This window comes from Neofelis nebulosa, chromosome 7, assembly GCF_028018385.1.
Source record: "Neofelis nebulosa isolate mNeoNeb1 chromosome 7, mNeoNeb1.pri, whole genome shotgun sequence".
NCBI lineage: Eukaryota > Metazoa > Chordata > Mammalia > Carnivora > Felidae > Neofelis > Neofelis nebulosa.
Genome location: NC_080788.1, coordinates 2,438,488 through 2,508,490, shown reverse-complemented (window position 1 = coordinate 2,508,490; position 70,003 = coordinate 2,438,488). Strand labels below are relative to the sequence as shown.

General features: G+C 54.3%; 1 protein-coding gene and 1 long non-coding RNA gene across 4 annotated transcripts; both read right to left on the bottom strand.

Moving 5' to 3' along the window:
• Positions 1-10,523: 10,523 nt before the first annotated feature.
• CFAP161 (cilia and flagella associated protein 161) lies at positions 10,524-24,209 on the bottom strand. Of its 2 annotated transcripts, XM_058736380.1 has the most exons (8): positions 24,074-24,209; positions 23,231-23,320; positions 21,741-21,973; positions 20,475-20,559; positions 15,896-16,054; positions 14,828-14,901; positions 14,013-14,214; positions 10,524-11,686 (listed from the first exon to the last, which is right to left on the bottom strand). In XM_058736380.1, the coding sequence occupies exons 1-7, from the start codon at positions 24,140-24,142 to the stop codon at positions 14,019-14,021; spliced, it is 906 nt and encodes a 301-aa protein (XP_058592363.1). In that variant the 5' UTR covers positions 24,143-24,209; the 3' UTR covers positions 10,524-11,686; positions 14,013-14,018. The 2 variants fall into 2 exon arrangements, with proteins under 2 accessions (XP_058592363.1, XP_058592362.1); XM_058736379.1 differs by lacking the exon at positions 10,524-11,686 and having other exon boundaries at positions 13,367-14,214; positions 24,074-24,208.
• Positions 24,210-56,141: 31,932 nt separating this feature from the next.
• On the bottom strand, positions 56,142-69,079 carry LOC131515923 (uncharacterized). Of its 2 annotated transcripts, none has more exons than XR_009263745.1 (4): positions 68,741-69,079; positions 67,990-68,389; positions 66,288-66,412; positions 56,142-56,270 (listed from the first exon to the last, which is right to left on the bottom strand). It is a non-coding gene; the product is annotated as an uncharacterized LOC131515923 (long non-coding RNA). The 2 variants fall into 2 exon arrangements; XR_009263746.1 differs by lacking the exon at positions 56,142-56,270 and adding an exon at positions 64,244-65,172.
• Between the last annotated feature and the right edge of the window lie 924 nt (positions 69,080-70,003).

The window sequence follows — 70,003 nt, the reverse complement described above, 5'->3', positions numbered from 1 at the left end:
AACCCAGGGAAATACAAGGAAGCTATTAAAAGTCGCCTTTTCAAAGACCATTTTACGCAGGACAGGAGCTATTAATGACAGATATAAAACTGTGTCATTGAATACCAATTGTCTACAAGTATAAACTCAATTTTATTTGAATTATGACGTGGGAATACTCTGGTTTCTCTTCAGATCGTATAAATCTTTCGCCTTTTACTGAATTATGACGTGGGTGAGATGTAGTCTCTACCAGTCAGAATGGCAATTTTGGAGAGAAATTAATCCTCAAATCTCAGCACGTAACCCCAAAGAAGTTTCTTCCTCATCCCCACAGAGTCTGATGTATGTCAGGCTCCTCTTCAAGGCAGCACGTAGGGCACCAGACCGTCCCTTTCTTGTGCCCCCACCATCACGACGTGTCCCCTCCAGAGCTCCATGACGGGGACGAGACAGCATGGGGGACCAGACAGGGGCCTTTCAGTGTCTCAGGTTGAAGTGATGTGTGTCATTTCTACTCGTGACTTACCGTCTACACCGCCCCCCCCCCCAACCAGGCCCAACCTCAAGGCAGCTAGAAAGAGCACATGATATTCAGTGAGCACCCAATGTCCCCATGTGGGGTCACCGACACCCCTTTCTGCCCTCTTTTCCCCACAAACAAAACACTCCCACTCCGTGGACCACAACCCACGGTCCCATCCAACCTCAGCGCCCTGCTCGGGAGATCAGAATCTCCAGCCGATGCATCAGGTCGACTGTGGCTCCTCCTGGTCCAGAGGCCTATCTTTCTAGAACGAGCATCAGCAGGCTTCTCCTTACAGGGCCAGAGAGTCAGTATGTCAGGCCTGTGGGCCGAAAGGTCTCTGCTGCAGACACTCAGGCCTGTCCCACACGCCCGGTACTCAGTGATGCTGCAGGGACACAGCAATATCCAGAAAGAGTCCCTTTCAGAGCAGAGAAAACTAGGAGACCCCCAGCAATCACTGGTCCACAGAAATTCTGAAATCCTACCGGGCGGCCACTGGGAAGCCTTCCAACCTGAGGACGGAGAATGTTCCGGGATTAGCCCTTCATTCTGCTTTGGGGAGGGCACTGCCTTATTCACTGCTCTCCAAGGACACATTCTGGAAGGTTCTTCCTCTTCCTCTGCTCCCTCGGCCTCATCCGAGGCGGGCTTTGGCAAGCACGTCCCCCACAGGGGCCGCAAAGACGCCCCAGCCTGCGCGCTGCCCGTGGACGGCGGGGGTCTCGGGGCAGCTAGAGAGTTAACGGTCTCCAAGAATCGCAGGCTTTTGTAAGGAAGGATCTTTCTTTCTGGCAGTACAGCTCTGAAACTCAGTAGTAGTTTCAAGTCCAGGAACCACACCCAATGTTCTTTCAAGACTTGGTTCCCAGATCGGCTTTATTCCTTCATTCCCGGCCCCTAAGCCTCTTCCCTCCGTGCGAGAGTGGCTGCTTTAAGGCAATGTGGGGGGGGGGGGGGGGGGAGAGTTTCAACAGGTGTTAGAGCCTCACCCTTAATCTGAGCTCCTCCCTGGTTCCGACTGGGCACCACCCGGGGCACCGCACCCTCAATCTGACATTTCCCTTTGGACCCTCAAGATCTCGCCTCATCCAGTTTCTTACTTTATGGCCGAGAGGCAGTTAGTTTTTTCCAATTTCCTTCATTCCCTTGCATTGCTATGGGAAATCAGTCCCTTCGGGAGGCCACGTCTCCCCAGTCGCACCTTGTTAAGCGGCCCGGGACAACCGGCTGGGACTAGCGGACTCCGGACTCTGTCCCAACCCAACCTCCTCCCCTGAATCTGCGAGCCCATCGGGAGCCGAGGCACCTTCCAGGTCACCGCAGGTGACCGGTCTCACCGGCATCTGACCACCGCGGGCCGGGGCCGCCGGTCTCCTCGCGTGTGGAGGGCCACGTGTCTCTGGATCTTGTTACAACAGCATCTCAGTTCTGCTCCTCATTGCTTTCTTTCTTTCTTTCTTTCTTTCTTTCTTTCTTTCTTTCTTCCTTTCTTTCTTTCTTTTTTTAATGTTTATTTATTTTTGAGACAGAGAGACAGAGGGAGTGTGAGCGGGGGAGGGGCAGAGAGAGAGGGAGACACGGAATCCGAAGCACAGAGCCCGACGTGGGCAAGGAGGGAAACTGAAGCCCACACTTCTGGTCCCAGAGGACAATGGACGTGAGGGGAGACAGGCCAAGAAAGGGGAGAGGGGGCTGATAGGTTGGTCTTGAGGTCTGAGGGAAGATGAGGAAAGTAATTTTGCCCAGTTCACGCGGGACTCCTCCCGCGTCTGGCCATCGGGAAGTCACGGTCCGCATGGCCCAGAGGGAACCGCATCAGCGTGAATGGGAGCTGCCTCCGGATTAGGGACATGGTCCTCGAGCTTAGTGGTAATGAGCTGTTTCCCATTCCCTTGTGCTACGCCACCCAGAAGTTCCAATGTCCTGGGGCGCCCGGGGGGCTCAGTCGGTCGAGCGGCCGACTTCAGCTCAGGTCACGATCTCACGGTTCGTGGGTTCGAGCCCCGCGTCAGACTCTGTGCTGATGGCTCAGAGCCTGGAACCTGCCTCGGATTCTGTGTCTCCCTCTCTCTGCCTCTCCTCCACTCACACTCTGTCTCTCTCGCTCTCTCTCTCTCGATCTGTCTCTCAAAAATAGATAAACATTAAAAAAATTTTTTTTAATTAAAAAAAAAAAGAAAGTCCCAATGTCTGGAAAAGGACAAGCAGAAGTTGGCTGGTAGCCTGTACCTGAAGATGCCAGGACAGCCACAGCTCTGTCGAGATCTGAGCAGACGCTGGGCCAGCCAGCAAGGACCGTGATGTCCTGACCAGGCCAGCAGAGACACCAGATCACTAATCACTGTGGCCTCACACTCCCATCGCCCATATCCGCAGGATGTCGGCGGGGAGGGGGGCGTCACCCCTCATCGGTCGCCAGCCCAGGAGGACCCGGTCCCCGGGGTAGGGCTCAGCGACGATCTAACAGGGCGGCTCGCCGAGGCAAGGACATCCAGTCACACCCTCTTGGTCCCTGCTGTCAGGCACACCTGGGGAGCCCCCGTGCACCCCAGATGCCCTCGCGGGGGTAGGGAAAGACGGCGGGGGCAAGCCAGAGATCAACAATTTTACCAAAGGGGACTATTTGAATCGTTGCATTAGAGTAAGAATCCAGGGTTGGAGGCCATCTGACGAGCCCCTTCCTTGCCAGCCCTTTACGGGAAGGTAGGACTTGGTGATGAAAATCACAGCAGCTGTGAAGTTCTCCAAACTGTACCACCGAGGCACCGCTCTCGGAATCCCCGTGGCCAGGAGCCCACGTTAAAGGTAGGCATCGCAGCCAGTGGTCCGAAGGGAGCACGGAGCGAGGGGGCTGCGGGAGGAGTCACTCGTGGGGAGCAAGCGTTCCCTGTTCTGTCTGGTGCACGTGCGTGGGGCCAGCACCAAGTGCAAATCCGAAAGGAACACGCCGGCCAGGGTCCATCTGCCTGACTCTTGTGTCCCCAACGCCTGGGCCACAGCCAGGGCCTCGATGAACGAGTGAGTGAGTCAATGAACAAGCCTCAAAATGAAACCATTTCGTTGAAACAGCCGTTTCGTCCCCAACTTTTCTTTTCTTTTCTTTTCTTTTCTTTTCTTTTCTTTTCTTTTCTTTTCTTTTTAATATTTGTTTTGATAGAGCATGCAAGCAGGAGAGAGGAGAGAGACGGAGAGAGAGAGAGAGACAGAGAATCGCAAGCAGAAGGAGGCTCCAAGCTCCGAGCTGTCAGCACAGAGCCCGACGCGGGGCTCGAACCCATGAAACGTGGGATCATGACCTGAGCTCAAGTCGGACGCTTAACCGACAGAGCCACCCAGGCGCCCACACTTCATTTTAAAGTGCCCTCCCCCGGTCCACGCTGACTTCTGCGGACAAGGGACACACAGCCCCGCCGTCCCGGACTCAAGGCTACTGGCCCAGCCCCGAGCCCCCCTTTCCCCTGAGTATGATAATCCACAAACACCGCAGAGGAGGCGGGGGGCTGGCCCTGGCCCTCAACACCAGCCTCAGTTACAGATTCCTCCGAGGTCCTGGTGCAAGCGTCCCACTCAGTGGGCACACCCCAGGGAGCCCTCCTGGCCCCAGATGGCACCTGGCCAAACCCGAAGGGCTCGTTCAGCCACTCAGCAAACACGTGCTGAGCCTCAGCTAAATACCGGGCATGGGGATGCTCTCCAGGGACACCGCCGTGACGGCTCATGGTGTCCCCTCGCTAGACCGGAGAGTTACCCTGGAGTCCTGGATTGGGTGCCAGGCAGGGGAGGGGCCCCTGGGGAGAGGGCACTGAGGAGAAAGCACCCGCCTGCTTTGAGGGTAACGAGAGACAGCCACCCTGGGATAGGCCTACACTCCCAGAGTCCGAGGGACTCGAAGCATCCACGGCGGCCTGCGGGCCAGATGGAAACCACGCATGAAAACGGGGTGCGGGGTCACTTCGGCGGGGGTCCCAGAAGAGCACGCAGACCTCGGCAGGCAGAGCCCAGATGAAAGGGGGGCTGATCGGGGGCTGAGAGTGAGCCTCGGTGGGAGGAGGGACACGTTTCCTTCAGCAGCAGCGTCCCGGTGAATCCCCGGGAGTGGGGGGGTCCCCCAAAGGTCTCAGCAGAAACCCCAAGGCAGACGGATCCAAGGCGGAGAACCCGGGAGCTGTCTCCCTGCAGTGGCTGTCGAGTGGTCATCGGTCAAAGGCCATTTCCCCGCCCAAGGGAGCCTCGAAGTCTTCCCCCAGGGGACAGGAGGGAGGTAGCCCGCAGGACAGGATGAAGGGAAGGAGGAAGCCCCATGCCGGGGCTTGGGCTATGTGTGAAAGCAGAGGAGAGGCAGGTACGAGGGGCAAAGGAGAGGAAGACAGAGGCAAAGCCAGGCAGACAGGAGCTTATGTCCTGTAAGGGGGGTGGGGGGGGGGGGGCAGGAGACCGTGAATGGGGGGATCTGACCACAGGTCAACACCCCAACTACCCGATGGGCCTTTCCCCTCACGGCACGGGCTGTCCCGTCCTGCCACAGTCCCTGTGTGTCCCCACCGCGAGCACCCTGGGCTCCTTCCCCGCCTGTTGTACGCGGAGCCAGGAAAGCCGGGAAGCCGATGCCTGGAGCTGCCCTCAGTCGGTGGCAGGTGGGCTTGTGGGACCGTGCTCGCCCCCGAGGCGGGTCCCTGAGGCTCCCCCCGTCTCCCAGGTCCCTCCGTGGGAGCGAGTCCCGGTCGCCCTCCGTGTCCATCACCTGCTGACTCAGAGGCACTCGACCGACTTTCTGCTCCCCCTGCTTCCCAGCCCCGCGGATGCACGCACGTCAGATAAATGCTCGTGCTCACATCTTTGTCGCAGGCTCTGCTTCCTGAGGAACCCACACTGGGGCACGCCCCGCGCCCACGCCTGTCCTAGGAGTAGGGGTGGGGCTCCGCGGCCCCTCCCGCCCACCCCGGCCACCCCTGTCCTCTGTCGAACGTCCCTGACACGTAGCCTCGCCCCTTCTGGGGAAGAGGGGAAGGATGCGGAGCCAAGAGGGCTGTCCTGCCTCCCTCCCAGCGTCCCCTCCCCCAGCTCAGGGGATTCCCCCCAGCCCCCCAGCAAGCCAGGCAGCATCCTGGTGTGGCTGCTCCCCGGCCCTGGGGCTTCAGCTCAAGGGTGGTGACGCTTCCTGCCCGTCTGCTCGGGAGCACATTCGGGAGACATGAGCAGATGCTCGGCCCGTGTTCAACCCTGCTCACGTCGGCCAACAATAACACAGTGCAGAGACGTCGCAGGGAGGGGGGAAGGGAGGAGGCTCCTGCCCAGCAGCTGGGGACAGCTTCAGGACACTCCGTGCCCACTCCCTCTGGGGGAGGGAGTGCCCGCCGTAAGGTGGGGCCGGGAGCACCCGGGGCCAGCGTTCTGGGCTGGAGCCCTGGCTCGGTCAGCCTGCTGCTCTCGGCTGCAACCCCAGTGCCGGGCCCCCCGACGGCCCTACGGGGCCCGGAGGGGCTGCAGGAACTGGGGGTCTTTTCAGAAAGTCACTGGGACCCAAGTGACTGGCCCTCTCACAGATACAGGGGGCCACCTCTGACGCCCGCTCCACTGGACCGGACACACTCCCAGTCTTGCTGGGCACGGAGCTCTAGAAAGTCCCTGCCCGCCCCCCCCCCCCCACCCCCGCAGGGCTGGTGCCCAAGACGAAGCCCACCCAGCATCCGGTGTGCAGGTGCAACAGGTGACCGAGCTCCCGGGGCTGGGCCTTCTCAGAGGGCGGCTGCCCGTGGTCCCACCATGGGCTCCCGGCGCCTTCCAGTCCTCCTCCGTGGCCCCTGCCACCGCACCCCGCTGCCCGGGACTGGACAGCTACAGAGCCGAGAGGTTCCCCTCACGGCCTCCCCCCTACTCATGCCGCCGCACCCCGCAGGCTCGGTTCTCCTGCCCCCTCGCCCACGGCACGTCTAAAGCAGGTCTGAACGTAGAACTTAGACGCACAGCCGTGGTCGCTCCCCACGTACACCGCGGTCTGTACAGATCGATTTCCAATTTTCCGGGTTTACGTCGAGCCAACAAAGCCACACGGAGGGCTTCCTGCCTGGGAGTCCGTCCAGCTTCCTGGTTACGTGCTCTGGTCCTGGGTCTGGGGCCCCCTGCTCAGCTGCTGGACGTTGAGTCAACCGTTGCATGTCTCCGTTCCCCCCTCTGTCAAGTGCTCATGACAGGGCCCGTCTCAGGGGCTGCGTGTGGGAAACCAAGCGGCTGATACGCGAGAACGTGCTTGGAGGGGCGTCTGGGGGTTCAGCTTGGGTTCAGTTCGCGTCACGATCTCACCGCTCGTGGGTTCCAGTCCCGCGTCGGGCTCTGTGCTGACAGCACGGAGCCTGCTTGGGATTCTCTCTCTCCCTCTCTCTCTCTGCCCCTGCTGTGCTCTCTGTCTCTCAAGATAAATAAACAAACTCTTTAGAAAATGAGGCATGTGCCCACGCAGCTTCTGTCTGAAGAGCTCACAGCCGCGTGGGAGACGCGAACCAGTCAGCGGCAATGCCAGACGGCGCACGAGACAGCGGAGATGCCCACGGGGATGCCCAGGGCGCGGTGGTCAGTGTCGTCGTTACGGGCGGAATGCGGCCCCGAGCCTGGGCGCCTGGCACGCACCGGGTCACCTGAGGTGCACGGCAGGCCCCGGGGACAGCTGATGAGGGGCCCTTCTTTACCCCAGGAGCAGGCAGAGCCTCATGCTGACTTCCAAGGCCACCCGGGCAAGCGGTGACCAGCGTCCACGTGGAGCCGATGGCCCCAGAGCCGGGCCCAGAACCACTCCCACTCCTGCCTTTCCCACGTGCATGTAACCTGGGGGGGCGGCTCGGAGAGGAAGTCCAGAGGCCCCAGACTGGGCGAGGCTGAGAAGTAGCAGCCAGGCCTTGGGTCGGCTCCCGCGTCAGGCTGCCGTCACTCGGGGCCGTTTCCGGAGTCCGCGGGCCTGGAGAGAACTCCAGACTTCAGAGGGAATGTCTGCCCGGGGTCCCGGAGGGGCTGGGCTTGGCCCCGGGTTGGGGGAGGGGGGGGGCGGTGCAGGTGCCCGGGACGCCGCGGGGGAGGAAATGAACGGATACCCCGGCCACGGCCACGGGGCTCTTACGCTTTTTCCTCTCTTAAAATGTACACGTTTAAAACTGCAATCTCCCTGGTGTTTCGAGATGAGGCTCGGGGTTGAGCAACGGCCCGGCCTTGACTTGTTTGCGGTTTCCACATTGACACCTGGTGGCCGTTCCGGGGAACTGCAGGCGGGGACGGGGGCTTTTCCAGGAAACCGACCCCCGCCTCCTCCGGTGGGGGGCGGGGGGGTAATCCCGGTTACCCCCACTCCAGGAGCGGGGGCGGGGTGAGACTGACCAGCCCAGACCTGTCCTCGGTCACAGCACCCAGCCCTCGTCCTCCCCGCGGCCCGGGGCGCGTCCCTTCTCTGCTCTGGGCCCCCTCCCTCCCCCGTCAGAGGTCCAGGCGAGGCCGAACCAGCTGGGACCGCTGAGGCCACTGTCGCTCACTGCCTTCCAGTCGGAGGCAGACGAGTCAGCACCCCAGCCTTCAAAGGAACACACTCTGCGGTGCTTGGCAGACCCTCGCGGGGTTTCTTCCATGAGCGCCAGGTCAAGCCCCCCGCCTGCTGTTTCTGCCGGGGTGTCTGTGCGTCCCCGTGAAGGACACTTTGAGTAGCGGGCAGCCGCCTCGCCTTTCCTACCACATGGTGTCCCCTCAGGAACAAGCCCCACTAATGCAGCCAGGCTCTCCTCACGCAAACTGAGTTAATGCTGAATTATTACCGCGTCTACGATGACGCTAAATGGTTCTTCTTACCAATCAAGCGGCCACGTCCCTTTTTAAAACGCTCCGAGTGGTACCAAAGGACACTGTGTGAAGTTACTGATGGAGAAAGCAATGGTTTCTGCTTTGGGGGGGTTTTTTGCCTTTGGTGAAGGGATAGCAGAAAAAAATTACTTCGTCTGCTAAACCCGTTAGAGGGCCGGCTCTGCGCTCCCCACATTCGGGCCTTTGGAGACTCTCGGGACTGTGACTACAGACTCAGAAATCCCCTGGTCTTTGGTCTCCCCGCACCGCTCCCTCTGGGTCAGCCTTCCTTTCTCGTCCGTCCCTCTCCTGCCCAGAGTCTCGCAGCGACCCCTCACCGCCCGCCGAGGGAAACGCAAACTTGCACACCCTGCCTGTCCCTGTCCCTGTCTTCTGTCCCTCTGCCCCTCTCTGGCTCCGCGTCCCAGCCACAGGCGGCCGCCGTCAGCTCGCCAAAACACAGCCCGCGCTTCCCCAGGGCAGGCGCTCCGGCCAACACGGGGCCAGCTCGGAACCGGGTGTGGGGTGCGAGCGAGAAGGAAGTGGGGTCCGGTCCCAGGTTGGAACCGAGCGGGGTGATGGAGACAAAATCACTTGCGGGCTTAGACGCCCCCCCTGACTCCCACACGAAGGACGAGGGGAGACGGGGGAGGCTCGTGCACACACGCACACACACACACGCACACACACACGCTCACGCGTGCGAAGCACCTGCTCTCTCGTAACCAGGCTGCTCCAGAGCTGCCATTACTCTCCTCGCGTCACAGGTGATACACCGATTCCCCAAAAGGTGGCAAGTGGCCGGTCCCAGCCCCAGGGCTTGCTGGACTTCTCCGTGCTCCCCCTGCCAGGAAGTCAAAGGTACTACTCAGTCCTGAAGTTGTATTTGCTACCAATTACTAAGCTCGGTTCCCACAGGGCCGACCCCCCAGCAGAGGACCGCACTGCGGCTGGGATGTGTCTACATCCACGGAAAACCCGCCTCCACTCGGGGTCACACACCCCAGGCACCTCTCCTGCCCGCCCTCCTGTGCTCTGAATCCCGGGGATGGGCCCCTGTCCAAACCTGGGCTCTGCCTTCTCGTCCTCTCTTGGCCTTAATCCACCCAAGTATGGAGTCCTCTCTCTCTCACTCTCTCTCTCTCTCTCTCTCTCTCTCCTTCTCTCTCTCCCTCCCCCCCTCTACCCTGGACATCTCTCTCACCCGTCCTCCCTCCCCAGGCCTCCTGACACCTGCCTTAGTTCAGAGCCTCATCTCTCCCCCCCAGGACCCCTCTCCCTCCCTGCTGCTTCCATAATAATCTTTCTAAAGCAAAATCATGCCACTTTCCTCCTCAAAACTCTTTCAAAAGCGGACCGTCGCCTTTGAGCTGCAATTCGACTTCAACAATTTGACACGCACAGCCACCAGTGATACTCAAATTAGTTAACGACCTGCCCCGTTTTCCCTGAAAATCACGGGGCACCAAGCTAACAAAACAGACTCCCGCCACAGTGTCCTGAAGGCCCCTTGCTGGGCCAGACGAGAACCCTTCTTTCAGTTGGGGGAGGGGGGGGTGTAGTGAAGTGCAGGGGTCCCCTCCCCCCCCAGGGAGACGCCAGGGTTGCCAGGGGCACCTGTTACGCATCAGCTCCATACGCGGCCGGCAGGAGCCACCTCTGGCCAAGTCCCTGCCTCTCAGCAAAGCGACAAAAGCTGCAGCCCAGGGACACGGAACGCCACCCTCCCCCACCCCCCGCCCTGGAATGCTCCGTGTCCTTTCCAGCTCAGATGTCATCTGGTCCCCGGGCACCAGTGACCTCCCCGCTCTTCCACGGTCGGCCGGGCCCGAGCGCTCTGCGCAGAGGCTGGTCTCCTGCCTCCCTCGCTGCAGGATCTTGTCCCGTTCTCACTGTGTCCACCGCCCCCAGCAACAGAGGCGGCACACCGGGTGTGACCCACAACCACTGAGCCAGCGAGCGGTGGGGCTGGGGGAGCCTGGGGGCCTAGACTCAGGGCAACGACGCTAAGCAGCAACCGTGAGCCCGCGGCTCGTCCCGTGTAAAACCCCCACGTAGGCACCGAGCACACAGCCACCTTCTCCACCTGCTACTGTAAACCTGCACAGGAAGTTCTGAGTTACAGACACACACACACACACACATTTGTGCTTCTAAATTTTACACATGCCTATTAAACTCCTATGTACACTTTTTAATTTTTTTAACATTTATTCATTTTTGAAAGAAAGAGACAGAGCATGAGCAGGGGAGGGGCCGAGAGATGGAGAGACACGGGATCCGAAGCAGGCTCCAGGCTCCGAGCTGTCAGCACAGGGCCCGACGCGGGGCTCGAACCCACGGACCGAGAGATCCTGCCCTCAGCCGAAGTCGGAAGCTCAACCGACTGAGCCACTCAGGCGCCCCTGAACTCTTACGTACGTTTAAAAACTAACATTTTGAACATTAGAAAACACACGTTAATGCACTTTATAGAGTAAGAAAATGATAGGCATAGAAGTTCTAAGCTTTTCTTTCCACATCTCAATGGGCCGTGTTGTGTGTCCCACACTGGAAGCCACCGCTGAGGTGCTGTGTGCCTTTCGGACACTATAACTCCATCCAGAACAAGAGGTCACTCTGCACAGAAAAGTCTAAGTGTCCACCAAAGCCCAGATCAGATGCTGCAAGTAGATTACTCATACAGCTGGAAGCTACCTTTAAAGGCACACAGGGTGTCTTCTATAGAAAAAAAATAGCTTTGGGGCACCTGGGGGGGCTCAGTCGGTTCAGCATCCGACTTCGGCTCAGGTCATGTCTCAGGGTTTGTCAGTTCGAGCCCCACATTAGGATATGTGCTGGCAGCTCGGAGCCCGGAACCTTCTTCGGATTCTGTGTCTCCCTCTCTCTCTCTGCCCCTCTCCTGCTCACGCTCTGTCTCTCTGTCTTTCAAAAGTAAATAAACACACACAAAAATTTTTAATACATAAAAAAATACAGTATGCTTTGAGCTAAAAGGCAGCCTATGGAATGGGAGAAGATACTTGCAAACGACATATCGGATAAATGGTTAGTATCCAAAATCTATAAAAAACTTATCAAACTCCACACCATAAAAACAAATAATCCAGTGAAGAAATGGGCAGAAGACTTGAACACACGCTTCTCCAAAGAAGACGTCCACATGGCCAACTGACACGTGAAAAGATGCTCCACATCACTCATCATCGGGGAAATACAAATCAAAACCACAATGAGATACCACCTCACACCTGTCAGAATGGCTCACATGAACAACTCGGGCAACAACAGATGTTGGCGAGGATGCGGAGAGAGAGGATCCGTTTTGCACTGCTGGTGGGAATGCAAGCTGGTGCAGCCATTCTGGAAAACAGTATGGAGGTTCCTCAAAAAATTAAAAAGAGAACTACCCTCTGACCCAGCAATGGCACGACTAGGTATTTATCCAAAGGCTACAAAAATGCTGATTCGGAGGGGCACACGCTCCCCAATGTTGACCGCAGCTCTATCGACGATAGCCGAATTATGGAAGGAGCCCAAATGTCCATCGACTGATAAAAGATAGGTATCACGTGACTTCACTCATATGTGGAATTTAAGAAACACAACAGGTGAACACAGGGGAAGGGAAGGAAAACTAAGATAAAAACAGAGAGGGAGGCAAATCATCAGAGACTTCAATACGGAGGACACACTGAGGGCTGCGGCAGGGGAGGTGGTGGGGGGATGGGCTAGACGGGTGATGGGCACTGAGGAGGGCACCTGTTGGGATGAGCACTGGGTGTTTTATGGAAGTGACGAATCACTAAGTTCTACTCCTGAAATCATTATTGCACTATATGCTAACTAGGATTTAGATAAAATTTTTTAAAAAGTAAGTTAATTTAAAAACCAAAATGAGTGTGGGGCGTCTGGGGGGCTCAGTGGGTGCAGCGTCCGACTTCAGCTCAGGTCGTGATCTCGCAGTCCGTGAGTTCGAGCCCCGCATCGGGCTCTGGGCTGATGGCTCGGAGCCTGGAGCCTGTTTCCGATTCTGTGTCTCCCTCTCTCTCTGCCCCTCCCCCGTTCATGCTCTGTCTCTCTCTGTCCCAAAAATAAATAAAAAACGTTGAAAAAAAAAAAATTTTTTAAAAAATAAAAACCAAAATGAGTGTGGGGCGTCTGGGGGGCTCAGTGGGTGCAGCGTCCGACTTCAGCTCAGGTCGTGATCTCGCAGTCCGTGAGTTCGAGCCCTGCGTCGGGCTCTGTGCCGACGGCTCGGAGCCCGGAGCCCGCTTCGGATTCTGCGTCTCCCTCTCTCTCTGCCCCTCTCCTGCTCACACTCTGCGTGTGTGTGTGTCTCTCTCTCTCAAAAGTAAATACACACTAAAAAAAAAAAATGATAAACACTAAAACATTTTTTTAAATAAAATAAATACATAATGATAAAAATAAAAAGATTGTTGCCTCTGCTCCAAATCACTTAAATGAAGATCTCTGGAGGTGGGCTCAAGCATCTGTGTTTCTTAAAGCCCCACCCCAGAAATGGTGCTTTGGTGGTCTGGCAGGCAGCTGGGCACTGGGCTTCCTCCTTGATCTTCAGGGGAGCCAGAAGTGCAGCCAGGCGGAGAAGCGGCGAGGAAAGCCTTCCCCGACCACCTCAAGGAAGCACTGCTCCCTCCTACTCCTCCTCACGCAGTGGGTCTCAACCTCGGCTGCATTAAATCAGAGTTTCCGGGCTGGGGCCCAGGCACCAGTAATTGCCAGAGCTCTCCAGGTACATCCACCACACAGCCGCGGAAGGGAACCACCACCCTGACTCCCAGACTCCCAAAGCACTTGCTGGCAAAGGCCTCCCTAAAGAGTGTCAACCCACATCGGCTTGAAGGAGCATCTACGTAAAACACGTCTACACCACCTGTGGCTTCCTGTCTGCCTCTTGGTATATTTACGTGGGAGACAGCCTCCCGGCTCATCGCTACCCACAGGGCTGGGGGAATCTTCATCCCATTAAAACACCCCACGCGTCCCAGGCCCTCCACGAAGGGTGAGTAGACGAGCAAACACGCGGAAGGCAACACGTTTATTTCATCAGGAACTTGCTGATCGCACGGGCGCCATGACTAAAGTGCCGTTTCAAAGAGTAAGGGGGTTCTGCGGTTTGAAAATCATGACACCACGGCGTGACCAGGCAGGTAGAGGTCCTGACCGCCCCACCCCCTGCCCCCCGCCCCCAAGTCAGAGGTAGAAATGAAAATACGTGGGGGAAAGCATTCGTTTCCAAGGTAAGGCCACGGCTCACAGCTCCACACTGTTGATTTCTTAGTACGTTGTTTGGTGGGGCCGGTGTTGGGGGTGGGGGGGCGGGTGACAAAGACCCCGTGTGGTTCTGGTAGCTTTATCGCACACACGTAGCTTTCAAAGGGAACACGCTGTCCTCGTAGAAGCTGCCGCTACATGGGATCTACAGTTCTTCAGGAACTAGTGATCAACAAAGAGTATCATCCGTCACCTTCAAATGCCACCTAGGAGCCATCTCCCCAGAGCCAGTTTCTTTCTGTGGCCCAGACCCCCACCACTAATTCAAGAATCTTCACACAGCCTTTGTTTTAATAGAGTGTTCAGGGACTTCTACGCCTTACTGAAAAATGGCTTGGGGCACGGCCAAGATCATCGATTTCCAGCAAAGCTACGTTTTTCCAGAGCGTACCTGGAGTCACTGCGCCCCGGGGTCCGTGGCCTGCTCCAGGGCTGGGGGGTCCTCGGCCGGTGGCTTGGGCAGGTCCAACATGGCGGACGAGTCTTTCCTGGGATTCCCGGTCACCAACATCCAATGGTTGCTCGGCTTTTCGACTCTGTGTGAATCCAGATGCGTGTGGACGGCCACCTCAGCTTCCTTCCCGAAATAGGTACTGGGCCAAGAGAGAAGGGACACGGGTTGGAAACGGGGTAACGGCCCTGGGTAAGCCGTCCACATCATCTTCCAAGCCCCTGGCTCAACAGCCTCCGCTCGGGGCTGCCTCTACCGTACGTCTTTGCTGGATGTTTGACCTGCTCGGGCAACGCCGAAGCGCCTGGGGTCCCATTATCGCTAAAATCCTCTTGTCAAAGGGGCGCCTGGTGGTTCAGGGTCCAACTCTTGGTTTGGGCTCAGGTCACCATCTCCCGGTTCGTGGGTTTGAGCCCCGCGTCGGGCTCTGTGCCGGCCGTGCGGGGCCTGCTTGGGATTCTCTGTCTCCCTCTCTCTCTGCCCCTTCCCCACGTGTGCTGTCTCTGTCTCTCTCGAAATCAGTAAATAAACTTGAAAACAAAATCCTCTTGTCAGGGAAAAGCTTGTGGGACACAAGGGGCTCCGGTAGGATTTGCCGTGCCACCAAGTGAGTCCTTGGTGACAATATTTCATCATCAAAGGACTTCTTGCGTCGGGGAGGCGGGCACCCTCGTTAAACCGAGCTGCCTTGCTCAGAGGCACAACCTCCACGCCCATCGTGGATGCGAAACCCTGCAGCAAAGTTCCTTCCGTACCTCAAGAAAAGATGCCTGTGGACTGCTAGCCCCCGATTCGTGCGGCAGTGATAGATGAGGATCTTTGCATTTGCCTTTAAAGAGGAAGAGACAGTGCTGTTTGCATTAAGAATTAAGGCCTCCGAGTCCTGAAAAGCAAACATTTTGGTAGCCCGGCCAGGGGTGAGGCGCCAAGCGGGGTCTGGGTCAGCAACGGGCCGGGCGCCCCGCTTTCGCACGAGCACAGCCGGGACCGCGGCACGACCACGCGCGAGCCGCCGGCAGCCAGGCACTGCTCCCGCGAGCGCAGGGGACGCACTGGCCGCCTACTCCTCCCCACACCTCGTCAGGCAGCCGCCGTCTTCACCGACGCTCCACGGGGAAGGAAAATGAGACACTAACGGTCGAGATCATGGCAACGGCGAGCGATTTCAAGGAGAGCAAAGCCGGGCCGGGGGGCGCGTCGCCGGGCACCCTGCGTGCATTCTCCGTGCCAGAGGAGAGACCCTGGTGAGCGCGGGTCCGCCTGCAGAGCCCCGCAGGGGGGCGCACGGGGCCGGTGGGCGCAGGTGGCCCGTAGCTGGGGGCCCCCTCCCGCGAGGCCACCCCGCTGGTCACCCCTTCGAGTCCCTGCCCGCTGGGGTGCCACACGCTCCCAGCGACTCCCAGCAACCCCCACTCTGCGTCCGCGGGAAGTGTCAGGAGCCAGCAGCAAAGCGCCTGGCCCAGCGGACTCGCCTTCCCGTCAGGCCCGTGCGTGGGGCCCCAGTCCCGCAGGGCCCGGGCTCCCGAGAAAACGTCAGCAGTGGGAACAGGAAGGATGGCCCCGCAGGACCCAAGCTTCCAGGCCCTGCAGAAATTTTCTTCCTGGAAGGAAGCAGGTCATGACCCTCACCGTCCCGGGTGGGGGGCTCTCAGCCTGACTCGGGGGCGGGCGCCCAGCCTGTGTGTGTCTACAGCTGGCAGGGGCTGGGCGGAGAGAGCACACAAGTCACTTTAGGCCCTGGCACGCTGAGAAGCCCCGATGTACAGACAGGAGAAAATCGCATCCTCGGAACAGCGCCCGGGTCTCCCCCAGGCAGAGCTCACCGGAACGGGGGCGCCTTCGTATTCCAGGCGCAGCTGGGGGTCCAGGAAGGCGGCCTGCCAGCAGCTCAGGTAGGAGACCTCATCCGTCAGGTACGCCTCCTGGAGCAGAGATCTCTTGGACGACTTCTGGAGGGTCCTGTGGTCACTGGATAAATACAGCTGAAAAGGACAGCGCACAGATGAGCTACGTCACGCTGCTCGAAAGGCTGGGGACACGAGCAGCTCACTGGCCGATGTCAAGGGCGTTCAAAAGCAGCTTCGGAAAACCCCGTTCTTGCCGACTTTTGAGAATACTCTGTTTTCCTCTGCCGTCGAGACGCCATCTCAGAATGCTGAGGCCGCCCGCATCAGTTCCACTGCCTTTCCTTCCTTTGAATTTTGTTCGTGTTTATTTATTTTTGAGAGAGAAAGAGACAGCATGAGCAGGGAAGGGGCAGAGAGCGGGGAGACACAGAATCCGAAGTGGGCTCCAGGCTCCGAGCCGTCAGCACAGAGGCCGACGCGGGGCTCGAACTCACGGACCGCTAGATCATGGCCTGAGCCGAAGTCGGACGCTCAACCGACTGATCCGCCCGGGGTTTTCCTTCCTTTGAATACCAAACCCTCTGTCTCCTCCTGATCCATCCCCCTCTCCTCACTCTCAGGACCTAGGCCTGGACCACTATTTTTCTTCTGAGAAATAATTATGCATGAAACTTGTTCCATGAAGCCAAGTGTCCTTAAAACCGTCACTGTCACAGCTACGTTTACTGTGAGCCTCGGAGGGGGGCCCACGCCCCCGTGGAGCTGATGTCCACACTTGGGATTTATTTAGGCCGCTCTCTGGCCACCTGTAACTGGGTCAAGAAGCACGCCATCCTGCAGAAAACTCCAAAACGTTAGTTGTTTGTTAGTCCTTTACTGATTCCCCTTGACCCTGAACCTGGAGGCCATCTCTGCAGATTTCGGTAGGTTTTCATGTGCAAAGCTGTGCCGTGAGGCGCTACGGGGAAGGCAGCAACGGGTTGCCATCGTGAAGGTGTTTCCTGACGAGCAGGAGAGGGGACGGAGGAGGTGAAGGGGAAGCACCCATGAGGCGTGGTGGCCAGAAGGGACGTGCAGAGCTGTAGGCGGGCACACGTGGGGACACATGCTCTCCCAGGGGCTCATGAGAGCTCTGAGGAGAAAGCAGTGTGGTGCCGGGAGCCCGCGGGCAAGGCTGACCGCGTGTGGACACGGGACATGTCACAGAGGGCCTTAAATGCCACCGTGGTGGCAGCACTTACCAAGCCCGAGCCCCTAAAGGATCAATCTGGCAGCATGCATCTACTGTGGTCTGAAGTCAGGACAGACCGGAGGGGTCAAGCCACGGAGGGCCTGGATTGAGGTCCCAGCACTGGGGATGAAAAGAGAGGGCCAGGAGCACTGCAAAGGGAGACCCGTGGGCTTGACCACAAGCTAGATGTGGGCGGGGAAGCTGGCCGGGCCCACACAGGCAGACAATGCCGACGTCAAACCACAAACCCCACTTTGTCAAAGAAAGATGATAACGACTCAGGAACAAGTCTAAAAGGTGGTGATTACCAGATTTTTTTAGGAACGCCCCAGAAATACTTGCTAATTCAAAGACAAGTTCCAGAAATATGAGAATTGAGGAAGAGAGGCAGTCATCATCCCTGGAAAGAGAAACAACTGTCTGCCCAGAAGTCATAAGAGAACCAACTGGGGGGCCCCTGGGGGGCTCAGTCGGTTGAGCGTCCGACTTCAGCTCAGCTCATGATCTCGCGGTTTTTGAGTTCGAGCCCTGCGTCGGGCTCTGCGATGACAGCTCAGAGCCCGGAGCCTGCTTCGGATTCTGTGTCTCCCTCTCTGCCCCTCCCCTGCTCGAGCTCTGTCTCTCTCTGTCTCTCAATAATAAATAAACGTTTAAAAAAAGAGTAAGAAGAGAACCAACTGGAAAACCACTGGAAGCGATAGGAGTGAGTGATCTCATCAAAGGCGAGCATGAACATCAATGACTTGGTCACATTTTTGTTGCAACTATGGTAACACCCAGTGCGAGACACCAAGAGACAACCTTAACGGGGATAAGCGTCAGGTCCACTTGGGGAGAACCACAAAACTTCACTGAGAGATGGGAAGAATAAATGAGTACACGGCGGGGCATCTCAGAAGAGCATGCGTGTCATAGAGCTACTAAATCCGTGAACTTGCGCAGTTTTACAGGCCGATCAAAACCGCCGCGTGATCTTTCTCCCCATCGGGGGGGGGGGGGGGGGGCAGAGAAACTTGCAACAGTAGCTGCATCTAACTGAGACGTTCATTCCTAATGCGACGAAGAGGTGTGACGAGAGAGAGACAGCCCTAGAGCTGTCCGAAGGTAGAGTATAACCCTCGGACAAAAATACACAACTTGAGCTCAGAGCGTCCAGATAGGAAGCTGAGAGAGCTCGTGGACGTATGGGGACTTAACGGGCGCTACGCAAGGCATGTGTCAGTGAGGAAAGAGTAATTATTCAAGAAATAACACAAATGTGGCTCTTTAGTCATTGGGGGGGAAATCACATGTCTGCACGGAACCCTGTATCAGAATAAATCTCAAACGGCTAAGGAGCACCTGGGGCGCCTGGGGGATCAGTTGGTTGAGCCTCCAGCTCCGGGTTCTGGCTCAGGTCATGATCCCAGGGTTGTGGGATCGAGTCTCATGTGGGGCTCTGTCCTGAGCATGGAGCCTGCTTGGGATTCTCTGCCTCTCTCTCTTTCCCCTGGCCCCTCCCCCATTCTCTCTCTCTCTAAAATAAAAATAAATCCATTAATTAAAGAAGAAAAAACTCCAGGGCACCTGGGAGGCTCAGTCAGTTGAGCATCGGACTTCAGATCAGGTCATGATCTCGCGGTTCGTGAGCTTGAACCCCACGTCGGGCTCTCTTCTGTCAACGCAGAGCCCGCTTCGGACCCTCTGCCCCCCTCTACCCACATGTTCTCTCTCTCTCTCTCTCTCTCAAAAACAAACCTTAAAAAAAACAAAGAGAAAAGCAAGAACAAATCCCAGCACAAGGTCAACTTGAGCCATCAAGAAGTCGATGCAAGTTTCTCTTTCCATAGTATCTCTGGGGCAGGGGCAGGAATTGCAAAGGGAAACACTGATCCGTTTATTCAAAAATACGGTAGGGGCGCCTGGGTGGCGCAGTCGGTTAAGCGTCCGACTTCAGCCAGGTCACGATCTCGCGGTCCGTGAGTTCGAGCCCCGCGTCAGGCTCTGGGCCGATGGCTCGGAGCCTGGAGCCTGTTTCTGATTCTGTGTCTCCCTCTCTCTCTGCCCCTCCCCCGTTCATGCTCTGTCTCTCTCTGTCCCAAAAATAAATAAAAAACGTTGAAAAAAAAAAATTAAAAAAAAAAAAAAAAAAAAAAAATACGGTAAAACAACTACCATTTCAAAGCCAAGTAGCCAAAAAAGATAGATAGATAGATAGATAGATAGATAGATAAAATAAAATAAAATAAAATAAAATAAAATAAAATAAAATAAAAATAAAAGCCATGTAGCAGGTGGCAGGAAACATTACCTGCAAAATGACAGAACGTTATCGTCTGTGGAAGGGCAGGTAATAAACGCAAATCAATGCACAGGCGGAGAAGAGGTAATTTATAGGAGACAAAGGAGTTGGGAGAGTTAAGGAGAGAGTGGAGAGAGGTAGGGAACAAAGGAGGGAGGGAGGGAGGGAGAGAACAGACTATAAAAGAAAGTAAGCCAAAATGTTAGGAATGTTAATCTCTGCATAGGACAACTGTGACTTACTCCCCTCCTTCAACGATTTGGTATTTTCTCTACTTTCTACGTTTCAAATCAGGCTGCAGCTGACCATCTGTGGTGTAGGGGTTCGACTGGCAACGCTGATTTTTCTTGGTAGCAGAAGAGCCAGTAATGCTACACGATACAGTGATGGAAGCTGTGATTCGGTGAGAGACGGTGCGGAGTACCCAGTCCGCCGCTTAACGGCTGAGCGACCCGGGGCAAAATCACCTGACCTTGTGCCTCAGTGTCCCCATCAGTAAAATGGGCGTAAAACGTTCCCTAGCTCACAGACTTGTTTGGATATCGAAGTGAGTTCATACAAGTGAGGCAGTTAAGCATGTAGCAAGGTGCAACAATCCCACGTTATAGACGACAAAGACTCAAGAAAGGTCAACAACTTTACCCAAAGCCCCACCCCATAGATCGACATTTCAGCTGGAGTCAAACCCACATGTATCTGGATCTAATCCCCAGGGGAAAGGGAAAAATCAAGTTTAAAAAAAAAAAGGAAAAAAAAAGTTATCAGATAACACGCCTTGCTGGCCTTGGTGACATTGACAGGTGTCAGATGATTATTGATTAATCCAATCATTTTTTGGTTTTGCGTCAGCTGCGTAGCAAAGGAGGGTTTTCTCCCTTCCTCCTTAGCGCCTGAGGGTATTCGCTTCGTAATCGGAAAAGCGACGAGGCAAGAAAGAAGTAACTCCCCGACACCGCGTGTGCAAAGCTCCAGGCTGAGACCCGGACGAAGCCAGAGACGCCTGCAGCGTTCCCTGTCCCCTTCAGCCGGCGGCCGCGACTCACCATTTTGTCTTCAAACCCTCCCGTGGTCGCGAGGCAGAAGTCCTGTCCGTACCTGAGGACCTGACCCGTGGCGTTTCCGTCGGCCCTGCGCGTCAAGAATAAGCATCGCGTCAAGTCTCTGGAGTGCGATCCCTGCCACGTTCTAGTTCTGGTGCTGCAACTCTGCTTATAACCCACGTTCTCGCTAATGCGTGTCCACACTTTCGAGATGGCCGTTTCCGTTGGCCCTCAGATCCGGCTGGCACCCTGTCCCTGTGTCCCGCCACAGCCAGAACGCACAACGCCCCTTTATCTGTGGCCCAGAGCACGTCACGCTGCCCTGCCCTGAGGAATTCTGGTCAGGTGCGCGGACAACTTTAGAAAGATCCAGGGTAACACACTGATTCGAACACACCTAACACAGCCTTCCCCCTCAACCCTCCGGGATGCGGAACTTGTGCTCGGCGTGTGGTTGTCTCAACATGAATGAATTACCGGTACTCAAAAGAAATCTGAAGACTAAGAGGTCGGGCTACATTTTCCTAGTAGAAACATTGCTATCCTTATTTCACGAGCAAAGTGAAAGCAAGGCTTTCCTACTGTAATCGTGGCTCTGCTCTGAGGATTTAATCGCTCATTTTCAAAACGTCAGGCACATTTTTGGTAAACAGTTCATCAAAAAAGAGCAACTCCCTTTGCACCGAGCTATCTAGTTTCGCTCTAAAAGCAACAGAGTGATTAAAAGCCACAGAAACACCCATAATGAGCTCCGAGCACCCCGAGAAGCTGTTAGCAAAACCCAGTGCAGGCGGAGTGTGAATTTAGTTCCCTGGATCCAATACCTCGGAAGGAAGCCTTTATTTTTTATTTTTTTTTTTCAACGTTTTTTATTTATTTTTGGGACAGAGAGAGACAGAGCATGAACGGGGGAGGGGCAGAGAGAGAGGGAGACACAGAATCGGAAACAGGCTCCGAGCCATCGGCCCAGAGCCTGACGCGGGGCTCGAACTCACGGACCGCGAGATCGTGACCTGGCTGAAGTCGGACGCTCAACCGACTGCGCCACCCAGGCGCCCCAAGGAAGCCTTTATAATCGAACACAAATTAGCAGTTGCCCTGAGGTTTAAGGTGAAGGGTGTGTAAAGGGCCCCAACGGCGTCCTCAGTGGGGGACGGCAAGGCGGGAATCCCAGAGAAGGTTCCCACCGCCTCGGCCTCCAGGCACCCTGAAGCTCTGCGCGCAAACATATTTCTGGCAAAAACGCGCGGACAACGGGAGCGTCTCTACCTCAAAATGGTGAAAGTGTTTCTGCCAACCGGGATCCTGGTTTGAGCTGCGCTCAGGCCACACGGCACCTCTAACTCGTCGCTCAGATGCGCTTTAATTTCATCGGGAGTCGTGCACAGGCTCAGGTCCCCGCCCAGAAACAGGTGGGCCTCCACCTCCGCGTGGGCGGGGTTCACGAGCATCACCTTGTCGCCACAGTGAACGTACCCATCCTCCGAAACGGAAAGCTGCATCTACAACGGAAATGGGAGTTTTTCAGACTCACCTCACTGCACCTTCCTTCCTTCACTGTCTAGGACCCATTTCGTTGGCGGTAATACCACTCGGGCCACTTGGGTAATAACCACTCTGGCTCCCTCGAGTTTTCCATTTCCTTCCTTTTCCTGCCACGGATCCCCTCCCACGTCGCCAAAGTCTCCCCCCGCCCCCGCCAAATCCCCAGTGAGGTAGAAAAAGCCGATGAAAAACCACTCAGGCTGACTCCACCACTAATAGATTCAAACTCACTGGAAATGCCTTCAGCACCAACCAAAGGGTGTTTTACATATTCCTGCACTGACGTGTTCATTTCTTCGTTCGGAAAACGAGGGTAAACATAATTAAGGGCAGATTTCTCCTCTGTTCCTAAAATCTTAGGGAATTTTAAACTGTGGTTTTCAGATCTAAAGGAAAAAACACAACCTGATATTTTCCAAATGATAATTCATTTATGGAACGTTTGCTTGCCTGACTCACACTTAATTCAGTAGAATTTTGAAAACAGTGCTTGAGTCTAAAATTATCAGTCTCACTAAGAGACTCTTTTTTTTAATTGTTTATTTATTTTTTGAGAGAGAGAGAGAGAGAGACAGAGTGCCAGTGGGGAAGGGGCAGAGAGAGAGAGGGAGACACAGAATCCGAAGCAGGCTCCAGGCTCTGAGCTGTCGGCACAGAGCCCGACGCGGGGCTCGAACTCACGGACTGCGAGATCATGACCTGAGCCGAAGTCAGACGCTTAACTGACCAAGCCACCCAGGTGCCCCACCATCGTCTTTTTGTTGTTGTTTTTTTTTAATGTTTTAATTATTTTAGAGAGAGACAGAACATAAAAGGGGGAGGTGCAGACGGAAAGGGAGACACAGAATCCAAAGCAGGCTCCAGGCTCCGAGCTGTCGGCACAGAGCCCGACGCGGGGCTCGAACTCACGATCGGTGAGATCATGACCTGAGCTGAAGTCGGACATTTAACCAACTAAGCCACCCAGGCGCCCCAATAAGAGACTCTTAAACACAGAGAACAAACTGAGGGCTGACTGGGGGCGGGGCGGGGAATATGGGGGATGGGCCTTGAGGAGGGCACCTGTTGGGATGAGCACTGGGTGTTTGTATGTAAGCGATGAACCACAGGAATCTACCCCCAAAACCAAGAGCAGATTTTATGCACTGTATGCTAGCCAACCTGACAATAAATTATATTTTTAAAAATTTTTTAATAAAGTAAAATAAAATTACCGGTCTCAAGAGATTCTCTTTGAGTCTTCTGTTTCTCTGTATGAGAAGCTGTCCTTTAGCTCTCTTCTCCAAGAAGTCCTTCATGAGCTCCTGGTGAAGGAGGGAGAGAACGTGACCCAGAAGGACAACAGGCCTGAACGATGCAAATGCTGGTGGCAGGTAGGCCAGAAGCACATCCAGTTGAAAGGGCAAAATTTGACCAAAAAAAATGTGAGCATAATGGGGAAGGGTGGGAATTCTCTTAGCGTTTTTTTTTTAATATTTTTGCTGCGTTGTAGAATGTTTGAAAAAAATGAGAAAAGCACAAAACAGAAAGAAAGAAAAGACGAAGCAGCATCGCCTTGGAGGACTCCAGCCAGAGAAGGTCCTGAGTAACCTTTGGAGGCCATGTGTCCCCGGCTGAGGTCTCAGCAGGTTGGCCGGTGATTGTCGCTGAAAGCCCACCGCCCCACCCTCTGCACACACATACAGCTAGATGGACACGCGATGGCCCAGGGCCTCGTCTGAGCCAGTGTCAGTGACAGGGACACCACGGGGACACCTAGGAGGCAGTGTGTGACGGGTGGGGGAGTGCCAGGGGGCAGTGCGTCCACGTAGAGCCCCCTCCCCGCCTGGACGGCGGCCTCTGGAGCCCCTGAGTCTGTAAGGACGGAGGGAGCGTGATGGGCTCTGGACTAACGCGGAGGCACCGAGTTCGGGACGTGTGACCGGGTCAGTGGGCGGCAGGTGAACTTTCTGGGCGTTCGGAGATGCGCGGGGTGAGGGGTACTGGGCGCCTGCAGGGTGAGGAAGGAGCCCGGGACGCTGGACTTGGGGCGGGGAGGGGGGGTCCCCGGGACGTACCTCCTCCAGGTAGATGTCCTCGTTCCAGTTGCCCATCCGCACTCGAGGACCATACAGGTTCTGCGCCATGGCGCCCTCTCCTCTGTCGGCCCCCGACACCGGCCACCGGCGGTGTTAGCGTGCCTCGTAGTCATGGCAACCGCCCCCCCCCCGCCCCGCGATTGGCCAGGCTCGGGGCCCGCTGGCCAATCAGTGACAGCACAGGAGCCAGGGGCGGGGAGGAGTGAGGGTTGGAGGTAAGGGCAAAGGAAGGGTGGGGGTAGGTGGGGGTTGGAGGGGTCGCCCTCCCCACCCCCTGCATCTTCCACCCCCCCCAGGGGAGATCTACCTGAGCTGGGCTGCAGAGCAGGGGGGAGGAGAAACTCCAGCGGGCAGGCCTCGTGGAGTTAAACACGTCAAACCTTTTCCTTCTGCGGGCTCGGGGCGGGCTCAGTCCGGGAAGGGTGGGGCTCTTGATCTCAGGGTCGTGAGTTCCAGCCCCACCTTGGGCGTAGAGATCAAGATCTTGAAAATAAATACGAAACCATTTTTCTGATGTGGGGACCAAAGGCAGAAGGAAATATAGATGAAATCAAATTGCTTTATAACCTGCAGCCCGCTGACAAATACTTGAGGCGGGCAGAGGAGGATTTTCCTTCTGGAACTCTCCGCTGTCCTAATGCTAATGCTTTGCTAGAGGGGAGAACTGCCTTGGCTTGACAATAGCCAGGCCTCCAGGATCCTGTGAGTCTTTCTTAGCATATGAAAGTCCTTCTGGACGCTTCACCCTGTGTTTACCTCCCCCAACTCCCAAGTATATAATCAGTCTCTCCTCAAGGCCCGGTCTGTCCCCTGGTCCTCTCCCTTCGATGAGGGAACGGAAAGAAAGCTGACACCCCACCCCACCCCCCATTCCTCAGGGGGGATATGTGTAACATTCCTCAGACACTCCCAGATGCCCCAGGACAAAGGAAAGAAAAAGAAAAAAAGCAAACAAAGGGTTAACTGATAGAGATCACAGCCCTCGGGAACCTGAGTCCCCATCAGTTTACACATGTCTTGGTAAATTACAAGAAAAAGGCAACTTTGCCCATAGCCTAAGCTCCGAAAACCTATAGGCCGTTTCCTGGAGCCCAGACATCACCCTCCCCTCCACAGTGATGTGGGAACAGAGACCAGAAGGAAATGGCAGGTGACATTAAATTTCGTCAAAACCTGCAGCCCCTTGAGATACTTGAGGCAAATACGTAGAACCTTCCCCACCCCACCCCACCCCCCCCAAGCCCCTTCGGTCCTAGTGTTAACTTCTCCCAGGAGGGAAACCAGCCTCAGCTGGACAACAGCAGGGCCCCTGGCATCTTAGCACATCAAAGTCCTTCTGGAGGCTTCCCTTAGGCCTTCACCTCCCCAACTGCATAGTATATAAGGAGCCACTCTTCACCACCCCAGTACAGCTCTCCCGCCCGCCCGCCCGTCCGTCCAGTCCCCTTGCTTTCATAAAGTCGCCTTTTTGCACCAAAGACAGTTCAAGAATTCTTTCTTGGCCGTTGGCTCCAAACCCCCACCTTTTCCACATCATTTTCCTTTTCCTTTAACTTTTCGAATCTGAATGGAAAACACAGTGCAGGTAAAGGATCCGTCACTCGTCACTCGTTGACACAAAGAGGAGCTTTTGGATGGAAACCGCCCCCCCAACCCCCGCCGTCTGTCTTGTGGCTGCAGCAGCAGCAGAGTGACCTTGACCCTCAAAGGATGCATCCTCAGTGCAGAAATTTGGAACCCAAATAACATCGAAGGAAGCGGGAAGGCAGAATTACAATGTCACTGCCTCAGAAGTAGGAAACGTGTCATGTTAGCCTGTTTCTGTTCACGCGGTTCTGAGGCAGGACAGCGCTCCCTGGGCTTCAACGGCATCCCTGCCTCCCCCCTCCCCAGTCTCCAAGTGACCGGACAAGCCTGTGGTTTGCAAGAATTCCCGATAAAGCTAGAATAGACCGGAGCCAACGTTTTCAAAGATCGTGGCCTGAGCCGAAGTCGGAGGCTCAACCGACTGAGCCACCCAGCCCCCCGCCCCCCTCCCCGCCGGTCTCCGTATAACTCAATGAAGTTGTAATGAGTCGGTTATTTGGTAAGAACTTACCCCAGTGCGGCTGCGCCCCCCCTTACTCCCCCACCCCGTCTCCGGGGCGCCGCTCTCATCAAATATGCTGCGTCTCTGCGCATTATGGGCGCAACAGTACGCTATGCACATCCTGTTTGTGAAACTGCTTTTTAAATGAGTCAGGAGGGGCGCCTGGGGGGCTCAGTCGGCTGAGTGTCCGACTTCGGCTCAGGTCACGATCTCGCACTCCGTGAGTTCGAGCCCCGTGTCGGGCTCTGTGCTGACTGCTCAGAGCCTGGAGCCTGTTTCAGATTCTGTGTCTTTCTCTCTCTGACCCTCCCCTGTTCATGCTGTGTCTCTCCCTGTCTCAAAAATAAATAAATAAACGTTAAAAAAAAAAAAATTAAATGAGTCAGGAGAAGACCTGGGCAACGGACACAACTGGGGGATGATGGACGCAATCCTTGTCGCCGGTGCTCCCTGTTATCGCGCGTGGGTATGAAAGAGCGGACCTACGCCGGCCGACTCCGTCTTGTTCTGTGTCCTCCACCTTGAGTGACTATGTCCCCGACATGGCCCCTTTCCGGGAAAATCACAGAAACCTCAGACCACGCCTCCTCCCCTTGAGTAACCTCCCGCTCACCCGATCAAACTTCCCAATCAAAACACGCCTGGCGACCTGCGGAACGGGACTCCGACCCTTCCCCAGCCAATCGGCTGAGGCCACGACCCTTCCCCAGCCAATCGGCCGAGGCCACAGCCATTACCTCACCAACTGCCCCTAGACCCCAATAAAACCTTTGTGCTTTTTTTTTTTTTTTAATGTTTATTTATTTTTGAGAGAGATAGTGAGACAGAGTGTGAGTGGGGGAGGGCCAGAGAGAGGGAGACACAGAATCGGAAGCAGGCTCCAGGCTCCGAGCTGTCAGCACAGAGCCCGGCGTGGGGCTCGAACTCATGGACAGCGAGATCATGCCCTGAGATGAAGTCGGACGCCCAACCGACTGAGCCACCCAGGTGCCCCAAAACCTTTGTGCTTTTGAAACTCGTTCTCTCTCCCCGGCATCTCCCCACTGCGTCGGTGCAGGTAGGCGATTGAGCTCGAGCCAGCTCGAATAAAGGCTCTTTTGCTTTTGCCAAAGAGCTCCCTGGTGGTCTTTGGGGATCGCGAATTCTGGGCATAACAGGTACAGGTCACTGCCTGGCGTTGCTACCTGTGACCTGATCATCCTCTGTGTTTCTTGTAAGGCGGGTCTGGCCACACGGTCTCTCAGCTTCTGCTCGCCTCCTTAGGTTGCCCTCTGTGCTGTAAGGCAGCTGACCGGATGTGCGATCCATGGGGACGCTTTTGTCTTTCATTCACCGCCGGCTGACCTCCACTGTTTCCAATGGGAAGTCAGCCGTCCGTCTTCAGGCTGTCCCTGTGCCATCGCTAAGGCTGGTGTGCGGGCTCCTCTGCTTTCCAGATGCGCTCTGCGTCTTTGGCTTTCGTCACCGATTACGGTCTGGGGGGGCGCGGGAGGGGGGGCGGATCTCCAGGCATTCGTCCCTCTTGGAACGCACTGAGCTGCCTGAGTGTGTACACTGGTTTCTTTTTGAATCAAATATGGGATTTGCCATTATTTCTTTGAATTTCTGTCTCCTCCTTTTTACCTCTCCTCTTCTCCTGGGACTCCCATTACGCAACGTGGGTGCACTTCGTGAAGTCCTACATTTCTCTACGGCCACATTCATTGTTCTTCCTTCTTTTTCCTCTCTGGCCCTCAGATTGCATCATTTTCTATTGCTTTATCTCCAAGTCTGCTTACGTTCTCTTTTCTTTTTCTTTTTTTAATTTATTTTTGAGAAAGAGAGTGTGTGAGTGGGTGAGGGACAGAAAGAAAGAGAGAAGACACAGAATCCAAAGCAGGGGAGCAGCCTCCAGGCTCTGAGCTGTCAGCACTGAGCCCAACACGGGGCTCGAACTCGTGAACCATGGGATCATGACCTGAGCTGAAGTCAAACACTCAAGCGACTAAGCCACCCAGGTGCCCCTCTGCTTACTTTTTCTTACAACAGCTCAAATCTGCTGTTCCACCTGTCCAGTGAATTCATTTCGGTCACAATGTTTTTCAGTTCCAGAATTTCTGCCTGGTTCTTTTTTATCATTTCTTTATGAGTGTTATGGATTTGATGAGATATTGATGTCATACCTTCCTTAAATTCTATAATATGGTTTCCCTTAGTACTTTGAACATATTTTTTTTAACGTTTATTTACTTTTGAGAGAGAGAGAGTGTGTGTATGAGCGAGTGCAAGTGGGGGAGGGGCAGAGAGAGAGAGGGAGGCACAGAATCCAAAGCAGGCTCCAGGCTCTGAGCTGTCGGCATAGAGCCTGACACAGGGCTCAAACTCACAAACCGTGAGATCATGAGCTGAAGTCGGACGCTTAACCGACTGAGTCACCCAGGTGCCCCTGAACATATTCTTAATCACTTTGGAGAGTTTCCCTGATAAGTCCAACATCTGGACCCTCTCAAAGCCTGTCTTTTCCCCCCAAATATGACTCACATTTTCCTGTGTGTTAGCAGGTTTCATAATCTTTTGTTGGAAGCTAGACATTTTCGGCAATGTGCGATAGTAATTCTGTGCATGATCCTCCACACTTGGTGCCTATTGTTGTTTGGCGACCTTGGTTGGACTGGCTCATTGAGACCTGTCTCCCCTCCCCCAGCAGTGTGCAGCCCTCTGATGTCACCATTCAGGGGTACCATTCACGAGGGCACTGACTCCCCCCCCCCCCCGCACAATGATTCTTAATATGATAAACAAAGTACCATAACAGGGCATCTCACAACTTACAACACAGATGTATTTAAAGGTCAGATAATAATAACAAAATGCTAAGGAGCCTGGGTGGCTCAGTCAGGTAAACGTCTGACTTCAGCTCAGGTCATGATCTCGCGGTTCATGAGTTCGAGCTCTGTGCTGGGCTCTGTGCTGACAGCTCGGCTTTGGATTCTATGTCTCCCTCTCTCTCTGCCCCTCCCCCACACTTGCACTCTGTCTTGCTCTCTCTCTCAAAAATAAACATTTAAAAAAATAATAACAAAATGCTAAGCAAACATGCAAGTTTTTTTCTTACTTTTCCAAATGTTTACTTTCATTTTTGAAACATTAGAAAATACTTATTTTCTACATAATTATTTAACATTTTTCATTCGTAACCCTCCAAAACCCTCAAAGCTAAGGTTAAAACAGAGATACACTCATGCCTTTCTGGCCAGTATAAAATTGGCTCAGTTTTTATTTAGCCATAAATATCTCCTTGAAATCAGGCCATCACTCCTTCCCTTTTCCAGTTACTATGATTTTGACGTAGACCAGGTATATACCAGAAAACATATCTGCTATTTCTTTTCATGCTTTGATGAGACCCTTGGAAAAATTTAATTGGAACCTTTTGTTACTTACTTGTGAAACATCTGGCGGGAAAAGAAAAGCCAAAGAAATACTTGGACGCGATCATGTTTAGAAAAGAGAAGTGGGACAAAGTTCAGCTATTAGGAAAGAGAACTGAGTTATAGTCTTAGGAGCCAGTAAGTCCTGGGGTCCCAAGGATAAGCTTTCGAGTCCTCCCTGGATGACAAATATCGGAAGTCATCAAGGCATAGTAAAGAAAATCACGGGGTTGATGCACCTTTCACTCTGCTCGTGTGAGCATTTCTGTCTCAGAGCCTCGGTTCTTTCACCAATAAAAACAGGTTAAGGCTTACCTCCCCAATAACTCTCCAGGAAGCATTTCCCAGATCCTCTGCAGTGTGTTAATAGATCAGAGTGGGGAAGAGCTCTGTTGTCAGTATGTTTAGGAAATGCGGGTCAGAGGGGTGTCCTCATAATAGCCTGCCTTGGAACCTCAGACATCATGGTGTCATAAACCCACAAAGATGTGATGACACACAGTATTGCCCCAGCTGAATTCAACGTGGAAGGCTTTTTAAAATATTTTTAACGTGTATTTATTTTTGAGAGACAGAGAGAGAGCATGAGCAGGGGAGGGGCAGAGAGAGAGGGACACACAGAATCCGAAGCGGGCTCCAGGCCCTGAGCTGTCAGTGCAGAGTCTGATGCAGGGCTCGAACCCACAAACTGTGAGATCATGACCTGGGCAGAAGTTGGACGCTCAATTGACTGAGCCCCCCAGGCGCCCCTGCAAACATGGAAGCCTTTTTAAAAGAATCAGCTGGTAAGACCAATACTTTAAGACAGACTCAGAGATTTTGTGAGGCTCAAATGACACAATAATATGAAAAACAGGTAGGATTTGGCCATGCTCTTGAAAGAACCAAGGAAGGATTGGGATGGGGGAGGGGGATGGGGGAAGGGGGTAGGGGAGAGGAGTGGGGGTTGGGGAGGCAGCAGGATGAAGTCAGCACAGAAACAGGGATTCAGGGAACATCTAAAGGACCAGAGAGGACCATGGGGCAATGAAGGTGGATGGAGGGAGATGGTGAAGGGCCCCCGGCACCACCGTGGGGGACAGGGATTTTCTTGCATAAGTGGCAGAGAGCCACCGCAAGGTCCTGAAGTCGATGCCACCGCCGGCAGAGGCCAGGCACACCTCAGAGACGTGCAGAGTCCCTTCCAGAACACTGCAATAAAGCGAATGTTGCAATAAAGTGAGTCACAAGAATTTTTTGGTTTCCCAGGGCATATAAAAGTCACATTCACACCGCACTGCGGTCTATCAATCACGCAACAGCATGGTGTCTAAAAAAAACAACGCGCCGACCTTAATTTAAAAATACTTTATTGCTAAAAAATGCTAACCATCATCTGAGCTTTCAGTGAGTCACAATTGCTGAGCACAGACCACCATAACCAATATAAGAATGATGTCAGGAGAACGTTGGAAATATGGCGAGAGTTACCGAAATGAAACACAGAGACACAAAGGGAGCGGACGCTGCTGGAAAATGCAGCCCGTGGACTTGCCTGATGCAGCGTGGCCGCAAAGCTTCAGTTCGTAAGAAATGCGAGGTCTACGCGGTGCGGGAGAGCGAGGTGTGCCCGTCGAGCTGGTGGGGGGGTTTGCTGGGGCCACACAGGCTGTTGCACGGACTTGGGGCCAACAGGCCGGGCAGCGGGCAGGAGGCCCAGCCGGGAAACAGCGTCGTGATGAACGCATGTAAGTGAGGTGGCGGCAGCGAGAACAGAGGCAGAACCGAACGAGGAAAGAGCCCGCGTGGCTACGGTCACCTCTCGGAAAATGCGCATTGGGGAATCCGTTCAGTTCATTTGACCCAGACGGGTCGCGTGCCGAGCTCCGTGCTCAGCATTCAGGACACAGAGATAACGGAGACACTCCTGCTATTGTGGCTATTGAGTCAGAGGAGACGACTGACCAAGTGCGCACGTGTGAGGCACGCTGCCGAAGGCCCAGTGAGAGCAGATTCCTCCGAAGGGGTATCGGCAGGTGTTTTCCCGCTGAACAACGTCCTTCCGTGAGCTAGGCAGGGCGACTGCGCAATCACTTTCTAAAGCCTCATCTTATCAGGCGTCTCCAGTCCTGTCCCAAGAGCGGAAGGGGTCTTCTGGTCTTTTTGTCTCCATCTGCTTTCCTCCTGGGTGTGCCAGACCCCTGCGGAAAAGACCCCCCACCAGCGCCCCTCTAACTCTCCCCAGCCGGACGTGAGCAGAGAGCCCGGCGTTTGGCACAGGGAAGGATCCGAGGGACTCCTTCTTCTCGTCTTCTCCTCGTCACCCCTGTGCCAAAGGCCAGTGCCCCTCCATTCAAGCTACCTCTTGGGTGATAGACTTTCGTGTAGTCTGAAGTCCGGGCAGCAGAAGAAATTTCCTTCCGTGTACAATCCTGGCTTCTGTAGAGGGCGGACCCTGTTGGGAGGAAACCCTTCCGTTCTATGCAGCACGCTGGTTGGAAGTACCAAAGTGGACCCAGGGCTGGGTGTGACAGCAGGGGAGGGAAGGAGCCAAGTGGTCCTGCCTAGAAGAACAGAAAGAAAGCAAGTTTCCCAACAGGGTGGAGCATTCTGGAAAAGCAGCTCGAGCCAGAGAGAGAAAAGAAGTCCCCTGAGACCCATGAAGTCTGGGGAGGACTTTGGGCTTCTCAGGGGCATGAAGGGGGACGTCGAGCCACCTGTTCCACATCTCAAAAGAGCGGGGATGCCTCTGATACTTAGGTTACAAGAGCATTCCTCTCTTAAAGTCACCAGAAATTTACATCAAACTTTCTTCCCCTTTTTAAAAAAAAATGTTTATATATTCCTGAGACAGAGACCATAAGCGAGGGAGGGGCGGGGGGTGGGGGGGTGGGGGACAGAAGATCTGAAGCAGGCTCCTCACTGACAGCAGTGAGCCCCATGGGGGCTTAAACTCACGAACTGCGAGATCGTGACCTGAGCCGAAGTCGGACGCTCGACCAACTAAGCCACCCAGGTGCCCCTTCCTTCCCCTTTTGAAAGCAGGGAGCCCCCTTGTCCAACAAAAGCAAGACAGACCTCGGTTCCGCAAAATAGACAAAAAGGGGCAGTCTTAGGGTTGACTCGAATGCTGAGCCCCCGAACTCCACTTGGCCCCGCTGGACGACCCTCAGAGTCTGCAGGATATAGTTTTAGCGTTACGGACCCAGGTTGTCCCTTGATTTTATAGGTGAGGTGGTTGGGGCTTGCAGAACGGGACTCGACGACACAGCCGAGAACGGGGCCTCGAATCAATGCCTCGCGCATTCTGCTCAGCCCAGGACCTGCTTCGCAGCCCTCAGCGCCCCGCCCACGGGACTACTCGCCTGTGCCCCCCTGCCCCTCGGCCTGCCTTCCTCATCAAAAGAGGGGACCTTTGCAAGGCAAAAGCCAGTCATTCTGGAGGCATTGCAATCATTCCAACACTTTGGGCACAGAAAATGAGTTCGTTCCAGGAAATCCTCCAAGATACCGGGTAAATGCGCCCAGGAGGGAATCAGGAGAAATGCACATTTGCCCAGACCGGCCGCTTTTCCAGCGTCGTTCATCGGATGGGGAAAGACAGGGTGTGTCCTTCCACAAACAAGGAAACAGAAGTGCAGAGAGGTTGTGGGAAATTCCCAAGTTCGCATCAGAGCCGGAACTGAAACCCACCACAGAGTGCAGGGAGAGAGGCGGAGGGGAGAACGGAGAGAAGACAGGAAGTATGGCCCCAGCGTAAGCTCACGGCGACCACAGGTCCTACACCGCTTCTATTCACACATCATTTCGTTCCGGCTTTGCCCTTACAAGGGCTTGGAAGATAATTCTAGGTTCTGGGGCCAGCTCTGTGATTTCAGACACAGGCTGCGGAGTCAGACATTCTCAGTTCAGGTCCCAGAACCAACCCCTCACGGGCTGTGTGACTGTCGGGCCGAGTCACAACCTCTCTGTGACTCAGTCTCCCCGCCTGTAATATGAGGAAATCGTAATGCCCATCTCGCGTGGTTCCGGTGATGCATGAGAAGATGCGTGAAACGCCCTCGGCATGGGGCCAAGGGCAGAGGAGGGACCCGGTAGATACTGCTGCTTACCGTTTTGCAAACACTGCCTTCTGGAGGGGCGCAACCGAGCAGTTTTCTGTTTGCCAGACTTGCAATTTCGAGTTCAAGGGAAACTTCATTTGGCTCATGGGAAAACGAAGACCCAGCCAGGGGAAGGTAAGTGTCTAAGGTCACAGCTAGTGTTGTCAGAGCAGGTGCCAAGACCCAGAACTCGTCGTTTCTTCCATTAGACTATAAAGGTTCCAACTAAGATGCTGAAAGCTGAAGCATGTCCTCGATACAAAATTCACAAATAGCAATGGCAGTGACGCTGAGTACGAGAGCTCTATGCCCTCAAAGCACAAAGAAAAAATGCAGCACGAAGAAAAAATCCCGCAGGGAGTTCATGCTCTACAAAGGGATCATCGTCCTGGCTCTTGGGGTGATATCTGTGGCTCAGTGGGGAGACCTGAACTTCTCGAAAACATAAAGCCAGTGCCAGGCTATGGCGTGGCTCAAGCCCCAAGAAGCTCGGACCCCAAGTCCAGGGCTCCCTGAATCCTCCAACCGTTAGAGCCCCAAGTTACGGGCACGGCCCTCCTTGAGTTCCTGAGGCTCACCTTCAAATACCCACCCAAGGATTACTGGCAACTCCACGCCCCGGTGACTTCAGCCAGGACAGGGATCTTCTGTTTATCAGCATCTGACAAATACCCTGAGAATATCCGGGAAGCCCTTTTATCCGCAGCTGTTGAGACAGGAAACCACCGTAATGATTCCGGAAGGCAGTTTTGCATGATGATATCAAACGCCTTAAAATTAAGTGCCTGTATCTCTCAATTCCACTTCAACCGTATAAAACCAAGGAGATGTGTCCTTTAATAGAAAAAACAATTTGCAAAAAACCCACAACCCAAATATCCGATACTAATGGGTTGTTTCAGTAAATTATGGAGCATTTATGTTTTGGAAAGTTATGCAGCTATTAAAAATTATGATATAAGAACATTATTGGGGCGCCCAGGTGGCTCAGCCGGTTAAGTGACCAAGTTTAGCTCAGGTCATGATCTCGCAATTTGTGAGTTCAAGCCCCACGTCGGGCTCTATGCTGACAGCTCAGAGCCTGGAGCCTGTTTCAGATTCTGTGTCTCCCTCTCCTCTTCGGGCGCTCTCTCTCTCTCTCTCTCTCTCTCTCTCTCTCTCTCTCAAAAGTAAATAAACATTAAAAAAAATTTTTTAAAGAACATTATTTAATGATCTGGGGACTTTTCACCATATATTAGATGAAAATGGGATTGCAAAATAGTTTATAATGTAAGACGTCTATTTTGTAAAAATGTGTATCCTAGGGAAAAACCTATATAGTTTATAAATTTGTGTGTATCATGTGTGTGTACATTTGGATGTGTAACATGCATGGGTGTTATATAATATAATATCTAATATTATATGGAATCATATGCATATATTATCAATAAGTATATAATCTATATACATTTAGGATCCTGATACATGTAGCTGGTGGGGAGGGGACATCAGGCATTCTGTATGAGCCTGCATTTTGTTGTAATCATAAACAAAGAAAATACTCTGAGAGCACTGGCCCGGTGCTAGTCCACACCTACCTAAACGGAAGCTCTGATCTGTATCACAGCGGCAGGAATCACGGACAGAATGGTTCAGGGGGGTGGAGACATTAGGACCGAGAATGGGAGCCAGTTTTCCGCCCAAATTCCTCCAAGCACCTCACTCAGCAGATGTCGGTGGCTTTAATAGAATCAGGTGGGACAATTTCATGCACTCCTTGGTCAGTGTCGTGGGGAAGAAGAGCTTTTGAGGACAAGGTCTTTCCTGACCTTTCTTGGGGGGACTTTGAGTCCATCGTGGGGCAATTGTGCCCTCGTGTGGCTGGTCTTGAGTACAGCTTTCTGTCTGTACCAATGACACCAGGGTGAGACGGTCTGTGGGCTCGGGACAGGAGACCCAGTTTACAAATGTTCCCAAAGGGAGATGTTGAGCAGGGCTTCTAGAAATTATAATGCATCTTCCCTCCAAATGACAAACACAGACGTTGAGAGTCAGCCACATGTCAAAAGCCTAGTGAGCCATTATCCACTGCAACAGTCTTGTGGTAACACGTTTCCTATTAGATTCCAAGAGTGTCCGAATATTTGAGGTCCCCAGCACAACGCTTTTCCGGCTTTGATGTTTCATCGACTTGGATGTCCTTACTCAAGATGCACCTTCTCTGTGCAGTATCTACCCATTCATCAAGACTGACCCCAAGGCCACCGCCCCGACAGCATCCCCAGACTGCATTAAGCCAGGTCCCCACCTTGGGCTCTCGTGGAACTTTGTATTTTCTCTACAGTCCCTAATGTACGCAAGTTTTCTTAGCAACGAGCGATTTGGACGAGTGTGAGCCCCGTGGGGACAGCGGTCTTTGTTTCCGTGTTGTCCTTAGCACAGTGCCTGACAGAGCAGGTGCTCAGAGCACACATTACATCAGTGAGCGGCTCCGTAATATTCTTCCTTTCCAGCTCTCTTGGGACCAGACATGGGCCGGTCCTGTACCAGCATCTTGCCCCAGTCGTGGACAGAAATGTTAGTCCCTGAAAATACCCAGCTGCTGAGTAAACACTGAGAGTGTCTGCACGGGGACTTGACAACTTCCCATCTGCTGACAGCGTTTAAACACCCGTCCACTCGGGGCTCACGTGGACGCTTCAGCATTAGGCAAGCCTCAGTTTCCCCACACCGTGGGGGAAGATGCTGTCTTCTTCCTCTCGTACTCAGAGCACGCTCTGAACCCAGGGCAGGCAGAAAACTCTGATAAGCGGATTCCTCTGTTCCCGTAAGCTGGGGGGGGGGGGGGGGGGGCGGTGCCTCGGGGCAGGGATCGTGACCCCATCTGGTCTGAAAGCCACGCAGAGCCCTCGATGGGTGTCGGCCGCTGCCGTCCTGGTCCGACCCCAGGCTTGTGAACCAACGTCACAGCACAGCCTACTGCCAGAGCTGTTCCCTTGACCAGACATTCGTGCAGACGGTGGTTACGGGCCCCGCCACGACAGTGCCAGAACAGACCGCCGAAGCACCTGCTCCCCAACCCCAGCCCCCATGCATTTGGCGTCCGAGGAAGAATCACTGTGGAACACGCAGAAATCTCCTCTCTCTGCTCAGTGTGGCACTCAAATAAACTATTTGTTTTTTGCTGGGGAAAAAACGCTGTTTTTCATAAACACCCATATTCATTTGATAAAGACTCTTTCAATGCCTGCCATGCATCAGAGCCAGAAGTCTCCTGTGGCCTTGAAATGGGCTTCCGGGGAGGCTCTGGAAATCCTCGGGAAACTATCACAGTTGGTGTGTAACAGAAGAACGCCTTGCAGACCCTGACCCCACTCAGCCATTGCTGGGACCATCCTCCTTGGGGATCAACAGACGTCAAGATGATAAAAGTCCAAGCCCTTTGGATCACCAACCGTATTGGTAGTTTTTCTCTAAGAAGAATACACAATCATAAAGTCCAAGTACAAGGGTGTATATCACACAGATGCTAAAAAATAGCCCAAAGATAAAATAAAATAATCTAGATGTAAATCCATAGAGATTATAATATAGATCTCCCGTGAAATATGATCCTGCCCTTAAAAAAATGGGTGTCTACATGTATTTACATAAAGAGATGGCCAGGTGTCCTGGATGGAAAGCCACCCCCCCCCCAAAAAAAAACACGTTTACCCGGTTTCTATGAGTGTGACATGGTTTACATATAGGGTCTCTGGAGATGTAATCAAGTTAAAGTGAGGTCATACGGGATTAGGGAGGGTCCTAATCCAATGACTTGTGTCCCTATAAGAAAAGGGAAATTCAGCTACGAACACACAGGGAATACGCCACGCGAGGAGGGAGACAGAGTTCTCCGTGCAGGGACACAGAGGATTGTCAGAAACCTCTAGAAGCTGAGACAGAGGAGTGAAGCATGCCCGCCTCCGAGCCTCCAGGACAAACCCGCCCTTTAAGACCTTGATCTCAGACCTGCAGCCTCAGCCGTGTGAGAGCGAACTCCCCTGGTCGTTCCCTGGCTGGCTGTACTTTGTTTCACTGGGATGTGATCCCTGTAAAATGTTATGCAAATTGATACCCATGTATGGAAGCCCAGAAGGATGCCTGGGCAAATGTCTGGCAAATCCATCTTGGTGATAGTCTCTGGGTAGTGGAATCCGGAATGGTTTCTCCTTATTGCCTTTGTTTCATGCCACTTAAATTTTTTGCAACACTTCTTTTTCGAAAACAATAAAGCTGTGTTCGTAAGACAAATATAGAAACTTACCTACTAGCTTGGGCTGCTATCACAAAGTAGCGTGGCTCAAGCAACTGAAATTAATTTCTCATAGTTCTTGCGCCTGGGAAGTTCAAGATCAAGATGCAGACAGGTTTGGTTCCTGGTGAGAGCCCTCCTCCTGACTTGGAGACGGCCGTCCCCTTCCTACGTCCTCACGTGGCAGGGAGGGGAACCTCTGGTGTCTCTTCTTCTAAGGACACTAATCCTATGTTGGAGCTCCACCCTCGTGGCCTCGTGCATAGCTAATTATCTCCGCAAGACCCCACCTCCGAGTCCCATCACACTGGGGTTAGGGCTTCAGCATATGAATTTTGAGGGGACATAGACACTCAGTCTGTGACAACCTATGTGTCCAGCGGTGGGTGGCCGGAAGGCACGAAGATAATCTGGCGATTCTCCGATGCAGGAAAGAAATCCTACAGTTTATTCTATCCGTATTCTTCAAGCTACGACAGCTGTCTGCAGAAGACAGAGCAGCAAGGAGTAGGTGAGCTGAAGGGCTCTGCAGGTAAATGGAGCTGGGTTCCAATCCCAGCGCACTGTGAACGCAAGCCACTTCCGTCTCAAAGCCTCAGTACCCTCCTGTGCAAAATTACAAGATAAACATCGGTCTCCCAAGGATGTCATAGCGGTCCAATAAGTCAATACCAAGAAGACTTTGCCGCGGTCATGAGCAGAGAATAAAGTTCTGCGAAGGAACACTTAAAGACACGTTATTTATAGTTCTTAGAGGGATCAGGCCCTAAGCAAAACTTCTGCATCTGGGTGTGACAATGTTTCTGGGTCCCTGACTCTGTTTTCTTGCTTCTGCCCTGCTTTGTCAGGGGCGGGGGTGGGGACCCCCAAGGGGGTCGTGTAGATATATATACACATACATGTATCCATGTGTGTGTGTGTGTGTATATATATATATATATATATACACATACATATATATGTCTATGTATATATATGTCTGTGTGTATATATGCATACATTTGCTAAATATATACATATATATGCATGTGTGTATATATATGTGTATATGCTAAATCTGACTTGTGAGTTTAGTGACTTTACTGATGGTGTTCAGATGCCAAGAGAAGAAGCAGATGACATCAACACAAGCTGCCGCCACCTTGCTCAGACCTCCTATCACTCTTCCACACCCAACCCGACAGATAACCCATCTGGACCCCCCACGTAGGCTGGTGGACACCCCGGGTGCCACTGTTTTATTCATGGTGAGCAGCCGTCCAGCCGGTCCACAAACCCAAGCCACCTTGGAATTCAACATTTAATGACACCTTACACCTGACACTGAGAACCACCGACCCCTTGTGACTTGGGGACACAGAGAACTCTAGAGTTCGTAGTGAATCCTCTCAGTAGGTTTTGACTTTTCCAGACTTCCAGATTGGAAGAGTGTTAAGATTTAGGTATAAAGACATTTCGAAAGAATTCTTTTCGATGGTTCCTCAGTGTGTGATCTCCAAACGCAATCATTCTAGAACATTCCACAGAAGGTTAGACTCGTGCCTTGTAACTCACGGGTGCTGCGTCCCTTTGGCACAGCGTAAGGTCCACTCGTGGGAGAGGACACCTCCCTTGTGGCTGCTAGCTTCCCTTTGTGTGTCTCCTACACCTTGAGACTTCCCAGATGAGGGCTATCTAGCCTCATTTCCTCACCCCACCCCCGCGGGAGACAGACAACCGGTTCCCATCGTCCTCGGCCCCTATCTGACCTCAAGAGCTGGTTGGCACATGAAGCAGGAGTAGGGAGCAGGGCTGAACTCAACTCCCAGCCTCTTGGCAACAGCATGTCTGAAATTCCGGCACAGTCTGGACTCAGCGACTCCTATCAGACCTTATACAACCATGCCCACTATTTGCCTCTCACACCTTGTCCAGAAACTCCAGCTTCCCCAACATGCACCTGCCCCGTAAGTTCTGTCCAGGATCATGGCCCAGTCACCTGTCGCAGGATAAGGTGGAAATGACCTCCTGCCCAAGTCTGCCTGGCAAGTGTCTCCACCCCTTCTGTTCTTGGGCCTTGCCAACCCCGGTGGAAAGGGCTCCGCGTTCAGGACAGCTGCTCGGTGGGAGGAATCTACAGCAGCTGCACGGGACTGGCCCTGATGGGGTGTGGCTCGAGCCAGCCAGAGCCCATGATCTGCAACGCTTTTGTAAACGACACGACCGATCTACCCCGAGGACGGGCCCTCCGAGGAGGAGTTCCAGTTTGCCATGTCATGTCCGTCTCTCCACACTTACTGTGGCGAGACCTTGAACTTCATCTCAACCTACCTCCTTCCACCGGGCGGTCCTGGGTCCCCACTGTCTCTCAAGTAGGGGCCGGCACTTCTGCCCGCCTCTGTCCCGTTAGGCCTGCGTCAGCCAGCAAGGCTCGCTGGGGGTCTCGGAGCAGAGCCCCCGCCGGCCCCCCACGGGCTGCTGCCGTGCCTTTCCGGATGCCACCCCGGCTTCTTTGCATTCGTGGAAAGTGAAAAACTGGGCGAGGGAGTTGGCTGAAATCTCCTGCGCGTGGACGCCTCCTGGCAGCGTTCGACCGAACCAGTTCCCGTTCCTTGTGCTGAAATCTGCTATTTTCCCCGTGTCGCGGAAGAATCCTGACTTCTGCGACTCGATTGGGAGTCTGCTGGCTCGCTCTCCACCCGCGGGAAAGAACCTGACTCCACCGCGCACTAGCTGTGTGTTTCGAACAGGTTTTTGCTCTTCTCTGTGCCTCGCTTTTCTCGTCTATAAAATGGGGATGGTGATACCACCAGCTTTGTTCCCTTGTTGCAGCAAGTATGTGAGCTCGTGGATTTTCGTGGCGTCAGGCTCCTTGCACTAGGTGCTCCATAGATGTCATCTGTCATCAGCACCGTCGTCATCGTCACCATCACGACAGGCTTCCTCCATCCTTCCTTCCTCCGGCTGCCGGGCCCGCAGTGGCCTGCAATACTTAGCCTTGCAGCCCGAGCACCTCCCTAAGGGTCTGTCCGGCGCCCTCTCAATACCCTCCTTTATTCCCACCCCTTGGGATGCTCCATGCCCGTAGCATGAACCTCTTGCGGTCAATCCCATCGATCAAGTTCTTCCCTTCTAAATTAATACCCGGTGTAACGACCCAACACCATCTGTGTTTCTTGCCCCATCACCTGCCCTGGCCCATCAGCCCTGGGTCTTAAGGTTATCTGCAGGCTAAGCCGGTCTTCCTTTGGGTTTGCCTGCCAAATAAGCAGCCGCTGTCTCCAGAAGTAATCCAAATGTCTACATGATTGTGAGCCAGTTCTGCACTGCACTCTCCAGACCATTGCCTCCCATGCTCCCCGAAGGAGGCCTTGCCCAGGAGCTGGCCGAGAGAACCTGGCCGTGGCCTAGTCCTACCCCCTTTCCAGACCCAATCTCACCCCACGCCTCAGGTGCCAAGATCACGGCCACTGTTTTCCTGACCGCCACCCCCCCGACCCCCGACCCCGTGCGAGAATATTCTGAGTACCGTCGCTGTTTGTGCCGATGGATCTGTACATCTTGGCTCTGTTCTCCTAACAGTTTGGCTGCCATGTGATAGAGCTGTTCTCTGGCTCAGTTCTAGGGGGTGATGAGATTTAGTAGCAGTTAAATGCCGATCTCGGTTCAATACACATATGGTGGTTACCATCCCCCAAAGTACCCCCAGAGCTGTACCTTTCACCCGGGAGGGGGAGAGGAGGGAGCAACGTGCAGCGGTGTGGGGAGGGGAGTCCCTCAGGCACCTGCTGAGATGCCTGGAAAACGTGCTGTCGTTGTCTGTCCTTCTCCTGGCTTTGAAGGACGCCATTGATGTTCAAGTGGCCTTGCAAAACATCCTTGCCAATTGGACCACAAGCAAGCAGACGTACTGATGCAGAACGTGGGGCACAGACCAGACAAATGGCCCCTGACGCTGGAGGCTGGACATGCACTGGCATGGCTATTCTGCCTTCAGTGGACGATCGGCTTCCACACCGGTTACAAACACTGTGGCCCCCGAACTGCCTCAGTGGCCCTCTGCTACAATGGCTTCCCCAGTCCCTCCCTCTCAGGTCACCCGACATCATCCCCCTCCACCACCACCATTCCTCAACCACTAAGGATAAAGACTTGGCACAAGGGGGGGGTCCCTAACACCTCTGCCCCCATAACGACCTCTGCTTCTTTCTGATTGGCTGGGACAGGCGGTTAAATGTCATGGCTGCCAATGCCAGCTGGACCTATTCACCAAAGGAAAGCCAACTTGATCAGAAATTTGATCATGGAATGCTTGCCCCGGTCAAGTAGCATCATGAAAAACAAAACACACAGATCTGGGGATTTTCTGGACTCCTTCCTCAAGCCAACCAAGAGGGTAGCCAGATCCCTGAGGTGCGAGCACAGACGTGACAGCCAGCCCTCAACCACGGGGGGAGGGAAAGAAGGCACTACCCACCTCCAGGACCTCCCAAGGAGATCGCGTGTGAACGTTTGGGGGGGAGTTATCTGGCCAGGTCAAACCTCTTTTTGTTAAGAGTGAGAACTTTTAAGAGATAAAAAGTGGAGACATTTTTTTTTTTTAATCTCAAGGATAAAGGGAGACGCCTACCCTCATCTAGGCATATAAACATCAGGGGCGAGGGAAAAGCAATGAAACCAGCCTCAAGGAAACTCTGAGGGGCGAGGTCGGCAAAGCGAGACTTCAGAGCCCAGCAAGTTGGTGTTTGTGGTTCAAGCAGTAGAAAGACATTCTAAGGCATAAGTCAGCGCAGAACATGCCTCTTAGGTAACTTTCCTTGACAATACTGGACAAGTGGGCTGTAAACCAAGTTAAAGCACTCAGTAATAGGGAGACTGAATTATGGAAGGACTTGCCCTGTATAAATGGGGAAAATACGTATATTGCAGAAGCGTGGGAATACTTTGGGCACAGAACTCAGACAAAATAATCACACGGACAGACACTGACAAAATCACGCACTTCAATAACTCTTGAAGAAAAAAGGACTTATTAATAATGAGCATTATTGGGGCGCCTGGGTGGCGCAGTCGGTTAAGCGTCCGACTTCAGCCAGGTCACGATCTCGCGGTCCGTGAGTTCGAGCCCCGCGTCAGGCTCTGGGCTGACGGCTCGGAGCCTGGAGCCTGTTTCCGATTCTGTGTCTCCCTCTCTCTCTCTGCTCCTCCCCCGTTCATGCTCTGTCTCTCTCTGTCCCAAAAATAAAAAAAAAAAAAAAAAAAAAAAAAAAAAAAATAATGAGCATTATTAAACCTCGTCCAAAAAAAAAAAAAAAATCCCAGACTTATACCCAAAACCTGGAAAGCCGGCTGAGGTGGAAGAAATTAAAATGGGAGATTTTCTCCCCCCTCACGACAGCTTCTCTCAAATGTTTGCAAAGTGCTTTCCACACCATACTCCCACTGCTGTAGGCACTTGAATCCTGCACACGTCCGCGGCCAAGATCACCCCCACTTCCTAAGTGACAAAATGGGTGCGGAGAAGTCAATTACTTGTGCAAATAAAAGGAAAAACCCTTTAGAAATATGACAGGCCAAGGAGGATGAGGGCAGCACAGGGAAAAAAAGCAGGATTTAGAAACAGTGAAATGACACTATGGATAAGCTTGACTGAGTATCTATTTTGTCTCTCCGTCTTCGAGTCCCTTATCTGTAAAAGGGGCAGGGGTCCTTCCTGCCGCAATGTTCTGAGTGCGCTAAGAGGATGCCTCCTCTCAACAAACAGCCCGCAGGTTGGGGCGACTGGGGGAGCTTTCTGAATCTCCAGAGCCTGGTTTCCAAGAGCTGAGATGATCACCCAGGGATCCGGGACCCAGTCGGAAGAAAGGACCCAGATTCCCCTGTCCTCTCAATTACAGAAGTGAACTTCGCTTCTCTGGCTGGAACACGCTGGACGTCCTGGAAGGAGCTGCTGGGATCCCTCGGAGGGTCCCCAGGTCCCGGGAGAGTCTGGCAGGGAGAAGCCCTCCTCCTGCACAAAGGAAAGCGGGCTCTCCTGGCCGGTCCTCAGCTCCTGACCTCGCTCTCCCTCCCCTGGCCAACTCGTTCCCTCTGGGGTAAAGGATTGGGCAGGGCCCCTCTCTGGTCATCTGCTTCTGGAGATAAGTCCTTGATGACTCTCTGCAGAACCCCATTCGGGAGATACATTTCCTATTTGGGAGGAAATCACACCCCCTCTTCCCCAGGGGGGCCGCCACAGGTCCGCCTTGGCAATGGTGGGAAGTGACCACACCCACCCTTCACAACCCGGGGGATTCCAGCATTTGAAAGTTCAGAGCTGGAACGATAAACATCACTGCTCACCCCTCACTCCCTCATTGTTCCTCTTCTGCAGCAGAAAAGGAACAGAGAAGCCGGCCGCGCAGAGATCCACCCGTGTGCGGGCGTTCTTAGGGGACCTGGGCTGCGACTGTACCCGGGGGCGCCTCCCTTCAATTCTCGCCAGCACCCCGCCCGCCCCTGAAGGAAACACAAAGCACAACTCTGAATCTCATCTCCGAGGTGGGCCCCCCTAGCCCGACCCCGCGAACCCCTTCCTCCGGCGTTTCCAGAGACGGAACAAGGCAGGGAAACCAGAGCCAGGTTTGGGTGTGGGGCCCCGGGTTTCTCGCTTCCGCGGGGTCTCTGCGAACAAGTGACTTAACGGGTCCGTTGCCCCAGCCCCTGACCCCAACGAGGGCACAATCAGTTTTGCTCTGCCTGCTTCATAGGGTGGTTGGGCAAAAGGGTAGATCGGGCCCGATTCCGCTTCCAAATTGCAGAGTACAAGAACGTTATCCTCAGCTCCCGGTGCCTCCGCCACGTGTCTGACCTGCCAGCTGAACTAGATTCCCAATGTTTTTGCCAGACGCGCAGGGCAGTGTATTTTTCCCTTCACAAGACTTTGTGCAAACTGTTCCCCCGTCAGCAGTGTTCCTCCTCCGTTTCTGCCTTCGAAATCTGTCCCGCCCTTCCCCGCGAGCCTCCCTTTCTTCCAAGAAGTCTTCCCCGTGCTGACGTCCCACGTCTACTTCTGAACGCTGCCAGCCTCTCCCCCCCGCCGCCTGGTTTCGGCGCGGACCTGGCTGTGCCGCACCTTCAGGTCCGTTCTCCGTCGGCCTATCTGCCCCGTCGGCCAACCGCAAGCCGCTCAGGGCAGGGTGGCCACCTGGCGCGCAGCCCGGACCGGGGACATGGCGGGGGTGACGGTAAGAAGTGGGGACGTCTGTGCCTTGCACATGTGCGTGTGTGCGTTGAGTGTCTCTGGGGGGAGGTGCATCTCACTCTTTCCCAAAACGTCCCAAAACTTCTAAGGAAATTTGACCAGCTGAGCAAAACTCACAGAAGGACAAGGGAGGGTAAGAGAGAAACACTAGGTCTCGAGCCACCTGAGATGAGCTGTTTACTACAGCCCAATGCTGGATTTATCTCTGAATTTCCTGGACGAAGGGGAAACAGGCTGGCTTGTGTACTTTTCGTTGGACAATGACTTTGGAATCAGATTGGAAAGAGAAATTTTTCCTGGCACCGTGTTCAAGGAGAAATTTATCAAGCGAGCCCTTACATAACAGACATGAGGTAACACAGCAGCATCTCCAACGAGCTTTTTGCAAAAGCACCCAGATGTCTTCAGACGGGCAATTCTTGTGTTCGACCGCGGCTCGGAGACCAGGGATTTCTGCAAGGAAATGAGACCACGTGGCCCATATCCAGGGCTTTCTCCGCAGCTGTAGAGACCTTGAGAACGTCGGAGGAAGAAACGTTGGTGTGAGTCTGTTTAATATCAGATCCCAAAGACCACATCTAGGTTCATCCCGGAGATTGTGGTGGCCAGCGTGCCCCAGCGAGGGGTGTCCTGGAGCTGGGACAAGGGTCACCCTTCAAGGGGCAGACCGCAGAGGGGCTGGTACCCACTGAGGCAAGCAGGGCTCTGTGTTCAAGTACAACCAGTGTCTGTCCCCCATGGGACCCCATGCTGAATGATGGCAAGGGATCCATTGCTCATCAGACTCGGAAGAGGTGTGGGAGCCTCACAGATGTCATGATGGGCAACGAAAAAGACTTGAGGAAAGACAGTTAGTTCATGAGAGAAACACCAGGCCCCGGGTCTGGCTCACGACCGAATGCTGGGACAACCAAGATGGCAGACGAAGACGTCTAGTCCCACAGGTGGGGCTGAACCGGAATACGGGAGCCCTGGGATGTCCAACTGTGAGCTCCACAGGCAGGAGAGAGGTGGCCACCGACCATCTCAACCGACCTCCTTACCTACACTGGGAAGCACGGAGGCCCAGGGACAGAAACCCGAGCGTAAGCGCTCTCTTCCGTGCCTACCACTGAGGAGATCCAGTGGGTCACTCGTCTCCACGGAAAAGACCCCTGTGGGGCCTCAAACGTGCCCGAGGAACAGCCATGCCCCCCATGAGTCAACCGCTGAGCTCCCTCCAGGGTTCTCAGCCTCAGATTTTTATGTCCAGAAGGAACCGTCTCTGTCTTTTCTCTCTTTCCTTTTCGTGCCTTTTGCCACTACAGCAGCTCCTGAAATGCCAGCTCGTCCCTGTCACTCACGCGACTCCAGAGGCCCGTCCCCTTCTCTCCAGGTTGGGAGAGACCCCAGAATGGAGGTCCCGGTGCCCACCCCAGGCCTGCACACATCCGGCAAGATTGGCAAACAGCCACTTCCTGCTGTCCTCAGCGGCAGGTGGCCACGGGAAAGGAGAGGTCAGGCGGAAGGAGGGACAGCCGGGATGGCCGGAGGGAAACGTCCTGGACCCCCCCCCCACGGTCCCCGCATCCTCCCGGCACCCCACCCATTATCTCTGTTCTGCTGATAAGGGGGAAGAGGCACCAGCCCTCAGGTGAGTCACTCAGGATCCTGGTCACTCGGCGACAGAGTTGGGACCCCGGCTCTCTCCTGGGCGGCACAAGGGTCTTGGCCATTACTGCAAGACGACACCTGTGCAGAACTCACTTCCCTCTTTCGGGAGTGTCGTCTAAAAGTGGAACGGACGGCTGTCTTCAGGGGACAGCAGCAAGGCACTGACGACGGACCCAGTAGACCTGGGCAGTCCTTCTCCCTCCCCGTCCTGCCCCGTTCCAGGCCCAGGGTTGCATTCCTTGTCCTCTTGCCTGCTTCCTTCCTTCCTGTTCCTTTCACCTGCTCTCCGGCTCCGTGTCTGAAAGGGTCCCCGCGAGACCAGACACCCCCCCCCCTTTCTGCCTTCAGTCCCCGGCCCGGGGTCATCTGGCGCTCACGTGACACGGGCCGCTGTAATCGTGAGCGTTTGCAGGACGCCGGGCAGAGGGAAAAGTCAGCTCACGGAGAGGCCCGAGCGAGGAATGACCTTGATGTAAGCTGCAGCCTGCTTCTAATTTTAGCACCAGCGAAGCTGAACTTCCTGGAGGTTTCGGATTGCCCGGCCCTCCCCTCCCCGCGCCCGGCTGACACCACACATGTGGAAGAGATTCAGATCAGAAGAATCCCCAGATCAGGCCACACCCAGGGCTCATCCGGTCAGCCCCTGTCTCGGAAAGCGGGGACAGAGAGTCTCCGATCACCAGAGTGTAGCCGCCTCCTTGTAAAACTCCTTTAGCCTAATAGACTAGGCCAGAGGTACAGAGAGCGAGAGACGGTGGTTGATAACGAGTGGCCTGCACGCCCGGGTCTCGAATCTGGGTCTTCTCGCATTTTCTGCCAGTTACCTGTCAGGTCCCCCTGTCCAGGTTGGCACTGTAGCCTGAGGACATACTCTTTCCTTTTTGAAGTATGGACCATGCAGGAATATTTCTTTTTCTTTTTCTTTTTTTTAATGTTTCTTTACTTTGAGAGAGAGAGAGAGAGAGAGAGCAGGGGAGGAACAGAGGGAAAGGGAGAGACAGAATCCCAAGCAGGTTCCGCACGGTCAGCACAGAGCCCAACGCGGGGCTCGAACTCACAAACCGTGAGGTCAAGACCTGAGCTGAAACCAAGAGTCGGACGCTTAACCGACTGAACCACCCAGGCGCCCCCACGCAGGAATATTTCTAAATAATTTCCCCCACCATTTATTTTTAAATATCTATTTAAAACTTCCCTCACGGAGAAATGCACATATCTTACGTGCATGCCTGATGAATTTGGAAACCACACACACCACTGTCAGGATGGGGAACTCTCCCGCGGCCCCGGAGAATTTCCCAATGCTGCTCTCCCAGTCAGTCCCCAGTCTGTGCCCCCGGCAACCACAGCTCCAATGGTTTTTCCGGTTCTTAACTTCCCTGTTTGAAGTGGGGTCCCTCCCTGGCTAGTTTCATCTGTCCTGTGGGAGCCCCTTCTCCCTGGGCTGAGCGGGAAGGACCCTCAGCTCTGGGTGTCCATCCCACGAGCCCACGATGTGGAAAAGGGACTCAAAAAAGAGGCCGCAGAGGTCTGTGTCGTGTCGTCAGGTTACCGGTCACTCGTTCAGGCTGGCTCCCTGCCCTGAGTGGGACGTGCGTGTCGGGGACTCCTTGATCCCATCCTTCCCGATCTCCAGGGACAAACCCTGCCAACCTTCGACCACTTCGGTGACGACCTCACCCTGCAGCCAGCCTGAACGGTTTTCTCATGGCAGCGCGTGTCTGTCCGGGGTCTCCTCCCCAGGGAAGGGGTCAGTCGGTAGACAGTTACTCGGTGAGAACGCTCCCTCAGTTGAGTGCCGGGCACCCGCCGGGCAGGGGTTTCCAGTCTCCTTTCTGAAACATTTAGCACTGAACGCGCTGGGTCTTATCGCCTACGGAGCCTGACGCACAGCTCCGCCCGTCACGGCCCCGTTCTTGAGACTCGTCACCGTGTGTCCTTAGCAGCCTGGTTTTCCTCAGTGGAGAACGTGTGTGCATTAGCGAGTGGTACCTCCTTGATGGCCTCTCTCACCCGGCCTCTCCGGGGGTCTCCTGTGCTGTCTCCCCCCCATGTCCCTCACGCCCGGGTGCTCCCTTCCTGAAGGTGCTGACCCTCGGAAGACCCAGGACCCACCTGCCAGGCGATCGTGACTCTGTGCTCCCTGAGTCCCCTTTTACGACCTTCTCCTTTGTCTCTGTCACAAGGCTTGGCTTGGGTACCCAGCTCGCCGGACGGTACTCACCACAAAACAAAGGAAGAGGCAGTTCCTTAAAGAAAGTTTTCCATGGTCTTTATGCTGTTTTCTGGAACTGTGATCCACGCGCAAAACACCCTGTTCCGTCCATCGCAGGCTTCGCTGAACCCCCATCTTCCCCAACATCTTCGACGCTTTTCGCCTGGGCTCCCCAATCTGGGCGAACGGTCCTCTCCGTTGCCTCGAGTAGGAGAAGGAGAAGGCTCCTTTCCTTGCCTGCGTCCTGAAGTCTGGCCCTACATCACCAGAGCCTTCAGTGGTTCCACGAACACGAGCTTTTCATCCACAAGCAGAGCCTAAGTCCTGTGCGTTCGCTCTGCGCTCAGACGCCGAAATGAATAACCACTCCTTGTAGGGAAACTGCGCCCCAGAGCCCGGGGCTCCAGGAGGCAGGAGCTCAAGCTCCCGACGCTGCCGCCCCGAGAACATCTGAGCCCCTCCCTGGGCAGCAGCGGCCATCACGTGGCACAGCGCTGCGATGGATCCCAAAATAGAACTAATGATGGAACCAGAGCCAGGAGGGATCTTACAAATCTCCTGGCTCAACTCTTTCAAGATTGTAAAGGAAAAAGACTGAGGCGTAGTGATTTGCCCGGGTCACCCAGCAAGCAAGCACCCAGACGCACGTCAGGTGGATTTTACTCCAGCCACCGGGCCATCACTGGGGACTGTCCTGGGTCTTCCGAGGGTCAGCACCGTCAGGAAGGGAGCACCCGGGCATGAGGGACATGGGGAGGGGGGGGGGGGGGGGACACGCGGTGATGCCACTAGACATGCTTGGTACCTTTCCGCTTAACCTGAAGCGACGAACGGAATCTTCCGGAAAGTTAGAGATGGGAAAAGGCAGCTCTAGTGTATACAGACGCCCGGTGGCCGACGAGGCAGAGGTTCCCGGGGGAGCCAGTGTGGAAGTAGGCGCTGCACCGGACAAGGGCGTCCTGCGTCAACGTCCTGGGAAGGCCAGGCCTGGGCGATGCCCAGAAGGGCACGATTCGGCTCAGGCCAGAAAACTCAGCTTTGGCAGGGTTGGCGGGTGGGTGGAAGGGGTTACGGCTGTCCCCGCCTCTCGTTCTGGAGCAAACGCCGTGGATGCCAGTGGCTGGGAGAACAGAGGTGCTAGGAGGTGCACGTGAGCGGGCGTGCGTTTGGGCGTGCGTGAGCGTGCGCAAACGTGTGCGTATGTGCGTGTGACGGTGTGCGTGCGAGCGCGTGCTCCTGCGTGCGTGGGTCGGGGACGTCAGAATGGGCGGGGGAAAGAAGGAAGTGAGCTGGGAGGTCCCAGGCAGCGGACGCCCAAAGCACGCGGAGTCTCTTTCCTTTGGGAGCAAATGCGAAGTCAGCCTATGGCAGCACTGAAGGGAAAGGAAAAAGAGAGAGCAAAACCCCCTGTTCCCACTCTGCGTGTAGCAACCGTCCTGCTGCCTTCCAGGTATTGTCCAAAGGCGGACGTGTTTGCACGTTGCTGCTCCCGTGCACGCATCGTTTTGTGATCGAAGATTGGTCACCATGGCGCTCTGAGCGCTTTTCCTGCCAACGGACACACTGAGGACTGGCGCACCGTCGCGCTCTGTGTCCTGAGGCCTGGCCGTCTGAGCTGCCCCACAGATGCTACGTAGTAAAGCCATCGGGAAGGTCCAGCTGCTTCTTCTTAGGAATTAGTTGACTAGGACAAATTCCCAAGAGTCGGGATCAAGATGGCTCTTGATGTATGGCCTCAAAAGAGTCAAACGCAAGATAGTCTGGCCGGGGACACCCTCACCCGCGTTGAGGACAGACCCGGAGCCCTGTGGTTTCAACGAGGCCGTAAAACCTCGAGGATCCAGGAGGATGGAGTCCAGCCCCACCAGCACGGCCTTGCAACAGCCAACACCAGATGACCAAGGGTGGAGCCAGGCTTGTGATGCCACAGCTTCAGCCAATTAAGACACCGTCTTTAAGAGAAAGGAACACGGAGGCGCCTGGGTGGCTCAGTCGGTTGAGCCTGCGACTTCGGCTCAGGTCACGATCTCACGGTTGGTGGGTTCAAGCCCCACGTCGAGTTCTGTGCTGACGGCTCAGAGCCTGGAGCCAGCTTCAGATTGCGTGTCTCCCTCTCTCTCTGCCCCTCCCCTGCTCACACTCTGTCTCTCTCTCTCAAAAATAAACATTAAAAAAAATCTTTTTTAAAGAGAAAGGAATACGATGTCACTAAACAAGAACTAAGTATGAAAGTGAGCTTTTCGAACGAGGGAGGAGAAAAATTCGAAACAGATCGCAAAAGTTTAAAAGACGTCAATGCCACAAATTCGCAAAATTGAAAAGATAATTTTCACTAATTAACGGACGCCCCTCTGTAATACTTTTTCCTACCTCTTCGGTTCCATACTTTGAGATGTCCTGTTCACATGATGGCCGTGTTGAGTATCATCGTATGTGGCAACAAGAGAAATTTAACTCAGTCTTTCTTCTGGCACGGCCAACCAAAATTGCTTATTACTATGAACAGGTTAAAAATTTCCTTCCAGCTCCACAACTCATCGTTAGCAGAATCACATAGTTTTACAACTGCTATACAGTTTGGGAACACCTCCGTCAGGCGTCTTTCATATATAAAAGCAATTCATCTTCCTAAGTTGATAACTGCGTTTATCATAAATTTATTTACTTATTCTTTATTTAATATCATTAGAGAGAGAGAGAGTGGGTGTGTGCACACGAGTGGGGGAGGAGCAGAGAGAGAGAGAGAGAGAGAGAGAATCCCGAGCAGGCTCCACACTCAGTGCAGAGCAGGACGTGGGACCCCAGCCCATGACCTTGGGATCATGACCTGAGCCGAAATCCAGAGCTCGATGCTTAACCCACTGAGCCACCCGGGTGCCCGTCTCATAAATTTAAGCCAGAACTATGGGTGTTGTATGGAAACCAATTTGACAGTAAATTTCATATATTAAAAAATAAAAAATAAAATAAAATAAAAAAATAAAATAAAAAGAATATAGGGAAAAAAAAAATAAATAAATAAACCAGAACTGGTTTTCCTAATCTGGGTGGATCCCTTGGAATCTACTTTATGTTACGGTTGGATATAGACAACCATCTAGGCTGAGTCGGAATATTTTTCAAACCTTGTTTCTCTACCAATACCACACACTTCCCATGCTGGCCGTGCTCTGTGTCCCTATGGGTGGTGACAACACAGCAGCGATGAGTCTTCCTGAAGGCCGTTCCTATGCGGATATGGGGAAGGACGGTTTCACTGGACGCGGAAGTGACTGTGAATCACGTAAATAGGTCCCACCAAACCCAAAATAGATGTATCCCTCAGCCTATTCCAGACCCAAATATACCTGCAGCCACTGCTATGCCTGCTGACACAAAACGGAAATGAGCAGAGGGGAAGTCCGAGTGGAAAGACACCGTGGTCTTAACCAAACATGGCTAAAAATACCTTGTTTGTTCACATTGTAAAACAGCTTATGACCATGGAACGCGTTTGGAGGGCCCCTCCCAGGGCCTTGGGAGGGGTCCGCGCGGGAGAGGCCTCGACGAGCTCTGCGCACCGTCTAAATTAATTCAGACCTTGGTTTGATCCCGTAAGAATCGTTCATCACCTGAATCGCAGCAGGGTGTTGCGTGGGGCTTTTCCACCTGTAATGGGCGGTTCCAGATACCCGGTCACAGGGAGCGGGAGCTGGAAAGAACAGGAAACGGGCATCTTACTTCTGGTTACATGGCTGCTTGCACAGAGTAAGCAGTGACACGCTTCCAGCCTATGGCGGGACAGGGGGGAGAGAACTGGGGAGAAAGAACAGGTGGGAAGTGGGGTAGCAGGGTCTGAATTCCCCAGTTTGGAGAGTCAAAGCCACGTGAATTTCCCATGGGGAGGCGAACACCACAACAGTAGCCAGGACTGAGCCTTCTTACCCATAAGCCTCTCAGAAGGGATGGCCAGCAGGTGAGGAAACCTCTCCCGTGGGAAGTTCTGGAACAGACCATCCAAGTGGGAGCTTCTGGGAATCACAAGAGGTCACCCCAGGCAAGAATGGATCTCCTACATCAGGGAAGTGTGCTGGGCAGAGGCACCTTCCAAGAGGGTCCTCCTTCCACAGGACTCACACGTGGACCCCACAGAGGAGGCTCCACCCGAGCACCTGCTACCCAGACGGCCGCGATGGAGACAGAGCAACAGAGGAGGGGCTGTATCAGCATCAACGCCCAGCCGCCGGGAGGAGAGGGTGACCCCCGGGAGGGAGAGCAGGGCTGTAAAAGGCAGGCTGGACCGGATGCAGTGAGCACTGAACTCAACATCATCACCAAATTTTATTATTTTCTCAATTATTTTTTTTTTGAGGGGGACATAAGTGAGCGATGGGGCAGAGAGAAAGAGAAGCGAGCTCACGAACCACGAGATCATGACCTGAGCCGAAGTCAGATGCCTCCCCACCGAGCCACCCGGGCGCCCCATCACGACTCTGCCTGAGACGCCACAAAGGGGGAAAGACGGGAGACTCGGCACAGAACAGTCGCGGGAAGAGTGTAGAGGTTTTAAAAAAACTTCGTCTCTGCAACAAGTTCAAGCTGTTCCATAAATTATTCGTGAGCTTGAAGAGTTGGGAAACTACATTAGGAAACCCGCATCCTTGCCACGGGCTCCTCTGTCCCCCGCCTCATCCTGTGATGCGCTGGCCCAAAGCTGCCTCTATCATCCGTCCTCTAATGAATTCCCCAGTCGGTGGAAAATGTTTCTCTCCAAATCTCTGCTTTCTTCATCAGAGGGACAGTGGTGAAACATAATGCTCGTGAAAGCGGGTGCTTTTAAATGCGTCGTGTAGAAGCCTTCCAAGAAGAAAGGAAGCTCAAATTTGCAATGATTTTCTGGCTGCACTTTGGGAATCCTCTGGGCCTTCTCCCTGGTGAGAGGCCGTAGGAGGGCCCAAAGAAAGGGACATTAAGCCGGACATTGGCACTCCTGGCCCCAAGTCCCACCCTGCCCACTGTCAGGTGTAAACGTTGGCCTCTCCCGGGAACCTGCCCCAGTCTTTCAGGACCCCCCTGGGGTTTCTGAATTAGCGACAAGGAGACCGAGGTCTCAAACCTGGGTCTTTTGCCTCCAGATTGACTTTGCACATACACTGGTTCAGACCCAAAACCACTGTGTGGGTCTCTCCTTTCCCAATCCGTGGGCTCTGAAGGATGGTGGCAGCATCTGTATCCCCAGCACCTGTCAGCGTCCTTGGCATCGAGCAGACGCTCGGAAAACGTTAAAGAAATGAATGTAAAAGCCGCGTACTGTGAAATGGAAACCGCGGGCCCCAGGGTTCTCTTAAGCGACCCCCGTGATACCCAGTGATGAGCCCCACTTAACATTCTAAGTAAGAGAAAGAGAGAGAAGGAAGGAAGAGAGAGAGAGAGAGAGACAAAGGAAGAGGGAAAGTAAAGGGAAAGAAAACAGGCAGAATGTGAGGCACAGGGTCTCTCGTGGCGCGTGTGACCAGGGACAGCAAGAGTGTCGTTGACAAAACTGTACCCACCACTGGTAGCAGGGGAGGAAAAGTTTGCTCCAAAAGCTGGCTGCAGCTTGAGCCATTTCCGTATGTTTGTTAAGGAGCCAATGACTGTGTGTGTGTGTGTGTGCGCACACGCGCATGTGTGAGAAAACACCGATGGGACTCCCTCTGCGGGGAGAGGTGGCCTGAGTAGGAAACCAGCAGGGATTTGGACTTGTCCCCTCGCCGATGGCAGAAACGGGCGCAGGGTCCCCCCGGCCTTGGAGAAGAGGGGAGATGGGAGAAAGATCTCCTTGCACTGACTGGGTCCCAGCTAGGAGGCAGCGATCCAGAACCTAGAAAAAAAATCTAAAACCAGAATCTAAAAGGGGCCCGGGTGGGGGTGGGGCAGTTATTGGCTCTCCTGAGTGTTTCCAGTTCGCATCCGATGTCCCCAAATCTCTCTACACATGAGGGACATCAGTGCTTCAGGAGGTGTGAGGGGAGAAGCCGTGCCACTCTTCGGACAGAGCAGCGACAACACCCCGGGGAGAACTGTTGAGGGGGGGGTTGCATTTCGCCAGAGAGAAAAGAAGCAGGGAGAGGAAGGGGTGGAAGGGGGGGGACCCTGCAGGGCGGGCCCTGGGGAAGGGGCTCCTCTGGAGGCAGGCGGGTGGGACGGGCACCGGCTCGGATGGAGAGGGGTTCCGGGCTCTCAGTGCATGGCTTCGATTTCCTCGGTAAGTGGGGGGCCGGCGGGCCTCGCCTGAGAGGGGGAAGGCCAGTGGCTGCCAGACGGAGCCCACGGGGGACACGCTGGATGGCGGGATGGCCACAGGACTGCGTCCGGCCCCGAGGCGCGTCCAGCCACGGCCGTGGACTTGAGCGGTCGGTCCTGTAACCTTAGGTGGCCGGAGGCTGGTGCAGGGAACATGGTGGTTAGAGAACCAGAGAGGCTGGACGGGAAGGCAATAGGGCCCCCCGCGGTGGGGCTTTCCATCTGTGGTGCAGCCCGCTCGGTCCTTCTGCCCACTGCCCCCCAAGGACAGAGACAAGCACAAAGAGGTCTCCAGAGACTCTTGGGATCTCGCGCCGGAGGAACAGAAAGGGCCAGGCTGGGTGGGCCTTGTTCTCCAGCCCCCGCGGCCGGTACGCAAACCGTCGTGGATAAAAACATCCCGACTCCGTCTGGCTTCTTCTAGAGGATGCCTTAGGGGTCCCGCAGATGCAAGAAAGGCTGCCCTAGGTCACCTGCAAATGGGCAGCTACTCCGACCCATGCACACCCGCGCGGGGTACTCCGAATCTTTTTGCTGCCGATGTGGAGTGTGAGAAGGGTTTGCTGCGTCATCAGGCTGCCCGGCTGTCATCGGGACGTCCCCCAGCCGTCCAGCTTTGCGAGGTTACGCCATCATGGAACATCCGGCTTAGTTTGGGCTCCCCCGGAAGGAGGTCCTGCCACAAGGATTCTGTGCAGGTGTTTTACAGGGGAGGTGAAGAGAGGGCCTGGGGGCGAGGCCACAAAGGGCGGGAGCCTGCCCAAGGTGCTTTCTCAGGCCAGCGGTCACCGACAGCTGCGAGGACGGAGCAGCGCTCCGGATGCGACCGCGGCCATCGCTGGCTGAGGGAGCGGCCCTGGAGCCCCCCACCTCTAGAGAAGAGTCCTCCCGGGTCTGCAGAGAGGAGGCCTCCTTTCTTCCAGACAAGTGATTCCGTTCATCGCAATCGCCCGTAACAGCGTCTGCCAAGACCAAGGTCTGAGGTTAGGTGTTAATTTCCCTGCCTCCCGAATTCCAGCGGGGATGGCCCAACCCCCACTTCCGCCTGGGAAACGCCACGCACGTGAGCGGTAGCAGCCGGGACAGGTGAGCTCTCAGCGGCACCCACCCCGCCGATCACGGCCGGTCCCTGGAACGAGGTCTCCACGCGCCTTCCGCGGGCAGCTGGCGGGCCGTCCTCCCCCTCCCGGCTCCCAGCTGGCCTCACCCTCTCTCTGACCTCCACCGGCTGGGGGGCCATGGGACTCCGTCCTGGGACGTCTTCCCCGTCGATAGTCACTCGCTAGTGGACCTTCCCGCTTCCGTTCTTGTCCCCCGAATCTCCACCCCTCACCCAGCTTCTAGAGTGCTCCTTTTAACCCTCAGACAGGTTATCCCACTGGCCCCTTCAGACCGTTCAGCGGCTCTCACCCTAATCAGGGTCAAAGACAAAACTTCTCCGGATGGTCCACGGGGCCTCGCCTGGTCAGACCTGGCTCCCTCTGTAAGCGTCTGCTGTGCCTCCCTCCCTCACCCCAGTCCAGTCACACCGACCTTTCAGAGGATTCTTGAACTTGCCGGGCTTTCTTCTGCCTCAGGACCTTTGCATATGCTGTACCTCTGCCTCGAACACCCTTATCCCAAACACTTATACTTCCCACCCCTTCATTTCCTTCCAGTTTCTGCTTAAATGTCACTTTATCAGAAAAGCTCTCCCAGGTCCCTGTTTGAACTGACATAGGCCGCCTTTCCCCACTCTCTACCCCTTTAACCTGACCTGATTTTTTTCCCCACTTAATGTGTTCCCACCCGTCATGACATCATGCACGTGTGCGTGTGCGTGTGTGTGTTACTTTGCTGTCTGAACACTGTGTCTACAACCGCCAGACCCACGCCCGGGGACACTGAGGCACTCAACAAACATGCATGAGCGAACACGAGTCGGTTCATCTACATGCCAATAACTACAGACAGTTTTTTTCCTTGCGACACGGAATACAGACAGGACCAAACCGGGTGGAACATGTGAGGGAAAAGCACGCCTAGCGGCAACGGACGGCACCTGCTGCGGACTTCGAAGCCCTCCACCCTTGCTCGCCAGGGGCTGCGGGACAGTCTGTGGCTCCGTGGCTCTTGGAGAGCCCCGCCCTCGGGACCGTTGCAGAGAACGCCTGATTCTCAAGGCGGAGAAGTGACGAGACAAGGGCAGCGGACGCCGAGATGCGCTGCCCACGTCCCCCTTCCGGGCGGAAGGACCGAGCCCCCAGCTGCCGGGCATGCCGTCCGTGCTCAGCCCTCTTCTGAACGAGGCTGGGCTGAGGCCAGCCACTGTGCCCAAGGCCACGGTGCCGGCCAGGGTGGCGCACATGGAGTGTTGTTAGATGCGGGGGCGGGGGAGGCTCTGATGCCCACGCCAACTCCCAGCAAGTCGGGAGGTCCTCCTTGCTTTGGACGCCTCCGGGGGGCTGGCAGGGGCTTCCTGAGACTGAACCAACGCCTGGTTTTCCCCTGTCCACCTGCTTCCTTCCCTTCTCTTCCACCAGTGTCTACCCCCCAGTCCCCTCCTGCCCGCTGGTCTCCTTCTCAGAGACCCCACCTTCGAAGACAAGCCCTCAGAGGCCCCACCGTGTGTAGGCCGGGCTGGAGGCCAGCGGCTGGAGGTGCCCAGGTGCTCCCCTGGGCACAGAGTAGGGGACGGGGTAGACTCACGCGCCCGCCCCGCACGCCGAATCCCATAAGCTACAGCTAAGTATCCCAGTGCATAAATCCCAAAAGCAGGATCTTGGGTTACAAAAAGAAAAGTTGCAGAATATATCCATAGAATAGGATTTCTTCATCTTTTCTTTTTTAATTTGTTTAAATGTTTTTATTTATTTTTGAGAGAGACAGAGAGAGAGAGCATGAGTGGAGGAAGGGCAGAGAGAGAGGGAGACCCAGAATCCGAAGCGGGCTCCAGGCGCCGAGCTGTCAGCACAGAGCCTGACAGGGGGCTCGAACCCACGAACCGTGAGATCACAGCCTGAGCCGAAGTCAGATGTTTAACCGACTGAGGCCCCCAGGCACCCCTTATTCATCTTTCCTTTTTAATACATGACATAATACTCTATACTGTTTTCAGGGGGTAAAATAAGATAAAAGCATAGAAACACGGGCTGGGAGGCGGGATGTCCACGGATTTCATGGTGGGTTCGCTCTGAGGAGACTAAGGCAGGACAGAAAGGGCGTTTCAGGGACCTTTGACTTCTGGCATGGTAAAAATCGAAAGAGAATGTGCCCAGATGACAAAATCTGTTCAATTCCAGTAGCAGGCTATACGAGAATGCGTTAAATTAGTCTCTGCACTTGCTCTGTTTCTAATTTTGTTGTCAAAATTACAAAAAAAAATTTTTTTTTCAGAATCAAAAATGTTAAAAAAAATGAAACCATGAGATAATCAAAATATCCTATAAGTAAAGTTTAATATAAGAGCTTTCTGAGAATAAATGTAATGAAACAATATCACAGCAAAAGATCAATTTTGAGGGTAGGGGCACCTGGGTGGCTCAGGCAGTGAAGCGTCCGACTTCAGCTCAGGTCATGATCTCACGGTTCGAGAGTTTGAGCCCCGCGTCGCGCTCTGTGCGGACAGCTCGGAGCCTGAAGCCTGCTTTGGATCCTGTCTCCCTCTCTCTCTGCCCCTGCCCTGCTCGTGCTCTGTCTCCTTCTCTCTCTCCCTCTCTCTCAAAAGTGAAAATAAACATTTAAAAAATGTTTTTAAACAGTTTGAGTGTAGAACGAAAACATTCTGAATTTAATTAGAAAACAGCCAATTGCAAACTTGCGATAAAATGGCAAAGGATTAATATTCATAATTCGTCAAGAATTAAGAAAAAATCAAGTCTATTTAGAAAAAAACCCAATGGGGCGCCTGGGTGGCTCAGTCGGTTAAGCATCCGACTTCGGCTCAGGTCATGATCTCGCAGTCCGCGAGTTCAAGCCCCGCGTCGGGCTCTGGGCTGACAGCTCTGAGCCTGGAGCCTGCTTCAGATTCTGTGTCTCCCTCTCTCTCTGACCCTCCCCCGTTCCTGCTCCGTCTCTCTGTCTCAAAAATAAATAAATGTTAAAAAAAAAATTTTTTTTGAAAAAAGAAAAAACCCAATGGACAAAAATGAGAGTTTTCACAAAAGACTAAGAATAAATACATTTAAAAAATCAACACCCACTACTAATCCAACAAATGCCAGTTAAAATATCTTTTGTTGATCCATCAGATTGGCAAATATTTTCTTTCTTTTTCAATATAAGTTATTGTCCGATCGGCTTACATACAACACCCAGTGCTCATCCCAACAAGTGCCCTCCTCAACGCCCATCACCCATTCTCTCCGCTCCCTTCTGGCCAGAGTTGGAGGGTTCAATCAGTAAAGGTACAAGGGAAATCATCATTCACTCAGGGCAAGAGTATACAATGGGTGAGTCTTTCTGGAAAACAATCTGTCCATGTGTAATGAGAGCCCAAAATCTGTGTGTCCTCCTTGAACTACCTCTAGAAATCTAGCCTAAGGAAATAATAGGACACGAAGCAAAGACTCACTCAAGGATACACGGAACCTTGTTCCATACTCGCTGCCATGGAACATTTAATGTCACGAATTAGAGAGGGTTGAATGCCCACTGCTGAAACAGATAGTTTTTGTTTGCTTCCACACGTAGCAATGTTGCACGACGCCGAAGGTGTATTTCCAGAAGCTACAATAACGACACGTATGAATTGCGCACAATGAGACGGAGGGCGCAATGTGGCTACGTGTATCGCGTGCTTCTAACGTCGTGTGCCTCAATGTGCCCATTTTATGCTCAGAAAGCATACACGTGAGAGAAATCAGGCTGCAAAATAAAACCGTGCAATCCCGGTTTTCAAAAGATACGTGCGTTTAATAACCTGGAAAATTGTTAATGAAATCATGTGCATCCTGTCTGGACTTTTTTCCCCCTTCTCTATCTACCCTACACTTTTATGAAGCCTAAAACTGAGTTGAAGGGGGAGAAACATGAGTGTAACAATTTCCAGAAACCTGAAGCTCCCCTGTGAGTCAGAGGAAAACAAGGAATCAAGGTCCAGAGATTGGGGAACCCAAGCTCTTCCTTGTTAAAGCTCTACCATGGCACGGGCACCCACTTCTGGACAGAGTCAAGATGGCATGCGATAGACCTCGCTAAGCTATTCCACGTTCACGGCTGGAAGGAAGGCAGCGTCTGCACAACCTGTGGGTCCTCACATGGGGGCTTCCTCCTCAGAGCCCCCCAGCCAGCCACCCAACCGACCATCAGCCTCTCTGCTCCTGGGCCTGCGCTGTCCTCCTCCTTGGCATCCCGAAATTCAGGAGTCCCATGCTCTCCCGTCACCTGTCACCTGTGCCGCTGTCTTCCTGAACGAGATCACATCTCAAAGGCTCTGCATCTCCAACCTGCCTGATGACCCTTCTGTTCACCCACTTACACGGCGAACGTTTGATCTTGGGTTCTGGAATCTTATCATGCATTTCAAATTCTCTTTTTAGCTACTGCTGGGTGAGACAAACAAAAACAAAAACAAGAACTCAGCACACCCACCGTGACAAACCTCCAATCACAGAGCCTAACTGAATCTTGAGTCCTGAGAATTTTTCACAAAAGCAACAAACCAGAGACAGCTTGTCCAAGCTCGCCTGAGCTTTCTGGTTTGGGCGCCGAAAATCCCACCTCTCGGGAACCCCTTCTTTTCCTGAAAAACCAGGGCAGGTAGGTGGTCGCCCTGGGAAGCGTCCGAAATCCTTTGGCAGAAATTCAGGGCATCATCTCTGATACTCAGAAGAGAATCTCTGGATCCCCCACGGCTCTCCCTGGTCACAGCCCCTGACCTCACTGCCACATCACGTCCATGGGACTCAGAAAGAATCCTTCCTTCTTCTGATCCCTTGTTCTCTCAAGCTTCTACCTTTATAACCCTTGTTTGGTGCAAATATCCAAAATAAAAACCATGCTCACTAAAGCACTAGGAATCACACCGAGATTCTAACAGAGAGTCTGCTCTGATATCTTCCGTGAAAAATCAATGGCTGTCATTCTTCAGGAATTGGAGGTATGGAGCCAATGTGAAAGTCGTGATTCCCCGCAGCCCCTAGCTCCTGCCCCCGCGGGGGCGTCCATTAGTCAGGAGCCTGTACCTTCTCCAAACCCAATCCGAGGGAGCTCGGTCAGGTTGGCATGATCAAGTCCACAGCCGGATGGCGGCAAGGCGGCTTCGGAGATGACTGGAGCCTCAAGTCTCTCCCTCTTGGGCCCCTTGTGTTGGTTTTACTCCCTGCACACTCACTTGTCACGGCCACGGCACTCTGACACTGGGAGAAGCAGCCTGTCTGTCCCAGACCCCATCTGAAAAATCCCACTAGAGGACTTTCTGATTCTGGCTGAGACCACGTGTCCATCCTTCTGGCCAAGAGGTCAGGTTCTTTTGCCGGATGGCAGACAAAAGGAGTGAGCAGATGGAAGGAATAGGTTCCCACAACAGCCCCCTCAATGATAGCACGTGTTCATGCCCATCCTGAGAAGCTGGCCTCAAACCTCGCTTTCTGGACACAGAAGCACCAGATCTGATTCCATCCGGTGAACACCCGAGGTTCTGGGCTCTGATTCGATCTCGTGAACACCCGAGGTTCTGGGCTCTGATTCGATCCATTGAACACCTGAGGTTCCGAGCTCTGATTCGGTCTCGTGAACACCCGAGGTTCTGAGGTCTGATTCGATCCGGTGAACACCCGAGGTTCTGAGCTCTGATTTGGTCTTGTGAACACCCGAGGTTCTGAGGTCTGATTCGATCCGGTGAACACCCGAGGTTCTGAGCTCTGATTTGGTCTTGTGAACACCCGAGGTTCTGAGGTCTGATTCGATCTGGTGAACACCCGAGGTTCTGAGCTCTGATTCGGTCTGGTAAACCAAGCTCCAATTTGGTCTCACGAACACCCAAGGTTCTGGGCCCTGATTCGATCTCGTGAACACCCGAGGTTCCGGGCTCTGATTCGATCTCGTGAACACCTGAGGTTCTGAGCTCTGATATGATCTCGTGAACACCCGAGGTTCTGGGCTCTGATTCGATCCGGTGAACACCTGAGGTTCTGAGCTCTGATTTGGTCTCGTGAACACCTGAGGTTCTGAGCTCTGATTCGATCCATTGAACACCTGAGGTTCTGGGCCCTGATTCGATCTCGTGAACACCTGAGGTTCTGAGGTCTGATTCCATCTGGTAAACACCCAAGGTTCCAAGCTCTGATTTGATCTGATAAACACCTGAGGTTCTGAGCTCTGATTCGATCTCGTGAACACCTGAGGTTCTGGACTCTGATTCGATCCAGTAAACACCCAAGGTTCCGAGGTCTGATTTGGTCTTGTGAACATCCAAGGTTCTGAGCTCTGATTCAAACACCTGAGGTTCCGAGCTCTGATTCGGTCTCGTGAACACCCGAGGTTCTGAGGTCTGATTCGATCCGGTGAACACCCGAGGTTCTGAGCTCTGATTCGGTCTCGTGAACACCTGAGGTTCTGGGCCCTGATTCGGTCTTGTGAACACCCGAGGTTCCGAGCTCTGATTCAATCTCGTTAACACCCAAGGTTCCGGGCTCTGATTCGATCCGGTGAACACCTGAGGTTCTGAGCTCTGATTCGATCTGGTGAACACCCGAGGTTCTGGGCTCTGATTCGATCTGGTGAACACCCGAGGTTCTGGGCCCTGATTCGGTCTCGTGAACACCCGAGGTTCTGAGCTCTGATTTGGTCTTGTGAACACCCGAGGTTCCGAGCTCTGATTCAAACACCTGAGGTTCCGAGCTCTGATTCGGTCTCGTGAACACCCGACGTTCTGAGGTCTGATTCGATCCGGTGAACACCCGAGGTTCTGAGCTCTGATTCGGTCTGGTAAACCAAGCTCCAATTTGGTCTCGCGAACACCCAAGGTTCTGGGCCCTGATTCGATCCGGTGAACACCCGAGGTTCCGGGCTCTGATTCGATCTCGTGAACACCCGAGGTTCTGGGTTCTGATTCAATCCGGTGAACACCCGAGGTTCTGAGCTCTGATTTGGTCTCGTGAACACCTGAGGTTCTGGGCTCTGATTCGATCCGGTGAACACCTGAGGTTCTGAGCTCTGATTTGGTCTCGTGAACACCTGAGGTTCTGGGCTCTGATTCGATCCGGTGAACACCCGAGGTTCTGAGCTCTGATTTGGTCTTGTGAACACCCGAGGTTCTGAGGTCTGATTCGATCCGGTGAACACCCGAGGTTCTGAGCTCTGATTTGGTCTTGTGAACACCCGAGGTTCTGAGGTCTGATTCGATCCGGTGAACACCCGAGGTTCTGAGCTCTGATTCGGTCTGGTAAACCAAGCTCCAATTTGGTCTCGCGAACACCCAAGGTTCTGGGCCCTGATTCGATCCGGTGAACACCCGAGGTTCCGGGCTCTGATTCGATCTCGTGAACACCTGAGGTTCTGAGCTCTGATACGATCTCGTGAACACCCGAGGTTCTGGGCTCTGATTCGATCCGGTGAACACCCGAGGTTCTGAGCTCTGATTTGGTCTCGTGAACACCCGAGGTTCTGGGCTCTGATTCGATCCGGTGAACACCTGAGGTTCTGGGCTCTGATTTGGTCTCGTGAACACCTGAGGTTCTGGGCTCTGATTCGATCTCGTGAACACCCGAGGTTCTGGGTTCTGATTCAATCCGGTGAACACCTGAGGTTCTGAGCTCTGATTTGGTCTCGTGAACACCTGAGGTTCTGGGCTCTGATTCGATCTGGTGAACACCTGAGGTTCTGAGCTCTGATTCGGTCTCGTGAACACCCGAGGTTCTGAGCTCTGATTCGGTCTGGTAAATACCTGAGGTTCTGAGCTCTGATTCAATCTGGTGAACACCCGAGGTTCCGAGCTCTGATTCAAACACCTGAGGTTCTGTCGTCTCTGTTCCACCCTCAGACACTCACACGTCCTTTCTCAACAAGGAGTAAATCTACACAACGGAATCATTTTTCACAAAGTCCTTTGTCTAGAGGGCTGAGTATTTATCTAAATATAGAGTTAGTTGTAGGGTAACCAGAAGTCATGTCGCAGATCATGCAACACGCTCACCTTCCTTCCCTGGTTCCTGACCAACGGGGGCAGCGTCCCCACCCTGAAAAGCATTTATGATCACTTATTGCTTTCCCACCTGCCTCCACAAACTTCCAAAAACGACGACAAATTGTAACGATGGAAGATGCCAGAGCGGGGTGACGGGAATCCCAGCTCCGCTCCTCCGCCCTCCAGGCCGGTGAGAGAGAGAGAGGAAGCCGAGTGAGGTGGGAAGAAAAGAAGCCTGAGACTCTGGAGTGACGTTGACCCCAGTGGGTCACCACACAGCCGGGGCAAGTGCATAGAAAAAGCCCTCGCTGGCTGGGCCTCCAGTGGGAAGGAGAGGACGTCAGAGGGCCGTCAGATCAGCGTCCAGGGCCCTGCACTGAATTGGGGGAGGGGCTGGAGGTCAGAGATGGGTCTCTACCTCCCAGAAAACAGATGCACACCCCTGCTTGGGAAGTGAGCCCTGCAGCGGTCCGGGAAACTATTTCAGATCAAAGGCAAGGCGCCCACGTGCTCTCTGATGTGTCCTCTCCCCACGCAGTGTCCTCAGGCCACAGGAAGGCCGGGGGACGCTGGAGCCATTCTTTCTCAGACTGCAGCTGGGACGGGAGGCCAACAGGCTCAGACGAGCCGGGAAGGGAAGCAAGTTTGGGGAAAAAATGGAAGAGCCACTGCAAACAAGCACCAAGGCCCGGGACTTTCACAGGTAACTCCTCCAGCCTTCCAGAGAGAGCGCCATTCCGTGCCGGAGCCGCGGTCACCTGAACACAAGGCACCAGAAGGGACAATTGGAGGCATCACAGCCTCGAATGACCTCACAGGCCGGACAGTGACTAAAATGTGTGACGCTGACCAACCAAGACGATGGGAGTGCACGTTTGCGGGTGCCGGTCCCGGGGGGGCCTCGGGCGCGGCCGGTCCCAAGGGGGCCTCGGGCACGGCCGGTGCAGAGGTGACCGCCATCCACCCCAGACCGTCTGCCACGCGGACACTCAGCCCCACTGAAACGACAGACTTTTCAAGAAAAGCTCAAGGGAGGGCGCCTGGGGCCTCAGTAGGTTTAGCGTCCGACTCTTGACCTTGGCTCGGGTCTTGATCTCACGGTTCGTGGGTTTGAGCCCCCGCAGCGGACTCTACGCTGACAGTGAAGGGCCTGCTTGGTATTCTCTTTCTTCTTCTCTCTCTCTTCTCTCCCTCTCTCTCTCCTCTCTCTCCCTCCCTCTTCTCTCTCTCTCTCTCTCCTTGTCTCCCTCCCTTTCTCCCTCTCTCTCGGTCCCTCCCTTTCCTTGAAAATAAATGAATAAACTTTTTGTTAAAAAAAAAAAAAAAAGGAGAAAAGCTGAATTGTATGTTTGACCTCCCAGTTCTGAAACACCGATGGGCCAAGCAAACTTTGTCAGCTGCCTGGACGTGTATCACAACCCATCGGTTTCAGACCCCTCCCCGTTGAGCCTGTACTTACAAATGTTGGCCCAAAATCTTTTCTACAAGTCAGCAAAAATGTTTTCTCCGTGACCAAGTGGGCCCCATCGTTGGAATAAAAACGTGGTTCGATATTAGGAAATCTATCAACACGCTATACCAACAGCTCAAAGGAGAGGAAGCGTAAGAATACGTTGCCTACTAATAGGGAGCCTTGATTTTTGAAACAAAAGTAGCACTTCGTAGAACAGACATGGCTCACATCTTGCACCTGCCGAGGACTTTTGATTGTCAGAGATACAACTCAACTCAAGAAACATACGAGGAGTTTTGTTTTGTTTTGTTTTGTTTCTTGAGTTGCGCGTCTGAAAAGTCCAGATGCAACTCCACCTTAGGTCTGGCTGGAAACCGGAGCGTAACACAGGTCAGTCCTGACCAGTTTGCCACGACTCACCTTGGCCTCTCTTTTCACGCCGGCTCCGTTCTGTCCCGCTCCAGGTGGCTTTGTCCGTGTGGCCGGGAAAGACGAGTGCAGGGGGTTCTGGTTGAGTCCGGGCTTAAAGTGAACGTGGAGGCAGCCTGTGGGAGCAAGAAAAACAAACACAACGCGAGCCGCGAAGTCCCCAAGTGGTCTCCAATCTGCTCGGCGAGGGACACGTGCATCAGGGGCTGGCACCCACAATATGAACACACCTCTTGAACTCCATAATAAAATGACATGATAAAAACTAAGCAAATGATCTGATAGACATTCCTCCAAAGGAGACACGCAAATCGCAAATAAGCCGTGAAAAGATGTTCCGCGTCATTAGTCACTAGGGACACGAGAACCAAAACCACAAGAACAGACCCCTCACGGCCAGTAAAGTCAGAAAGACAGACAATAGGGGCGCCCGGGGGGCTCAGTCGGTTGAGCGTCCGACTTCGGCTCAGGTCAGGATCTCACGGTTCGTGGGTTCGAGCGCCGTGTCGGGCTCTGTGCTGACGGCTCGGAGCCTGGAGCCTGCTTCGGATTCTGGGTCTCCCTCTCTCTGCCCCTCCCCTGCTCATGCTCTGCCTCCCTCTCAAAAGTAGATAAACATTAAAAAACTTAAAAAAAAAAAAAAAAGACAGGAGATTGGTGAGTGGGTCCCCAGGATGGAGGGCATGGGGAGACAAAAGGATTTGACTTTTTGTCGTAAGCCATTCTGTATTTTTAATCTTGAAAACTTAGCCAGGAGCGTGTATTACTTTTATGATTTATCGAAGTGGCTCGATATTGTTAACTCTCTGTCCTGACACGGCCTCTCTCCGGGGCCTTCCACGCTGGAGAAACGGAGTGTGGTGCATCTGGAATGGGACGGCTGGGTGGGGGCCACCCTCCCACCTGGGACGTCCCCGCCCCGGGAATGGTGGGTGTGTGGCTAAGGCCGGCTGCCCACGCCTCAGGAAGAAACGAAACGCTCTCTTCCCGTTCACGAGATTGTCCCGCGTGTCCTGCCTTGCCTCTTCTTACCGTCGGATGTCAAGGGCCAAGAGAGGGTGTGGACCGTGGGGAAGGGGCCAGGGACGCTGCTCAGCCTTTGTTTCGTCCTGGCTCGGACAGGAGGAGCGGGAGAGTCCTGTGGCTCAGGTGTGGGCCAGGGGGCCCACAGGGAGGTCTGGGCCCCAGATCTGCACTGAAAATAAAGGTGACGATGCCTGGCCTCGTCATCTCTGTCCTGGAGGACTGGGTGTCACGGTAGATGGCACAGCTGACTGCCCAGTCCAAGTAAATGTGCCAAACACCTGCTGACCCTCGGATCCCCCCACCCTCCCCCACCCTCCCCTGTGCCCAGGGGCCTCACCGCACCCACAAGACCCGGGACAGCCCGTTTTTGCTGCGGGGAACTTGTCACGGGCTTCTCGTCCTGATGTCTGCACGGCTCCACATGCCTTCTTTTTTACTTTCTTAATTTTTTTTTTAATGTTTATTTATTTTTGAAGGAGAGAGAGACAGAGCGTGAGTAGGGGAGGGGCAGAGAGAGAGGGAGACCCAGAATCTGTGCTGTCAGCACAGAGCCCGACGCGGGGCTCGAACCCACGAACCGCGAGATCATGACCTGAGCCGGAGTCGGTCGCTTCACCGACCGAGCCACCCAGGGGCCCCTCAGTGTGCCTTCTTTAACTCAGCCGACCTCCGCTGGCTCTGCATCCCTGCTGGTTTCCCCTGTTTGATGCTCGGTCCCTCCAGCCTGAGCCCCATCCGTGAAGCCTGAACACGGCTGTAAGGCCAGGACGGGCACTTTCCCCACCTGCTGGCAAGGTGGCCTCCTAGCAGGCGAGCTCGCTGACGGGGGTCCCCGCTCAGCAGCACGTCCTAGGTCACACGGGTGAATACCCCCAGCTGGAACTGCTCCAAGAAGCCCAGGGCCGTGCTCTCCTTCGATGCCCCAAGAAAGAGGTTGGTCTAAATTCCCTCTGGATGCTGGGAGTCCTGCAGCCTTGTAGATGAGCCCCAAAACCCACACAAGAAGTTTGCAAGACAGCACTCGAAGAAAGGGATTCAAAATGCTCATCCTTCTGAGGGACAGAGTCCTGAAAATGCGGAAACCCGAATTCATTATTCACCTTTTCAGACCCCAGCGGTCCCGTTTGTAAGATGGGGGCGATCGGACAAGAATGTCCCTTGACTCTCCCACACTTATTACTAAGAGATGGGCTGTGATTACTAGGGAGGACTAGACTCTTCCCTTTGAGGAGTCTCAGATTATCTGGTGGCATCTGTCCCCGGGGCCCTCGCGTCTGCCCTGAGACGGCGGGGTGGGCCACGTGGTCAGAAAAGCTCTTCTCTATCCTGCAGCCTCACGGCCGTCTTTCCCAAGTCAGCGTGGGACTCGGGCCCACAGACTTCCCCCGGCCCCCAGCATCTGCTCGTTGGGACTTGACCTTCCACAAAGGTGTGACCTTCTCGACCCGCCTTTTCGCCGTCAAAGCCACCTGTGAACGGCACGCAGATGAGAGTACGAGCCAGTCACGGCGACGGTGCTCTGCGTAGGCCTTCCGAGTGAATCTGCTACTCGGGGTGCCGGGCCCGGGACGGCAAAGGGAAGAGAGGCCCGTCTTCCAGCCGGAGGCTGCTGGGCGGCGGGGCTCGGAGAGGGCCGTGCAGGGGCGGGGACCGGCCACTTGCCTCCTTCCACCGGAAATGGGTGAAGCCGGCTCGAAATCATTACTCAGACGCTCTGTGCCGTGAAGGAAATGTCTTCTGATAGCACAGAGCTATTGGTTTCCTGTTGTGAGCGGAGGGTTCTGGCTTGCCCGAGAACGCGCGGGGAGGGGGAGGGTGGCTGTCCCTGGAAGCCTGTTCCATGAAAACGCCAGCTCAGGGGCCTCGGGGACACTCCACGGGCCGGCGGGAGGCTGGCCGGCGGGGGAAGGCAGGCCGGTCGGGGAGGCCGGGTGGAGGGAGCACCGGGGCGCAGAGGGCTGTCACCGGCTCTCTGCATTGTGCCACGTGCGCGAGGCGCGGGCGGCCCGGGACCTCCAGGTGACAGTCCCGGCTGCAAACGGGCACCAAAGTCGTGTGTGCGCGGTGCAGTGAGGGGCAGCCTGGAGCCGTGCCCATGTGCCAGCAATCTACGGCCGAAGCCCGGACCAGACTTGACCCCTTTTGGGCTCCGTTTAATAATGAGGGGCGGGACAAGGAGTAGAGTTTTCTACGTGTTTCCACACAGTCATACCTACTGGGCACGCGGCATGTTCCGGGTGTTCCCCAAGCATTTTCTCATCCACCTTCGCGATAACCCGTGGCAGGGTGTTTAGAAGGGACGGCAACTTGGGGACGGTCCCCGTGAGTAAGTGGCAGGGCGGGGCTCCAGCCCTCCTCCCCCCACGCTCACGTGCCATCCTAGACGCCCCTTCTTCCGTGAACATGGGGTCGGCAGGGCTCGCCACAAGCCCGGGTCTGGGCCCGAGTCGCCCTCCGGCAGGTGCGCTCGACGGGTCACCGCGGCCCCCTGTGGGTGCTGCGGCCGCCGACCCGATCTGCCCCGTGGGTCCAGCCCCACCTGGTCCATGCAGCGTTGTTCCTGCCTCGCCGGCCCCTGGAAGGTGACGGGGGGAAGCTCAGAGTCCCTCGGGGACCTAGCCTGCAGCCCCCCAACGCCACCTCGGAAGGCTGGCTGTGTGAGGGGCATGCTACTGGACAGC

Coding starts and splice junctions, on each gene's coding strand:
- CFAP161 (XM_058736380.1), bottom strand. CDS start 24,142: ATGGCGCAGAACCTGTATGGTCCTCGAGTGCGGATGGGCAACTGGAAC. Junction 23,321..24,073: donor AGGACATCTACCTGGAGGAG/GTACGTCCCGGG, acceptor CTCCTTCACCAG/GAGCTCATGAAGGACTTCTT. Junction 21,974..23,230: donor AAGAGAATCTCTTGAGACCG/GTAATTTTATTT, acceptor TTTCCGTTGTAG/ATGCAGCTTTCCGTTTCGGA.